The sequence below is a fragment of the Cryptomeria japonica genome, chromosome 4 (assembly GCF_030272615.1).
Source record: "Cryptomeria japonica chromosome 4, Sugi_1.0, whole genome shotgun sequence".
NCBI lineage: Eukaryota > Viridiplantae > Streptophyta > Pinopsida > Cupressales > Cupressaceae > Cryptomeria > Cryptomeria japonica.
Genome location: NC_081408.1, coordinates 239,842,946 through 239,915,034, shown reverse-complemented (window position 1 = coordinate 239,915,034; position 72,089 = coordinate 239,842,946). Strand labels below are relative to the sequence as shown.

Below are 72,089 nucleotides of genomic sequence, written 5' to 3'. Positions count from 1 at the left end.
TTATGGATTAAGATCCAGACATTTCCAATATCCAACAATGAAGTACCTGTAAAACACACACAATGCAAACAAAAATCTAAACTAAAAACACACATGCATGCTATAAAACTACTCCATTGCACTTCTATCAGCCAAGATCTTGTGTTAAAAAATGATTCTCTCAGAAGAACACGCACAAGAAGCTATAGTGAATGAACATTTGAAATATGATGGATGCAAAATAAAAATGCTAGAATGCAAAAAGTACACTCCAATGCTAGATTGCCAGCGTGCTAGATTGCTTTTTAGGATTGATGAAGACGAAAGAATCCTCTTATATAAAGAAGACCTTAGAAAATGGAGGGATAAGATTAAGAGAGGAAAAGATAAATGGTCAGCTACGATTAAAGGGTAGGTATATAAAATGACCAAATAATAAGAGGGAAGTTAAAATAATAATAAAATAATGAAGGGGTAGGTAGAGCAAAATTAAGAGATAAATGACATGTGTTATAGAGTGAACAAACTAATGAACTAATTAAATAAATAAATATTTATTTAATTAATAGAGGAAGTGAGACCAATTAAATTAATAAAATATTTATTTAATTTAGGGAAAAAATTATTTAAATAAATAAAAATATTTTTTTAAATAGGGAAAAGTTAGAAGAGGAAAAATGAATTAATCAAATAAATAAAATTTATTTAATTAATGGACAATTTAGGATAAAATAAATAAATAAATAAAATATTTATTTAATTAAGCTAGATAATTTTAGGTGTCTACAAGGTCAAGTTTATAAATGTAGTCCTAAACTACATTTAGTATTGCACCTACAGTCTTGAATACTAAAAACAATAGAATTAAGTGTTATGTTGAGACTGTTGGTATATAATATCTATAATTATTTCAAGGACATTATTAGTTTCTACATAAGAATATGTCATTTTGATACTATACCATTAAACTAAGGGTGAAGAATCTAAGTGAGCCCAAAGTGTGTGAGAAAAAGTGCTAGGGATACAAATTTCACCTTTGCATTTTTCCTAGTCTAGATTGTATGTGACTAACATAAAAAATGCATGTCCAAGTAAACAAGGAACTAAAATAAAAGTAAACAAAAAGTAAATTTAATGGAAAATGTGTATGAACTATCTCATTCACATTCATTGCAATCATAACTTCATCTTTAGTCACATAAAAAATCTAATAGTAGCATATGACGAGAATTGAAATATTCATGAACAACTTAACCTATTATCAACAATAATTACATGTAAAATTAAAAGTAGAAGAGTGAGAATACTAAAAATTTTAGTAAAAATGAAAGACACATAATAATAGATAACAAAGTCAAACTGTTTTCTAGAGATGTCTCCCACTCCTTCTCACTCGTTGATTTTTTCAAGTTCTACTTTCCCACCCCTCGGGATATTTTTCTCTATTGCAGATAGATACCTCAACTCAATTTAGTGGTTGATATTTCCTCTCTTGGTTGAATTCTAGTCTTTTGGTGGTTGTGACTAGGGATCCTTTTATGGGGGCTCCTAAGCCTGTTGCTCATGCTTTGGGTCCGTCTACCTCTCCTACAAAGTTGGGTGTTGCTACTCTCCATGGGTTATCTAGCTCTAGTTAGTGTTCTTCCTATGCAAATCTATTTAGGAAAATATTTCCTTTTGCTTCTCAAGCTAAGGTTGTTTCTTCTAGGAAAATGAAGGGTTATGTTACACTAGTAGTCTATGTTGATGCTGCTCCCATGATTCCTTTGGCAAAAGCGGTGATGGACTATTAGGAATATTTTGTAAAGCATGCATTAACCTATCACTTTTTTTTCTTTCTCTTTGGCCTTCTCTTCTTCATTTACACCATTGGGTTCAAGAGGTTTGATTTCCTCTAGTTGAATGTAAAATAGTTTTTTTGTGGTGTGTTTTGATACCAAGGATGGTCAAGAGGCTATACTTGAAGACGAGCCTTGTATGTGGGATTCTCATCCCATCTCCAAGTGACCCTAGGTTTCTTCTTTAAATCTTTTAAAAGATTTAAATAATATTTTGTCAATGTGGGTAAGGTTTCCTTATCTTCCATTTCAATTTTGGTGTGATAAAGCCTATAAAGCTATCAATAACTTTTTAGGAAGATATTTGAAGCTGGACGCTATGACCAAAGCCTTTGGTCACACTTATTTTTCCCACATTCTAGCTAAAGTGGATATTTTAAAATATTTTGCTAGAGAAGTCATTCTACACGTTAATGATAGACCTTTGTGTTTGTTGATAGACAATGAGCAAATCTTTCACTATAGATGTTGTTTTTCTACTAGATATTGGTCCTCCCAAAATTATTTTAGGTAGTCTTCCTCAACTTGGTAGAAGAATTCTATTTGAGACTATCTAACTATTTCTCTTAATGCTTATTTTCAGGATGATGTTATTTCAGAGGATTCTAATCTACTTGCTCCTATTTCTTCTCCTCCTGGTTCTTTTATTTTACTTGTAGTAGTTGTCTCTGATGATTATAGTTCTAGATCTACTGACTCTCTTGTTAATGTTGCCAATGCTCCTACTCCTACTTCTATTGGTAATTGAAAGAATTTTCTGAAAATAGCCAAGACCAAGAGCACACTGAATAGCACAAAAGAGAGACTAAATATTTGATAAGAATAAATTGTATTCTAATCAAGAGACAAATGAGATAAACTGGATCATTCAAAATTGTTACATACAATGTAGATGAGCTTGCTTATAAAGGCAAGGCTAAGAGACAAGAGAGCACACAATGATGACATGTGGCTCAATGAGAAACAAGGGTAGGTAGGATTATATAGGAGAAATAATAAAATATTCCACAAGAAGTAGATCATCGACTAAAGGTGGAATGTAATAACAAGATAAGACCACAAAAAGTGGAATTTCTCCTACATACATCATCCTTATGCGCACACTTCACTAAGTGTCTCATATCAAAACTACTATGAGACACATTATCCTAAGTCAACTTAAGTAAAGTGTAATTATGAAACAAAATTTACACCACCAACCCCCCTTAAGTACAACTTAGGGGAATATATACTCAAGTCAACAATGCAAGATGGGTCCCAGCTACGAGGTCATGTTAGGTACCCATGTACAAATACAAATGAACACAAACTAATGAAATCTCTCACAAACAAAGAAAGAGAGAAAAACCTAATGGGAAAAACCTCCCCACAAAAGAGAGATGAAAACTATACAAAATAACTCTCAAACAAGTATGAGAAGGACAAAACCGCATGTGAGGAAAAAGTACCCCCCATAAGAGAGAAGAAGAGAGACCAAGTAGCCCCCCCTCAATGTAGAATCTGCACCAATGGTAGAAGCTCAAAAATGAATGAAGAAACTGCTCCACGATTGTCGAGCCACATTCCTCCCCTTGCGGAGAAACAAAACCAAAGGTGTATCCATGAAGTCCCCCCAATCATGAAGGAAAGATGTAGGAAAAAACTCATAATGTATGGAGTCGCTAAAAACTGCTCAAGTGTCCCCATGTCTGAAAGTTACCCCCTCCAAAGGTGCTTTACTGATCCACACTGCTGTAAAAGGAAATCCAAGATCTAGTGGAGATTAATGTAGAACAAGATCCAAAGACTCGCATGTCTCCTCTTAGAATAAAGAGACATCCTCCAAGTGTTGTAACCTCGAAAGAATGATCATGTAGAGAATACACAAGAGGGTTAGAGTGTTCCCTCGCAACAATCAAAGAAGGATCATCTTCATCAAAGAGAAGATGAATATCATGAATGATGTCTCCTAAATTTGGAATGTAGGACTCCACAAACAAACCTACAGTGTCTATCAAGTAGGCATCCCAATGAAATGAAGCTGGAAGACAAGATATATCCTACTACACTGAATCATAGGAAGGCAAAATCATTGCACTATCTGCATCGTCAAGTGTAATAGGAGATGTGATATCAATAGGAGGAGATGCAATACTAGTCTTAAGAATTGGGTTACATGTGAGAATACCCACGTTCAAGTACCAAAAGTTCTCCTCGAAATCTAAATCATCACAATAATAGTGATCATCATGTGAAGAATCATCCTCACCAATAGGAACAAAATCTACAAATGAATACAATCGAGATGCATTATCAACCACCCTTATAGAAATGGCATCTATAGTCTCTAATGATAACTGAATTAGGTGTGAACTCCATAGTTTTCCTTGTTGCCCCATGAGTGAATTGATAGATGGAAAGAAGATTGTTTGTCAAATAGGGTACACACAACACATCATTGAAGGAGTTATCCCCAATGACAATAGATCCTTTCCCAATCACATTCATGTATGCATGATTTCTCATCAAAATAGGTGGCATGTGACAGGGCTCAAATGAAGAGAACATAGACTGCAAAGATGCCATTTGATGAGAAGCTCCTGAATCTAGAAGCCATGTCCCCGAATCATGACTTGTAGTAGCACAAAGAACTTGTCCCTTACCTATTGACTGTGAGGAAGGGGAAGGAGATGAATCCTTCTTCTTATAAGTGGATGGTAAATCAATGTTGTTCTTCTTGAGGATGTTGGCCAGTTCATCAATTTTCTTAGTGTGGCAATGATGCTCGTCATGACTACTTTTCTTGCAATAAGAACAAAACATCTCCTTATATGATTTTTCCTTAGGTGAGGAAGTAGAATCCTTTTTGTTGTGGAGAGGAAGATTGTGCTCCATCTTTTTGTTTCTTAGGCTTGAACTACTTCTCCTTCTTGTTGGAATTCTTTCCTTGATTCTCTTGATTACCTTTATTGGCCACCTAATCTTGTGACTTTGAAGATTTGAGAATCCCCATGCTCAACAACTTTGACTGCTCCTACATCAAATTTTTTGTGAATGCATCAAATGCGGGCATAGTGAAGGGGCTACCCACTATCAAACGATGAGTTTGGAAGCTGGAAACAAATGTTGCATACTTTGATGGAAGCTTTCCCAATAGGTTGTAGGCCAACTATGCATCATTCTTATCAATGCCACAATCCTTCAGATGTGCTCTTAGCTCATTTGCCTTGGTAACATAATCTTGGATTGCATCAAGGTTCTTGGGATCTAACATGGTGAGATCATTATCAAGTTGAGAGCCTCTAATCTCATCAATTTCCCCAACACATCCCATGCTTCCTTAACTGTTTTACACTTGTCAATGTGAAAGATGATATCCTCTGATATGTATTTCCTCAATGTGCCAATAGCCATAATTTTTTTGGTGAGCCATTCCATGTTAGCATTAGGATCAACTGGTGTAGTGATAGTTCCATCAATATAGTGAGTTAATCATTTTTCTATTAGCTTACTCCATACATCAATTTTCCATGAAGCATAGTTATGTGGAGTTAAAAGTGGAAATTTAGGAGAACCCATAGCAACAAAATGAAAGAGCACTAATAAAAGAGAGGCACAATCACACAAGACAACCCCCACCTCCCCCTCCCCCCCCCCCCAATTACTCAATCAAGAAACCCCCCAAAATGATGATTTGGCACTTTATACTTAGTGCATGTACAATGGGCCACTTGCAAAGAAGGGAAAAGTGGAATTCTGATTTTAAATTTACAACTACCTCAAATAGGCTATAAGAGACCCCAACAAACACTACAAGTGATCTAAAATGAAATCCAAGAAAAATACAAGTACCAAATAGGCCAAAAATGACCAAATACTAAAAGTAAAATTTCTACTCAAACTCACTACAAACTGATGGCAGATTATGAAAGTAAATAAAAATTTATGCACTTTCAAAAAAAAATGACACCTAAAAAGGAGGTCGTATGAGCTCGAACGAAGCCTCTAAAGTTGCAAAATTGAGGATTGGATATGTATAGTCATGAAAAACTAAAAATTGTGAATTTTTTTTTCATTAAAATTAGAAAATTTCACTAACATTGCGAAGAGCACAAAAAATTATCCCAAATAAAAAAAATTGCACCCAAAAAGGAGCTAAAATGAGTAAGTTATGAGTTCTTGAAGTAGAACTGCAAAACCAAAAATCTTAATGAGAGGGGGGCTGATAAATTTTTAAAAATGGGCTGATGCATTGCTGATGTCATCAAATCATGAGGTTAAATTTGATGACCTTATGGCCATCACCAGACCATCGCACCTCTTTTTCTATCATTACGAATGCTGACGTGGCAAGGTGATGTGGACTGCTGACGTGGAGCTATGAGACTGCGTGGTCGGGTGAATAGGTGCCAACTGGAGGTGCTCAAAAAATCACACAATGACATGTGTCTGTCTGACTGGAAGTCCTTACTATAGATGTATCTGGATGACTAGATGTGATTATGCATACGACATGAGGAATCCAATGTTGTCGTGTGGCAGCTATGTCAATAGGGCTATGCGAGTAAGAAGGCATCGTGTGTGTCTGGAGCAATCCTGTGTGGTGTTGTGTGGTTCACAGCTCGCGGAAAAGAAACGGTCCATGGATTGATTGGCTGAGAAAATAAAAATGCCACCGGGGAGGGAAGCAAAGCTGCCCTATAGGTGACACAGTGAAGACTAGCGACCGAGGCAGGGTAACAACAATGATCGACAGAGAAACCTTGATAGTGGAAGCAGTGGCGTCAAGGCGAGAACACAGGCACTAAGAAGATATCACGGGAAGAGAAATACGGGTGGCGATAGCCGGGTGGAGTACGAGGAGATTCTGGTGTGGCAGCAACAACAACTAGAACCAATTAGAAAACCTGCGAACAATTAAGGCAATATGGGTACGGTGTCGAGGGGTGGGGTATCCCCTCCAAAAAAAACAAATATAATTTTTTTGATTTATAAAAAATTTTTACAAATATGAAATAAAAAAATATGAAAATTAATTACAATTTTTTGCAAATTTTTTTTAATTATTATTCTTTTTTTTGTAAAAAATCGTATTGTACATCAAAATTTTCACCGAATATAGGAAAATTTATATTTAAAATTCATGGAAATGACCTCTTGGACTCAACGTTGAGGTCAAAATTGTCATAGGACTCCTCCAAAATGAGTAGCTCCCCAAATCCAAAAAAACAAAGCTCCAAAAGCTCTCCAAAAAGACTAATCAATGAAGCCCCAATGGCTCTAATACCATGTAATAATTTGTTCAAAATATCCAAGATCAAGAGCACATTGAATAGCACAAAAGAGAGACTAAACATTTGATAAGAATAAACTATATTCTAATCAAGAGCAAAATGAGATCAATCAGATCATTCAAAATTGTTACATACAATGTAGATAATCCTTCTCATAAAGGCAAGGCTAAGAGACAAGAGAGCACACAATGATGACATTTGGCTCAATGAGAAACAAGGGTAGGTAGGGGGTATGTAAAAGTGGGTAAGAGAAATAATAAAATATTCTACAAGAGGTGGATCACCCACTGAAGGTGGAATGCAACAATAAGATAAGACCACAAAATTTTGGAATTTCTCCTACATACATCATCCCTATGTGCACACTTCCCTAAGTGTCTCATATCCAAACTACTATGAGATGCATTATCCTAAGTCAACTTAAGTAAAGTGTAATTATAAGACATAATTTACAGGAACAGTAATGTGTCTACTATTGCACCTACTAGTAATGTCGCTCCCACTAGTAATACTGGTTTTTGTTGAGATCGTATTGGTAATAATGATGTTTTTGCTAGTAAAGTTGTTGTCTATAATTCTACTAACCCACCTTTGTCTTTGGGTCAGCATTGGTTCTCGTTGTCTGAACGAATCTACATGGTCAATTCTCAAGTGTATGAAGGAGTTGTCTAATGATAGGATGGTTGATAAGAAATATCAAAGTTTAGTTTCAAAATAAGATGTAACTTGTTTAGGTAGTTTCCCTATTTTGTTGTCTTTGTGACTAGTTTTTCCACTTTTGGTTTTGATAGTCAATGCTAAACTTATAATGGGTTGGGGCCCTTCCTCACTTTCTTTAATGAAAAAACAAAGTAGGATTGTTGAATGGGTCAATGCAACTATAAAATAAATTGGTATTTAAATGATCCATTGCAATAATGCTCAAAAGATGAAAAAATTGTAAGAGACACCCATTAAGAATAACAATACAATCTTAAATAATAACCATACACCCCAAATGAGTCATTGCAACTATTAATACATGGTTTTAAGCCTCTAGAGAGTAATACTAATGATTTAAATAAATCACATCAATGATATAATATGCCTCTTATGATTGGTTGAACACAAAGTGAATCAAGAACTTAGAGAGAGGATAACATGTAATGTATAAAATTTATATGTTCATGTTAAATTTATAATCATATGAACTTGTTATAGATATTGACACATTTATAGTTTGGGGGATTTAACTAGGAAATTTCTAACTATGTAGCTAAAGTAAAGGCTCAACATGAACAAATGAAGTGGTTATAATAGAATTTACTAAGTATATTTCATTATTGATTTGATAAAACATGGGAAAAAGACTCATGTGATCCATACATGCTTAGATTTATTAAATTTAATTGGAAACAACATTATATAAGATTTTTTAGAAATCATTTACTCGAATTTATCCCACTATTTTATTCTTTATTCTTTCCTTGTCTAATTTCCATATAAATAACTAATTGTCCCTATAGGATATCAATTCCTCTTATCTTCATGGACATATAATTATATATTCCAAATGAATATATATAAAACCATTATAAGATAATATAGTCAAAGTAAAAAAAAATGAATGATTTCACCTTCAAATAGCATTGAATTGACAATATCACCTTTTATAGAATGTAGGCTCACTTGTAGTATAAAAAATTAGCTTCAACTAGGAGTATCTAAAATAAATGTGTTATTATAAATAAACCCTATTAAGACAACAAGTTAAATTAATATATATAATAATAGACTGTTAGGATTCTCACAGATACTGAGAGGGGGGGGGGGGGGGGGGTGAATCAGTATCTAACTAGTTGTAAGATTTTCTTGATTTAAAACATGTAGAGCATATTATTACTGTGTACTGGTAAACAAAAAGTAATGAAATAAATAGAGACAAAAGCAACCACATGAAAAACACACCATAACACAATATTTTAATGAGGAAACCCAGTGTGGGAAAAACCTCGGTGGGATTTGTGACCCACAATATTCACTTACTGGCCAATAAGAGAATATTACTGCTAGAAGAGGGGCATGCACATGCAGGAAGGCCAAGTGCCTAGAGCTCACTGTTCAAATACAAAATAGGAAGTCTCATTGACTTACAAAATGGATTATATAAATCCAGTGTCTTGTACTGCTTCAAAATAGCATCTATAATGCCAGATCCAGTATCGGTTTCTTCTCTGCTTCTTACATAAACCCTTAACCTATATTTCGCATAATAGGTCTGCCTTATTTCGCCTAATTACATTCCTCATCCTTACAAATGTTCTACAATGATCTCTCTTATATAAGAGTCATTTTACAAATTGTCAGGTCGGCTTACAATGATTTTTCAATAATAAACAAAATATATTAACAACAAAATTCTAGTCGGCATCTGTGTCAGTATGCTTCCTTTTACTGTCGGTGTCGGTGGTCTATGTGCCGGTGTAGAATCTTACTTTGCTGGTGCCGATGGATTGCCTTGCCGGTGTCATAGGATTGTAAGGTTGCCATCAATGACAAAACCTTCAATCACCTACAATGTCTCATTGGAGTGTGCATTTGCCAACAATCTCCCCCTTTGGCATTGATGGCAACACTCATGAGAAAAATTCAAAAGTGTATCAAAAAATTGAAGTCCAAAAATTGTTACCAAAAATGTGTGCTCCCCCTGAGCAGATAGTCCCTAAGTTATTGGATTTTTCTTATACCACTACTCCCCCTTTGGCATTAATGACAAAGGTTGTCAAAGTGTCAATAGAGTGTAGTTTGCTGTCTCAACCTTGTAACCGGTTGGTTACAATTTGAAAAATTTCTGCCATAACCAAATTCAAGTTTTTTATGAACTTTTTACTGTCTTTTATTGCAGCCTCTATCCTCTGAACTGTATTGGTGAGGTGTTGCATTTGCTCTATCGGTGTTTTCTGTCCTTGTACTAATGCATCAGATATTTCTTTCCTTAAACATGCGAGGTAGTCCAACTTTGGACTTAATCTCCATTTCAAATCCTTAGCCTTACTTTTTATTTTTTATTTTTTATTTTTCTCTTTCTAGCTATAGTAATTCTTCCTCAAAACCTGTTATCTTTTTCTCAAAAATTGATAATGAATCAGATGAATTAATAAAATTGTCAGCTAGCTTATTAATTTCCTCCTGTATCTTGCTCATTTTCTTGTCTATGTCAACTGTCAAAAATCTGTCTTACAAGTGTCTCTGTACAAAGTTTTGGACTCCTTAAGTGTGTTGCACAGTTCTGGTAGAAGTGTGTCAAACTACCTTGTACACTTCTTTATTTGTTCCTCAAATAATTTATGTTTTTCCTTTTCTAACCTATCTTTGAATGCCTCCTCCTTTATTTGTTCAACTGTCACTGTGTTGTCAGTAATATACTTAGACAAAGTGTCAAGTTGACTCAAAGAATACTTATTATCTACATTGCATTTTGGAGCTATCATCTTCAAAATTGGAATTGTGTCATCTATAGCTTTATATGCCTGTGAACTACAATCTGTTATTTTCTTTATAGAATATAAAAGAACTTCAGTTACATTTGTTGTTTTGAATCCTGTAGTTGAAGAGCCAACACTCTGAATTCCACTGGTGGGAGCACTATCCTTGCTTGCAGTGACCTCTGGTAGGTCAGTCTGTGTTTCCATTTCCTTAAGCAATGGTTTGTTTTGCTCAGTAGTTGCCGGTGGCACTGATTCTATATTAACTCGTTCCTGTGCTGGAGCCTGTTGCTTTGTTTGTTGTTCTGCTTGTTGTTCTGCTTGTTGTTCTGTTTTCCCATCTGTTGGTTTACCTTCAGTGTTATCTATGTTATCAGTTATTGGTGGCTTACTAGCCATATCTCTCTTACCGGTTGTGTCCTTGTCTATCATAATGTTGACTTTCTGAGTATCAACATCAACTGTGTAAAGTACCTCAGAATTAGGATTTGTATCCTCTTGTGATACATCCATACTCTCATTAGCCGATTGATCTTCAGTTGTTGTTACCGGTGGAGTAACTAGAGGTGGTGGGGATAAATTATCTCTTATTTTGATGCTTGAGGTCCACCAACCTTTCCTTTTCCCTTATCCTTGTCTTTCTGATATACCTTGATTGGTTTAGGGTTTCTATATTCTTCCTATTTTTCTTTCTCAACAAGGAATATATCCCATGCATTTTCAGTTTCCTCTACAACCTCTTTTACTCTTCCAACCATTAGTGCAATATGTCGGTGTGCAGTAGAGAATACTGACCGGTTAGCTCTGAAATCATATCATCTATCTCTTTTGGAGAGTTAACTAGTTAGACAGCAAGTAATTTTTCAACTTTTATTTTCTTGTCAAGCTCTACAACAGCTTGTCTTCTTGCTTCTAGTCTCTTGAATAGTTCATCTGGTAGTTCATCTACAACTTGCATCAAGAACTTCTTGTAGATATCCAAGTGTAAGATAACACTGTTTTCAACCTTTTCTTTATCATCAACTGATAGTGATTCATATAGTTTGTTGATGTTTTTAAGTTGTCCTTCCTCTGTTATTTCATCTAGCAGTTTGTCAATTGGAGCAATATTTTGTTGAGTCCTTTTCTTTGGTGTCAACTTTTTCTTCTTAGGAGTAGACTTCTTGACCGGGGGCCTTAATGCCTGTTGTTTTTGCTTGGTTCTTCTAGGTGAAGGTGTGGATACTGGTGAAGGTTCCCTTTTCCTCACAACTCTTTTAATGTTGTTGGCATGTCACTCTTTGAAGAAGTTGCCACCGGTGAAAGGTGAGTTTCTGGTTGTTGTGCATGTAACTCATCTTTAGTGATACCGGTTTGTTTTAGTACATCTTCTTTGATAGTCTTAGCCTGCCTTGAACCTCTCCTCACTGTTGCTTCTACTTTCTTCACTCTCTTCTTGGATTGAATTTGATTTTCAATGCTTTCAGCACTTCCAAATACCTCTTCATTAGGTTCATTGGGTGCTTCCAGAAGGGCTTTAGCATATGTTTCAATGATGTGATCATCTGTCTCATAACCCATTTCAGTAACACAAATTGTTCTTGGGATAACTGCTTCCATCTAGATCTCATCCTTCTTAATCACAAAGCATATGTCATCCTTATATTTATCTACAATTGCTTGTGATAATCTTACTCTAGTGTTCATTTTGGCCTTTAATGCTTGAAAGTATTCATTAATATTCTTTTCTTTGTTTTCACCCATGTTGTTCAATAGGTCAGATAACTGTTTGCCTATCGGTATGTCAAATCCAAGGTTCTTATTACCTATACCAAGCACCTATTTGGTTATATGTAGCATTAAGCAAACAAGTAAGTTACCAAATCTGAATGTCCCTTTCTTGTCCTTCTTGATCTTTCCCAGATTGTCAATAAGTTCATCCTTTAACCATTCACATACATCAATTTTCACATTATCTTTAACCATATCATGTGCACTTTTTATGCATAAGCTGGAAACTGAGTTAAGTGTGTTTACATGAGTTGCTTTGTAACCTAGAATCATGCTAATGAATCTCACATTTATGTCAGTTACATCATTTACCCTTAAGGACCTTTTTTCGGATGTTACACCTGTTAGGTTCATTACCAGGTCATTTGAGACCTTCTTTGTCTTGTTTGGTCTGTTACCGGTGGAAGGTAACCCTATTACAGCTTTCACAACTTCCTTTGTAATTTTATGAACCGAATCTAGCCAAAAGAATGCGCCATGTACCTTGCTCAATACTATCCTAATAACTTCCTTAGGGAAATCCGGAATGTTGAGGATTTCAGTGAATCCTAGGGTTCCAATAATTTTGTGTTCAGGCTTCACATTAGCGGAGTCATCACATATGACAGTTTTGTACATGTTCTTGATTTCCTCATCACCTAATTCTTCTATGTGGCAATGGATGTACATTCTAGGGTCTTCTGCAAAAACAACTCCTTTGGGGATTTGGGAAAATGCACCAATATTATCATCCTTTTTATCTATCTCAGGAACTAGCTAAAATACGGGTCTAGGGTATTTGATTACCTTGACTACAGTAGGGTTTGCTATGAATTTAGGTACAAAAGAGGATGCCATGATTATAAATACCTTTTTCTGCCTTTGAAAAGATTGATTGCTGAAATGCTTTGCCTCTTTACTCGAAATGCCTTAGCTCTGGAAATTTTGCGCTCTTCAAATGTTTGAATGCTCGGTGAAGTGAAATGGAGCCAAAAACATTAATTTATAATGTCAATCTACCAACTACCACATTTAATGCTCGTCGGTTAAGTAATCACTTAACATATCTGCCGATATAGAAGTAATTTCAACTTCTTACCATCAACCGAGGGAGTAATAGCATATTTCTCATTTGATTGCTAAACCCTCAAAAGAATTTTCTTCAATTAGATGAAGAGACTCCTGCCAGTGGAGTTCTACTCTGTTCTGCCGGTGGAGTGTTGCTTGGTTCTACCGGTGGAGGAGTATTCCCAACACCATTTAGGTCTGACTTTCTAATCCATTGTTTTGAGAATTATAGCTTAACTTCTTCAACCTTTTCTTTTCCTTTCAAACTAGAACCTTTGTTGTCTACCGGTGGTGCCTTACTTCTACAGAATTTTGCAATATGTCCAATCTTGTTACATGCATAACAAGTCACATTATTTCTCTGAATAGCTTTTTTATAACCTATGCCGGTTTGTGTTCTACATTGATTAGATAAGTGTCCAAATCTTCCACAAACATAAAATCTCACATTCATTCTGCAATTCTCAGAATTATGACCAACTTTGTTGCATTTTGAATATTGATCGGTGGGTGCATTGGTATTCAGATAATTTCTAGATCTACATTGATTTTCTCTATGACCATACTTTTTACAGTTAAAGCATTTTCCATTGAATTTATAAGTAGTAGGTTGTCTTACCGGTTTGCTATGATCCTGTGTGTTTGCAGTATCGGAGCTTTCACCACCTTCAAAGCCAATTCCACAAGTGTCACCTTTAGGTTTTTGATTCTTCAGCAAGTTACCAAGTTCTTTTGAGCTTTTCTTGAATTTCTTTTTATGTTGATTTGCAGTATCTAGTTCTCTTTCTAAGACTTCTTTCTGCCTCATCAGTTCATTTGAGTCATTCTGAGTGTGCATCAGACCTGTCTTCAACAAATCATTTTCATAACTGAGTTGTGTTTTCATTTGCAGCATTGCTTAATCTTCTAGTCAAATCTTCTTCATTCTTCTTTCTATCTTCAATTTCTTTATAGAATCTCATAGTCATATCCTGCATCTCATTCTTTCTTGTCATGTTCTCTTGCTTTAACTTGTTTATCATATCATTAAGAGTTTCTTTTTCATCATTCTCATTCTGCATCTTTTCACAAAGTTCTCTTCTCTTGTATCTTGAAATAGTAAGATTTTCTTGAAGTGCTTGAATAATATCCTGAGCCGCTTTTAGGTCATCTTCAAGTTTGATATTTTTCAATTTTTCTCCATCATAATCTGAGAGAGCTACTTCAAGTTGCTTCATCAAGTTTTCCATCTCTACCGGTGTCAAGATCTTCCTCAAGCTGTTAGGCTTTTGAAAATAGAGGACCAAGCTATGATACCAAATGTTAGGATTCCCACAGATACTGAGAGGGGAGGGGGGTGAATCGGTATCTAACCGGTTGTAAGATTTTTTTGATTTAAAACATGTAGAACATATTAATACTATGTACCGGTAAACAGAAAGTAATGCAATAAACAGAGACAAAAACAACCACATGAAAAATACACTATAACGCAATATTTTAACGAGGAAACCCGATGTGGGAAAAACCTCAGTGGGATTTGTGAACTACAATATTCACTTACTGGCCAATAAGAGAATATTACTGCTACAAGAGGGGCCTGCACATGCAGGAAGGCCAAGTGCCTAGAGCTCACTGCTCAAATACAAAATAGGAAGTCTCGCTGACTTACAAAATGGATTATATAAATCCAGTGTCTTGTACTGCTTCAAAATAGCATCTATAATGCCAGATCCAGTACCGGTTTCTGCTCTGCTTCTTACATAAACCCTTAACCTATATTTTGCATAATAGGTCTACCTTATTTCGCCTAATTACATTCCTCTATCCTTACAAATGTTCTACAATGATTTCTCTTATATAAGAGTCATTTTACAAATTCCCAAGTCGTCTTACAATGATTTTTCAATAATAAACAAAATATATTAACAACAAAATTCCTGTTGGCTTCTTTGTCGGTATGCTTCCTTTTACTGCCGATGTCGGTGGTCTATGTGCCGATGTAGAATCTAACTTTGCTGGTGCGGGTGGATTGCCTTGCCGGTGTCATAGGATTGTAAGGTTGCCATCAATGACAAAACCTTCAATCACCTACAATGTCTCATTGAAGTGTGCATTTGCCAACATAGACATGGGGTTCAAATACTTATTACTTGTTTGAATCAAGGTTCCAATATATAATGTATATTACAATTAAGGTTCTTCAGATAAGAAATCTAAATGTAGTAATTGAAAAAAATGAAAAATTTATCCTAAATGATATTTATATTTAGGTTGTCATATGTTCTAAACTACAACTTAAAATATGTCAATGTAATGAAATATAGAAAAAAACGTAATGAATCTACTTGGAATGACTAATATGAATCTTGACTAAAATAAAAGTACATGTGGTGAAATGTATTGTGGATAAATATTCACATTTTATTAGCACTAAAATAGAAAAATTGGAAGATACATGGAAATAATTTATCAAATACATTATATTTTGTTTTGATTAAAGGGGAAAATAGGTTTTGAGGGGACTAGAAACCCCGTACAACAAGTTTTGAAGGGACCTGAAACCCTCGAATTTTACACTGATCTGGAACCAACAAAGAAACACTACAAAATGATAGAACAAAGACAAACAACAACCCAACCACAACCTAGCAAGATGAATCAAATGTTAGAGCACAGGTGGCAAAAAAGAGGGCCAAGGCCACCCCAAAAAATTACAAAATCATGAACATAAGGACCAAGGCATCCTCAACCAAAAATGGGTTTTAACCAGGCTCCCACAACCGTATACTTGAGATTAATCCCCGCAAAAAGTAACAAACACATAACATAAATCTCCTTATCAGCTTCGTTGCTTTGAAATACATGACACCCAAAGACCTCCTACAAAGGATACCATGAGGGTTTAGGCTAGAACTTTCAACTAGACCAAACATCAACAATTCATCTACCCCCCAACAATATTTCCAAGCATCAACAAAACCATCTGAATCCACCTCAATAGGAGACATGTCACCTCTAGCCACATCCATCTCCCCCTCCATAGAAGATAAGACCACCTCAATAGGAACAACTAGAGAAACCCCAAGATGCAGAGAAAAAATCACACCAAACATAGTCATGGAACCAAGACAAAAGGGGACAGAGAAACCCTCATCAAGAAGGGACCAAGGAGTCAAAAGGAAAGGAAAAGAAAGACCAAACCCCATCACCAAAAAAACCAAGGGTTTTGAAAAGGCTCCCTTAACCTTCTTCTATAGTAGAAAGACAAGGGTAGTCACAAAGAACTCGAGATCAATACGAATCACCCCATGGGGTTTTGACAAGATCCCCAAACCAGAATCACTAGGTTAAAACATGGCTCCCAGAACCATAATAAGAAAGAAAAAAACCCTCCAACCATAGACCAGTGAGTAGAGGGAAAATGGAAACCGAAGAACCCACAAAATCTCCTACAACAATATGGGAAGAAAGCTCCATGCCCAAAAGAAAAAATCCACCTAGAGCATCTTCCTGCAACAAGTCAAGAGGAAAGAAGAAAAACACATCTCCACCTCAATAGGAGATGGATTTAGAGCAATAGACTAAGCTAAGAATAACTCTTGAGAAAGGAGAGAAAGAGGAAACCCAGGGTAGCAAAAAAAACAAAAGCCAACACTAGCCGAAGAGGAAGGAAGATGAAGCCCACCAAAATCTCTAACGAACTGCATACCTAAAAAATCCTGAAACACCAGCAAGAAGAGGCAAAGAGCAGCGAGTGAGGAAGACCACAACCTAGCACAAGAGCGTCGACCAAACTGACCAGAAGCAATAACCGTACAACCATAAGCACTAAATTGCAGAGGAACAACCCCCACAACATATGGGGAGGGCATCCACAACCAACCAACACTGAACACAAACCCCTGGGAGCTAGCCTCCTTTGCCACAACAACAAAGCCCAAATCCCAAACACCCAAAATAGAAGTGCATTCAAGCAACCACCAACACATGAATACAACGATATTCACACACAACACCGAGGAGAAAAGAGTCACACCCGATCCATCTCCTCCCATCGCATCCTCATCATCGTCTTCTTCCCTTGCGTCCTCCTCTGCAACTGAAACCCTACCCTCCATTCCGCGACCATTGTTGTTCCTACTCATCTTTTTACTACTCACTAATTGTTAGAGACTAGTGATAATACATTGTATTTTTTTTATTCATGATTGTTGCTACAATATATATGATCTTACATAAAAAATAAATAATCCTCTATTTTATGTGAATTATGTTATATTAATTTGGTATCCATATTGAGTGTTTATTTTTTCTACTGCATCAAGATGGTCCTTAATTTCACCCTCCAATCATGAATTTATTAGATGGTATTAGAGCATAGTTTGTGTATCTTGAAGAAATATATTATGATATATCATTAAGTGGTATTACAAATGGTTTGTCAATCACAAGAGAGACAATTAGAATATATACACCATTATATCATAGTTGAATCCTTAAAGATAAATCTGAAGGGAGTAATCCATTAAAGTAAGCCATGGAAATGGAAATTAAAAAAAGTTCAAAAGTTAACATCTTTTTCTTGAAATCAACTAAACTTGAACTTGGATGGGTAATTACACATGTGTACACTCCAAATTTAAATATATTATAAAAACAGTAATTGTAGTTCTCTTCATTAGTTTTGAAAATATTAAATATTATTAAAAATAGTTGAGATTAAGGGGTTAAATAGTGAGAAACATAAAAGTGTTGCTATTTTTCTTAGCATAATTTAGCATAGCACTAAGTGGTGTGCACCCATTATTACTTTATTGCATTGCGTATTGTTAAGAATAATTTGGAAAGAATATAGCTACATTGAGTACTAGAATGTGTATATTTTATATTTTTTCATTAAATTATCTTTTCTACAATTTTTCAAAGTGGACGTGACCTATAAATTACATCATTAAGTGTGAGCATCACATAATTAGCAAAAAAGTAATATAAAATATACATATTTTTAGTATGTGTACAAAAAATGTTGAACAACCTTTGTGTTTTTCAAATTTAGATAAGTGGGTCAAAAGTTATAAAAAACTCAATAGATATGTATTAGAGGAATATAAAGACACTATTAGAAGGAAATAAAAATAAATATTTTAATTTATTTAATATTAGAAAATTTATATGGTTGAAAATACAAGAAAAAAATGACATATTGGTATGAATTTTGTCACATATTATTATAAAATAAATACATATAATGATGTTTAAGTTAAAAAATTCTATTTAAAAAAAAAGTAAAAACATATATCTCAAAGAAAAAATAGACTTTTAAAACCTCATGTTTATCATCTAAGATTAAATCCATACCTAAGTTGGAGGAAGAAGAATTTAAGAAAAAATCTAATGTACGTGCATTATATAATGTGAGCATGCTACATATAATGAGTGCATTATGTAAAGCACCAAAAATTTTTTGGTTTGGTCCCATGACACATTCTGCATAATCTTTCAACATTATATGTAAAATTTATTTTTATAATTCTATAAATAAAATATTTTAATTAAAAATAAATAATAATTTTGATCACTACAAAATAAAAACTCTTGGGGATGATGGGGAACAAAGGTGCAAACTTTTTTAGGATTATGAATTTTTGCTGAGATACAAAGAATCTCTTGGGAAGATAGAATGGAGGTGTACAAAGAATGGGAACATGATAGCCCATTCAAGAAGGGAGAATAAACATTGATCGATGGGGAAATTGATCCTCTGACACCCCAACCTTCAAAATAGGTGCGAATACAATTCCACTAGGTTTAGGAAGATTGAAAAAGATATAGGGATCAAACCAACCATAGGGAAAGCAAAAAAATCCCAACAAACCATTGCAACACAAGAATGGGTGGTTTCAATATAAAGCATATCCCATGAATGGGATAGACAAAGCAAAAGAAGCAAAGCAAAACCATGATAATATCATAAAAATTATCTTGCCAATAGGAGAGTGGTATGCAGATAAGGTAGTTTTCATCAAATAGAGTGGATTTGGGGTTTAGGCCGAGAAACATAGGGAATGGTGGACCAAACAATTAGAAAACATGGTAAGTGTGAAAATAATGCCCAACGATTTTCCTTTTGTTGAATCATCATTGATTCAAATTTAAAATAAGAAATCTTAGGTAGGGAACCCCTCTATTTCAAAGGGAATGATTTCCTCACAATAAATTGGGTCCCAAATTTTGATCCAACGAGGCATGAATATATAAAAAGTTTATATGGATCTCCCTATATAGGCTTCTAGTGAAATACTAGAACTTTGAGGCCCTAGATGTGATCGGGGATGCTTTGGGAACTTTCTTGGGTGTTGAGGAGGACTTCATTAATAAGAAAAATAGATATAAACCTAAACTCCTTGTCGAGATGCCCTCAGATCACATATCCAGATACAACATGAAGATAATCACAGTGAATTCGAAATGGCATCAAAGGATAGATGTCGATGGGATGCAGATAGGAGGAAGATGCCTCTTCAAAAGTATTTAGAACCCAATTATTCCAAGGTTCAACAATCAATGAATAAATAAGAAATCCATACCCTAATTGCACCAAAGATGATACAAGCCAATAGGATCTCGATATAAAAAATCATATACAATCACATGAGAGTTAGAAGTAGGAAGAAGGATTGAGTATTTTGGATGCACCAAATACAAATGATAAAAGACAAAATTACACAAAAAAAAGGAAGATAGATGTATGACATCAAAGGATGGGGGTCAAATGGATAAAAGTGGACAAGAGAAAAAATCTTCCCAATGAAATGATGGAAGGGCTAGTTCAAATGTGTAACACAGAAGCTATTGGCAGTCCTATAACACAATAGGGATAGATCATCAAGGAGGTCACATAGCCAGAGGCAGACCTACAAGTCTCCAAAAGTTTAGAACCTACAAGAAGAGGTAGAACCACCTAGGGTTGATTATAATAGAAAATCCCAAATTACAGTGTGAAGAAGGTTCAATTCCAAAGGAGATAGGGTTTTTGGAGGAGTAGATAGTAAAATATGCTTGTGATGAAATGGATAATATCATATTAGATAAAGAGCTGTTAGAAGTAGATTTACCTGCCCCAAATCTAGACCTAATACCAAGGGAGGACCCTTTGATGGAAGACATGGAGGATTTCATTCTATCCTTAACCGACTTATAGGTGTAAAATCTAAAGTCAATTATGATGATGCCAAGGTATTCTTACTTAGTAGTATGCCTTCAAGTTTTGATCATATTTTTTTCACTTTGAATAAAATAAATCCCAATTTGGAAACTGTGTTTTCTTCTTTGATTGATGAAGTAGAGTTAATAATAGTAATTTAATTGCTGAGGAAAGTGCTTTTATTTCTAAGAATAAGTATAGTATTTCAACAAGGAAAGAATTCAAATGTTTCTATTGGCAGAAAATTAGACATGTGTAGTTGAATTTCATTTAAAAGGCCAACAATCTGATCGATGGGAAGTTGAAGGAAAATTAAGTGTTCACTATGACTAAAGGTGAAAAATACTTGTATGGTTTTAGGGTGCATACAAATGACTCATCTAACGATGACGACTCATATCATGATGTAAAAATTGATTAAATATTTATACTCTAGAGAGTAGAGAAGATGATATATTGCTGGTTCAAGGTGAAATATTTTTATTATCCTCCCAAGCTAGCTTATTGCTCAGGGATGATTCATTGCATAAGAAGCACCTTATTTGTGTCCCTAAATAAAAGAAGGGGCTTGACATTATATGTCCCTTCAAGGAGAAAGGGGAATAAGATTTCTTGTGGGTGCACCTGGTGTATTCATGGTTTGGTTGGTGATCTATACAACACTTGAGGAGACATTAGACATACTTGGAGGAGATGTGTACTTTAGGAGGAAAGGTGTCTCATGTTTAGGTATTTGGTGGATGATTTACATATAGAAAAGTAGGGATTTTTTACACAACACTTGTGGAGGCATTAGACATGATCAGAAGAGATGTGGACTTTTAGAGGAAAGTTGTCTTGTGTGCAATACTAGAGGATGCATTAGGCACACTCGAAGGAGATCAGGAATTTAAGAGGAAAGGTGTCTCGTTGTGCATGGAGGTTGGGAACACATTTATGTTCTCTTATGTTGTGCAAATGGTTGTAGGTTTTATAGTCAAGATATCTACTAACGTATCTAGTTTGGTGTTTCAAAGGTGAGAAAAGAGGATTGGTAAAGGTGCTTCATCAAAGTCTTCAAAAAGGTTGTGTTCAACCCTTGCAATGTTCCACTCTTGTTATAATTAATGCAATATAAATTCTTGCATTGCGAATCAACTAGTATCGATCAATGAATCAAGTATTTTGATCTATCAAGTGATGGTGCTTTGTAATCTCATAGTATGCTAGAATTATTTGGATTCCTTTGGTAGAAGAATGGCTTGGCAATGAAAGCACAAGAAGAATCCCTTTCAAAGGGAAGTTGGAGCATACAAAGAAAAATTGATAGTGAAAACCTGAATAATAATAGCAATTAAGTTCATGTTCCCACCACTAAACCTTAGCTACATAAACTTGACATCTATAGGGGACACTAAACTAAAAGTAGAGCTACATGACATTAATTTAAGGAAGTTAATAGAGGTTCCAAATACCTTTTCAACTATTAAGTGAAAAATAAAAAATAAGGAGAATACTGATGTAATACTAGATAAGTTGGCTCTTTACATATGGACCCTAGTAAGATAAATTTGAAAATTGTTTCAATATTCCTATGAGAACTATTTTAGAGATTAACAACATTCATCAGATATCCAATTAACACTAGAAGAGAGAGTTAAATATTGTTCCGCAATAAAATTGATCTTTGGCTATAAGTAGTTTATGGATCATAATATCTCTTTAGAAGATTTAGAACATGCTATTTTCTCAATGGATTTTAATAAAAGTTTTGGCATTAATGAGATCTTAATAGAATTTTATCAAGCCACGTGGTATCATTAAGGAGGTTTTTTATCTTGTATATTTGTAGGTTTTTGAGAATGTCTCATTAGGTCTTAATATTAATAGAGGGATAGTCAAATTACTTCATAAATGAGAAATGAAGACATGATTTAAGGTTGGCATCCAATTATGTTACTTAACACTTCTTATAAAGTTATTGCTCATATTTTAAGTATTCTAATTATACTTCTAGTGCAAGTGATAGCAAGATCCTAACATATAGAGTTTCTTAGTGGTAAATATATTATTGATAATTTAATTTTGGCTTGAGAAGCTAGATAATTGGCTCAAAATAAGTCTATTACATTTTTGGTAAAACTAGACTTTGATAAAGCATATCATAATTCACAAAAAAATATTCTTAATATGTTGAATTTGTTGGGCTTTGGGCCCAAGATTTGAGCACATGTTTAGAAGTTATTTAAAGGTTCAATTTCATATTTGGTTGTTAATAATTGTATGCCTAATTCATTTCACTTAGCTCTATCAAGAAGCTTTGTCTATTCTTTCCTTTTTTATATGTTCTTATAATTAAGTCATTGGACAATTTATTATAGAATGAACATAAAATAAATCTTATGTAAGGTATTTTCATTTCTCAAAGAAAATTAATATTAGCTCACATATTGTTGATGATAGTATATTTTTTAAAAAAACTTAGAAATAGAAAGGGGGATTAACTATACCTTAGCATTCTAAACCCATAATATTTCATTTATGATTCTTAATAAGAACTATAAACTAATATTTGATCATACAATTTTGATATATCCCTCAATGAATTTTGAAAGAATGAGAGTGAGTTAAACATGAAAAAATAACTAGATATATCGGTATCCTTTTTATTTTGGGAGTATCCTTTTTGAGATGTGGAACTAGATCCTTATCACACTTAGAAATAAACTCTCTACTTGGGACAAAAAATTCCAATCTTAAGAAAAAATAATTAAGTTACAAATTTACTTATCCTTGCTTCACATGTTTATTACTCTTCTTGCTAGATGTCATCAAACAAAGGCTATGAATATTTAAATAGAATTATTCATAAATTCCTTCAAACTAGTTGAGATATTAAGGTTGGCCTTAGAGCTACTTTTAAAAAAAATTATACAACTAAAAGGTAAAGGTGAATTAGGAATTTTAAATCTTGAGACACAAGTCATATTATTAGCTACTAAGCGGAAAACCAAAATTATTTTCGAAGAGGAACCCTAAAAAAATTGGTGCATCACTGAATTAGTCTTGATTTTGTTAAAGGAAAATGATGGTCCATTAAGTTGTTAGACAAGATCTTTTCCCCTTTCCTCCAAATTAAAGCTATCCCTGCATATACGAACACATAATCCACGTTTTAGGACAAAAGAGAAAAAACATAGAGAAACATGATTGTAAAAAAACTACAAAAACTAACCCAAACTACACAACATGCATGATGTGGAGCATCTTCATTAAGGAATTCATTCCCCGCCATCTTAAATGTAGGATATTTATTTGCTAACAATAAATATCAAAAGTAAAAATAACTACAACCCTTGGCTCAGAGGAGCTTGCATCCCCCCTACGAAGGCGTCTCTCAGTCAACCTCATTGGAAACATGCCATGAATGTTGAATATAAGTCTCTAATGAAGAATCATACATGGGATCTTGTTGATCTACCTCCAGGAAAGAAACCCATAGGCTGCAAATGGGTCTTCAAAACAAAGTATAAGGCAGATGGATCCATCGACAAGTACAAGGCGCGTCTTGTTGCAAAAGGATATGCTCAGCAAGAGGGTATTGATTTTGAAGAAACCTTTGCACCCACTGCAAAGATTAAAACTATTCGAGTGGTATGTGCTGTAATGCCCCGCTAGGAAACCCCGAAGGGATTAAGCCATAACACAAGAATAGAGTGCAAATTTTTTATTTTTATTTTTAAAGTTACAACACATAAGATGCAACAAGATATCAAAGATTCAGATTACATAGCGGAAGACATCAACTAACACCTAAAGAGTTTCCCAACAAGATTACTTAAATTTCACAATTCACTAAACTCACACAATTAATCCAAAAGCTGAAAATCTTAATAACGAGATAATTCATAATCAGGATAATTCCTTTCAAAAGAGGGAAATATAAATCACAAGCGAAGATTCATCATAAGATCCATTCATAATCCTCATTCAAGCTTTTCATCTAAAATTACAAACCATACATCTAACATTCTAATACACTAGGATTTCATCAAAATCATATGAGATCTTTTCAAGCATACTAAATTTCCTTAGCAACAACTGAATATAATTCATTACTCTAAGATAGATTATTCCATATTCCAACTTATTGCATTTAAAGGACGATTACACACATGCATTTACGATAAATCTCATCTAAACCACTTACACATTCGATCATCATGGCATTCAAGAAAGAACTGAAGATAAGCATTTATAGTTAATTTCAATTATCCACTTAACCATTCTAACATAAGCTAATCATACATGATAAAGCTGAATAAAGGAAACATGAGAGAATACATCACATAACACCATAATGATCTCGGAGTTCACCCCTAAGGGCTACATCTCCGGGTCTGCGCAACTGCAAGACCCCTTTGATAAATAATAAAGTTAAGAATACAAGAGGTTACACTATACAATCCAGCCATCAAGGCGATACATAAACAATATACAAACAACCGCATCGGTCAATTAATACATAAACGATCCTTGAAAAGAACAGGATCCAGCTGAACATAATCAAGCTAATACAAAGGTCCAGAAGAGCATCCACAAGACTGAGCCATCACCACCCAAGGTCTAACATGAATCCGACACTCACAAGGGCAGAGACAAAGGATGACTCACAAAGGTACTCCTAACAGGACAATACGACAACACACTAGCGAACGTAGGGACAAGTGTCATCACACAACCTGGTATGGATACCATGGCAAGTCTTCATAGGTCCCGACCCCATACACTGGGTCACCCTGGCAACCTAATCCGAACTTCCGGCCCATCCAAGCCTTATGTGGACCCACACATCCTCTCGTGAAGACAAGGAAGATGGTTTGCCATTTCAGGCCTTCTCATAGCATGTCGAGTCTATGATAGCACTCGTCCCATGTGTGAGGCACATTATCTTATTTAGAGATTACATTCTAATCTACTGTTAGGTTATCACTTATTAGACTCACTTTCGACGGGTTACCCAGCAACCACTTTGGGCGCGGCCCCCAATCGAAAGCCACTTTCCCATACGACACTAGACTATACTCAACGAACTCAAACCAAGGAATACACATGATCAGACGGACGGAGTTCAAGAAGAGAAAGACAATCATCTGGTCAAACACGACTCAAAGATGAACACTTACTGACGGTTCTCTAACTAGAGACCTGACAACTAAGGTCAACCACGAATCATCATTCGACTCACACATAGAGGATATGACCAAAACGACACTACCACAATACAACAGTCAACTCGGAATCGAGGACTGAAACAGGTACCCCAAGTCAATCCATACGACAGGGTCCTACTAAACAAAGCAAAACATGCCATTTCATAATTAAAGGCGAATACAGAAATTAAACTCGCAAGGCAGTAATCAGAAAAGACAATATTTCCTCAAATTGATTTAATCATTACAAGTCGATCAAGTTTTCTACAAGATCTAAATCAGCTTACAGTTATCTACCTCAACTGGGGATAAGTTGTTCTTGGTTTTCTAACTCTTAAGGTTCAAAGCATCGAACATGCAAATTAAGCCATAATGAGTTTTAACCAATTCATATTAATAAAATTCAGACAACCATCAATCAACTAAAATAAGATATTTAATCTCCAACAAACATCATTAACATACTGGTTTAAAATCAATCTCTACAGATTCATAATTTTCAATCCCAGATGTACCATACGGATCACGGAAATATAAATATAAAGGAAATTCAATTGTAGATACCCATTTCCAAACGCACATGATATAAACTTATTAATCCAAGATTGGACCAAAGTATAGCCAATTAATTTTCGATGACGAAATTATCACTATTAGAACTTAATTAGACAAGTGCATAAGCCACAAAATGGACATGGAATAATAATCAACTTATAAGCTCCGTTACAAACTTACTCAATACCAATTCAACATTAATCAGGATATGCCACTTCAATCATAATTAAGCAACTAAATAACACTTAACATTAAAATAACTTTCCTTAAAATGATATTACTATCCTATGCATTTTTTTTGAATGATAAAAAAAATACATAAAAAAAAAACATTTTTAAAAGCCACGCTTAAAACAAAAAAAATGCGTTTTAAAATAAGGGAGGCGAGCTGGGCGGGCCGTTCCCTAACCCTAGCCGCCGTCCAACACCAGCCGCAGGGGATGCCCATGCGGGTGGCGCCACTGCGGTGCCCGCAGGTCCGCGGCGCCCTGCGGCCACCGCGGCCCTGCGGCCACCGCAGTGTGCCGCGGCATAGCCGTTAACACCAGCAAGGGGGGGGACGTGCGAGGGGGGGGACGTGCGGGGGAGAGGGGAGGAGGAGCGGGTGGAGCTCCGCTCCCCGCCCTCCAGCCCCAATCCAACGATTTAAAAAAAATAAACACGCCCAGTTCCAACGTTTTTAAAACAACAACGCCCAGTTCGCTTAAAACAAATAAATATAATTTTATTTTTTTTTAAATACACACAGTCCGCAATATTAACACAAACGCCCAGCATAAAAATTAAAATACACAGCGTTGATCTTCAAACGCACAGTTCGGTATAGTTTCATAAATTTGCTATTTAAAACACACGGTTCGTTTTCAAAAAGAAACGGAATAACAATGAACTGGTCCGAATTCTATATTTCGATTAAACATACAAGAATTCCATCTTTTCCTTTCAACACAGCAAACCCCATAATAATAAAACACAGTCCAATAAAGAGATTAACAATATGATTCCTCAATAACAAATCCAATTCTTTCAACCAGAATTTCTTTTGGCAACAAGAAAATGATTCAGAATCCTACCTTCATTCGCAATCCTGGTAGAGATTACTGAAGAGCCCACCCTGTAAGCTCAAGAATTCCTCCACCTTCCAGAATCCCCCAAAATCCTTCTCCAACCCAAAATTTCTCCAAAATGTCCAACCCTCCAAATTTCCCCAAATTTTGGGTTATATGGAAGAGTTGACCCAAAATTTCTATTTTTGGAAATTAAAATTTTTATTTAAAAATAATTCCCCAAATATAATCCTTTTTAACTATTACCACAAATTAACTTGCTTTCCAATTCAAAATCGATTTTCCACATTTAACCAAATTTAATCTTTCTAATTTAATAATCCAACAGAATACTATCAATCTATCGCGATAAAATACAAAGCTTTCCTTTTCAACAGCATATATATAAAATGCATTTAATATTCCAAATCAGTCATTAAATCGAATTCACTCCCAATATAAAATAAGCAATCCAATAACAACGGAAATCGCATAACGGAAACCAGATTAATTTAATCCATTAATCATCAATGCACAAACTCATATATTTAATAAAGAAAATTACTAAAGACTAATTAATCATTTAACCAAACACACCAGGCACGCAAATCGAGAAAGACAACCAAACAGACGACTCGCAAACCCAAACAGGAAGGGGATTACCGACGACGACTGGCGATGCTCACTGGAGCACGACTAAGGTCAACTAGGGTCCTACGACCACCTAATCCAACTCTAAGGATTAAAAAGGTACACTCAAACCTGTACATCTAGGTGAAGACGAACCTCGCACTCATGCGACATTGTACCTGAAATTTCCTGCAACCAAGATCATACATGGATACATATATAATAACTTAATGAGAGCATTAGTTCGATACTAATATCACGGAATAGGAACACTGAATAATTTGCATACAACTAGTGTGAAGCCACATCAACAGCGATGCGTAAAATCAATCATCTGACTATAACATAATATTACGATTAACTAATCAAGATTAAACCAAGGTTAGAAATAGATTAGGGTAGGGGTATTACATGTGCTCTTACTGCACAACAAGGATGGAAGCTTCATCAGATGGACGTCAAGAGTGCCTTCTTGAATGGTGATCTAGGATGCATCGAAAAGAGGCAGAATGAGGATGGGGAGAACGATTGGGGACTGGGACTAGGAGAAGAGTGGCTACCAAGCAACACCAAAGATCTTGAGGAGATTGTTGTCAGTCAGACTCATGTGAAGTTGTGTGGCCTAGAGTGTCTAGTGATTTCTAGAGAAATGGCGGTGCACAAGGTTCATACGGAGGCCGAGTCAGAGTCTGAGGACTAGGGGTAGCTTCTGCAATCATACAATCCTTTGCCTTGTTTTTCTGGTTATATTTTCATGCCAGGTCTATTGGGATGGAATCCCATTTTTGTGATAAAATTCTTTTTTGATGTTTAGCAGATGCTAGTTTCAAGTGGTTACTCCTAGGTGATAGGTATGTTGGTTGCAGATAGGATAAAGTTATGGATTACAAGGGATATAGTATAATATACACATGCAAAAACTTGCAATGTAAAAATCTTTTATCAATACAAGGGTGTTGCCCCTAGCAACTTTTTACTAATAATTTATTTTTGGAATATTGTGACATTTGTGTGATTAAATATTGGTATGTTTTTTTGTAACAATTCATTTAGAAACATTAAGGAAAGATCATGAAATAACATGCAAATGACATACACATGAGACATATAAGGAATTTATATGGGAAACCCTTATAGGAAAAAAAAATCACTAGTAAAAGATATTAAAAATTACATTAATCAATGTAGCATAAATATGAAAAAAAAACACCAAAATCGCAAAGTGAGGATCTTGTCCAAAAATGAGAATTTCGCTCCTGACCCTTCGAGCGAAATTCTTCTTAAGCCTCATTTGTTTCCTTGTTTAAACTACCAACCTTGTTCCTCGGGCGTATCTAGAAAGGAAATGACATGTCTTTGCCTCTTGAGGTGTATAAGGATTTTCGCTCTGGACCCTTTGGAAGGGTTAGGAGCAAAAATCATGTTCTTGGCTAGTTTCTCACCTCCTTTCAAGTAGTTGATCAATGATACTCAACTAAAAGAATCCTCACTCTAAATTTTCTTTGTCCATACATACTTAACGTTTTGTATAAAAGAAAATGCTTCATTCTCGCTTTACACGGCATTATATTGTCTGCATCTATCATCTTAGAAACTGCAATTTAGATTCAAAATTTCACTGTAGAAGATTGCATATTATACTCTTGGGGATTGTATGAGGCTGTCCTTTATGGCAGACAATTATCCTTATTCAAGAAATTTCTTCGTCCCATCTAACTACATAAGGTAAAGAGACATCTGGGTTTATTATATCTGGACTAAGCTAATCAAAATATAATATGAAGACTGTAATTAAGCAGAATTTTTTCTGCACTTTTTTGCCGACCCAATCTCAAGAGCGGTGGATTTTAGGGTTTCCACTTAGTGCACAATAAGATAAGGTTTATTGTATGTGATTGAGTCATGGGACAAAGTTTGTACAAATGGTGTACAAATAAGGAAAGTTGAGGAATCTGTTATGCAAATATAATTGATCTTGTCTTCAGCTTCCCTCCTTGCTTCAATTTCCCTTCACCTACTAACACATATATTAGAAGAGGAACCCTAAAAAATTTGGTGCATCACTGAATTAGTCTTGATTTTGTTAAAGGAAAATGATGGTCCATTAAGTTGTTAGACAAGATCTTTGCCCCTTTCCTCCAAATTAAAGCTATCCCTGCATATACGAGCACATAATCCATGTTTTAGGACAAAAGAGAAAAAACATAGAGAAACATGATTGTAAAAAAACTACAAAAGCTAACCCAAACTACACAACATGCATGATGTGGAGCATCTTCATTAAGGAATTCATTCCCCACCATCTTAAATGTAGGCTTTTTGTTTGCTAACAATAAATATCAAAAGTAAAAACAACTACAACCTTTGGCTCAAAGGAGCTTGCATCCCCCCTTCGAAGGCATCTAAGGTAGGTCTTGGATGATTCGACAATTATAGCCTATCCCCATGACACCATGCCACCCTCACCAACATCAAGTATATGAAAATCCGTGTCAATGTCTGCCTTTGGCTCTACTCTTTTTCCTCATGCTAGTGTGCATATAGAGTGCCATTTTCCTGATTAATCTTAAAGATCTCATGATCTTTCTATTTGATCTTGTCTTCAGCTTCCCTCCTTGCTTCAATTTGTCTTCAGATTTTTTAAGGAACAAAGTTTAGAGTACCCAAATGCCAAACATCATCAAAGTTATGAACCAAAATTATTAAAGTGAATAGTATATTTGAAAGTTTTCTTATTTTTGTGATCTTTTATACGTATGAATTTGACTAAGAAACTCTTTTCTCCTATTTAATATAATTTTTAAAAGACTAGTTATGACTATTCAAATATCATTTCTCTTTCCTTCCTTTGAAAAAAATTTGTATGTGACATCGAATCCATCTCTCAACAATTAGATTTTTTTTTTTTTTTTAATAAATTGAACACATAAATATGTAAATCTAAAGCTGATGCTGATGCTTATATTTGACTTGGAAAATCCTTGATCGGAAGCTAGATTGAAACATATCACGATTCAGCCAATCAAATGTCCCTTGATTACAGAAATGAAAATTTGAGACATATTTTAAGAATATTCATTAAAAACAAATAGAATACTATTTTCAGACATTTGTCTTTTGTTTTTTAGCAAACTGAATTAGAAAGAAGTTGTTTTAGGTGTCGCTTCATGTGGTGGTAGATACTGTGATACATGCTATCTTACTTCATAATTTGAAAAGGAGATATATAGCGTTATTTTGAAGATCCAATGTTCACCAGGATAAAACAATTCTAAAGTTTTACTTCGAATTTTTATACCGAATTGCTTCTTTGTTTTCATAGTTGCAAGGTATATATTGACCTTTATCTCAATCAAATTATTTTACAAATCTTTCAGCGACGAAAGGATAATATTATGTGCTCACGACAAATGTAAAGGCTATTTTAATTCAAGGGATGATAATTTTCATAGTAGTAACAACGAGAAGTTAAAAAAGATCATGAACATTGATTACCAAACGCAGCGAATCATACAACCTGTAAGGGTTTGTATAGCTGTTTATCGTCACCCTTTTCAAGCAACAGGTTGTTGACAGTCAGGGTTTCACATAATGAAAAATTGTTGGCACTTTTGATCCCTATAGTAAATGCCTCCTTTTTGGTTATAAAATATTCTATTCTTGTTTGGTTTCTCTTTACCTTATAGCTGCTCTTTTTTCTTTTGCAAAAAGGAAAAACAATACTTCATATCAATATCCACCACTATTCAATTCTAATGGCCTGTGTTTAGATGTTGGAACATAAGTACTCATGCCTATTATTGTATATGGAATTCGTGTAGGCACTCATGCCCATCTATGGGTTGAGCACAATTAAATATAATGATGATGGAAAGGTTAGTCAATATGATTATCTTGCCTGTAACAACATTCTTTCTTGCAGACAAAGATGAAGCTTTCTATCCATTTGGATGAGCTGGCAACAAAGATGGGGCAGATTAGAATCCTCACAAATTTAGACTTATTTCTTTGAATGTTCTTAGTGACGTTCAGATGAATTAACCTTCAAGTTACTAAATATTGAATTGGGAGCACTGATTGGCCTATCCAACTTTTGTGTTACGCATGGGATTTAAGTTATTTACTCTCAGGTTTAATCTTTATTACAACTTTAGGATCTATTCTTCGTGGGGGAAGGTGCTATGGAGTTGGCTTGTTGTTGTTGCCATAGGCATTTCACTAGAGGGGTATTTTATCGACTCAAGGTAGTTTGAATCATCTTAGAACTCAAGGAGAAACTCTAATAGAACATAAAGCTGTAGAAATTCTTTTGAGATCTCTTCCTTCTAAATCTAATCTAGTAGTGATAGCCATTGAAGAAAGTAAAGATCTAACTACTTTTAAAGCTGCAGAGTTGATTGGTTCTTTGCAATCTCATGAGAAGCCTATAAAACATTCTTACGAAAAGTTTTGTGCAAGCTTTCCAGTCTTTGTTCAAACATTAAAGAAAATTTCAGATCTCCTCCCTCTCACACCACTAAATCTCAAGATGAATCTTCTAGTAATAAGAGAGGAAGAGGTAGAGGAAAAGGAAAAGGAAATAATAGAGGAAGAGGTAGAGGAAAAGGAACAGGAAATAATAGAAGAAGAAGACGAAGTTTTGTAGATTGAAGGAGTATCTAGTGCAGATATTGTGAAAGGTATAAACACTATGAATTTGAGTAATGAATGAAGAAATTTGATTTGAACAAGTCAAGAGCTAGTTATGTAGAAGAGTCTTCTAGAGAAAAGCATTCCACATTCAAGTTTTCAATATCACTTTATGAATACAATTTACAAAGATTTTAATTCTGATTATTTACTTAATTATGAATTTATTTTAATTGTCTTTCAATTAATTTTGTTTAAATTATCACAATCTTTCATAGATGCATTTTGAAAAGCTTAGAGATTATGCACACTATCCCGTACAAAACCTCTATAATCTATTAAGAATCATTTGTATTTTAGTTTGAATTAAAAATGTTTTGAAAAGGTGTAAGTATTATTAGAAATAAGAAATATCTCTTCCTATTCAAGATTTTCCTTTCTCATCTTTTCGCCTGAATGCAGTTTATTCTTCTTAACTTTGAAAAGACCTAGATAATGTTTCAGAATAATTATTTATTTATCTCCATGTCTAAATTAATCGTATGATCGATTATTAAAAGCTATGATATTGACATTTACTTTACCTATTTTGTTTTTAGTGTACATTTCCAAGATCATATTTAACATTTATGAGACAAGATGAAAAAAGAAAATGCTGACACACAATTTACCAGTTATTTATTGCTAAATCACTATCAGCCGTGCCATCAACTTTAAAATCGTCAATGACAACTTTGGCAAAGACGTTTGGGTTCAGAAACATTTCAATCTTATCTTTGAGAAAAGGACGAAAACGTCATCTCATTTAATCGTATGATCGATTATTAAAAGCTATGATATTGACATTTACTTTACCTATTTTGTTTTTAGTGTACATTTCCAAGATCTTATTTAACATTTATGAGACAAGATGAAAAAAGAAAATGCTGACACACAATTTACCAGTTATTTATTGCTAAATCACTATCAGCCGTGCCATCAACTTTAAAATCGTCAATGACAACTTTGGCAAAGACGTTTGGGTTCAGAAACATTTCAATCTTATCTTTGAGAAAAGGACGAAAACGTCATCTCATTTACCATTTTTCTCCGGTTGTTTTGCAATGAAATTCAATGAGCCATATTTTCTTTGAGAGCTGAAGTCCAAATACACTTCATAATATTCTCGGTTCATATAAGTTGTCTTCCATCCATTCGGGATAATTTTGAAAAGTAAATCCTGTAACGATCATTCTCAAAGATTCGACCGTCCAATCAATTCAAAACGTCAATGATAATGTTGGCAAAGACATTTTTAAATATTTTTTATTTGTGTACTTCTGCAGTGAGAAACGTTTCAATCTTATCTTCAAGAAAGGCGGCTTTAATTCAGAGAATGAAACCCACAAACATCGACCTCAACGACTTGACCATCTAATCTACTAATGAAGGAGCCATTAACTAAAGCTCGATATTTATCATATTTCCAAGATAAATCTGCGATCCTATTGCGAAAGATGTCTGTGCCATGGATTCCATACGACAGCAGCTGGATCTCCATCGGAACAGCTGCAGTAGTTGCCTGTGTCGTGGTTGGCATAGCATCTGCGTCTGCCATATTTTATGCTCCCATTCTCTGGGCCGCCATAAGACTGCAAGCTACAAGAGATATGCCTCCCTTACCTCCAGGAAAGATTGGAATTCCTTATTTGGGAGAATCTCTCGACTATATGAGGTCGTGGAGTAACTTGCACAGCCTTGACATGTGGTATGATACACGAAAGGCTAAGCACGGGGGAATTTTCAAAACCCATATTCTGGGCAAACCCACAGTTGTTATGTTGGGCGCGGAGGCCAACAAGTTTATCCTTACCAACGAAGACAAGTTGTTCAGAAACCTGTGGCCTAAATCTCTGAGAGTTCTGATAGGGAAGCACTCCATGACTAGTTCCCAGGGTGATGATCACAGAAGGGTGCGGCGGATTATACACTCTGTTCTGGGGATCGAAAATTTGAAGAAGTCAGTTGCGAGGTTTGAAAGACTTGTGCTGCAGCATCTGGACTCCGAGTGGCGTTCTGGCCACGTCATCTACGCCCACAACAAATTGAGGGAAATGGCGCTGTGTGTGGCAACCGAGTATTTTATGGGGTTGAGGGCAGGGGAAGAGTTGGAGAGCTTTACGCAGAACTATTATGATTTGAACAAGGGGCTTCTTTCTCACCCTCTTGATCTTCCCTGGACGGTCTTTGGCAAGGCCAAGCGCGCTCGAGTTGCCATTGTTGCTCAAATTGCTAAGCAGATCCACCTGCGTAAAAATTCCTTGGGCAAACGTGGGGAGGAGGAAGAGAACTTTTTGGACATGGTGTTGAGGGCCCAAAAGGAAGGGGGCGAGTTTTGCTTGAGCGATGAGGAGATTATAGACAACTTGTTGGGTTTTTTAATTGGGGGATTTGATACTACTGCTTCCGCTTTGGCCACAGTTCTTAAGCATCTCAGTCTCTCGCCACACGTCTTACAACGCCTTCGTAAAGGTACTTGAATCTTAAAATTTCACTAAATAAAGATTTTGTACTCTAGATTACATTATTCGATTTTTCTAAAAGTTTATTATTATGTTGAGTCAATCCAGATTGCGAGAAGCTAAGAGATAGCAAGGAGGTAGAAGAACGTCTTACCTGGAATGAAATTAAAAGTGTGAAATTCATGAGTAATGTGGTAGCAGAAGGAATGCGCATTGTGCCACCTATAAATGGAGGATTTAAAGAAGCAAAAATAGACATTCCTTATGGTGGTTATACCATTCCAAAGGGATGGAAGGTGCGTATTTATATGTATTTGTAGAAGCAGGAGTTTTAATCTTTCATAGTCTAAATTCTGGAATGTATGAGTTGCAGGTTCATTTCTCTATGAGACAAACAAGCAATACAGAGGAGTACTTTCGAAGTCCAGAGAAGTTTTTCCCAGATCGCTTCAATGAACCACAAGAGCCATTTTCCTACATTCCTTTTGGGCAAGGAAATCGAATGTGCCCTGGGAATGAGTTTGCAAAGATAGAAATGGAAATATTTCTCTATCATTTAGTGCTAAGATACAATTGGGAATTGGTGGAGGTTGATGAACCCATTAGTATCTCCTTTACTTCTCAACCCACACATGGTTTACCTTTGATGCTTAGATCAGTAGCGTGAACAAGTTGATGTGTATGGGAGAAAATAACATGATCATCAATATAGTATTTTATGTCCCCCATGTCACGTCTTATACTCTTTAGGTCTTAATATTAGATTTTTAATAAGGATATTTGTTGTTTAACATAGTAGAGCTTAACTACCTATTAAAAATATAATATTAAGACCTAAACAGTATTGTGATTTTTATTTTCAATGAAGTTTTGTTTTGTGTAGAAAAAATTAAGAAACGGTATTTATTAAATTTTCTATTATATAATATAAAGTATTTTAATTATTTGTAAAATTTGATTAAGCATCAAAAAATTCAGTGTGTTCTAATGAGAAAGTAATAGGGAGGAAAAAGTATTTGGAAATCAACTTTACATATTGTTAATTCTATAGATATTGTGTTGCTTGTCATAGAAGATTTTTAAATCTAGACAACATTGTCATTAAGTTGTATTTGGGATACTCATTTTTCTCTCAGTTGTATCCATCTTTTGATTATTTACTTCTTTGATTTGTTGGAATGTACTAAGTGATCCCCATAATATTCGGTTACACTTTTTGGCCAAACTTGACACTAAAATCAACATTTTCCATCAGATCTTTACTTTCTAACACTTAAAACAACTAAACCATTAAAAATTTGAAGATGAACTAAACTATTGATTTCTAAGATTTTTCATATAGATTCTAAATAGATATTTTTTTAAATAATAAAAAATGACCTCTCCATATTTTTGTGTAACTTTTAATAACTTAATATTTTTAGTAATCAACATTTTTCAGAAGTGAAATTTATTTTGTAATGCATAACACTTTTTATAGAAAGAAAGAAATTCTCAATTTTAAATAAGGATTATTCGCACCAATATCTAGTGGATGAATATTTATTCATAATTTTTTGTTACATATATTTTTTTGTTAATTTTTTAAGTCAGAATAATTGTAATTTGGACAGAGGTATATTTCATAATGTACAACTTTATTTGTATTCATTTTAATTAATTTATTCTTGTTGTGTTGAAATGATGATATCAATACCTATGGAAAAGATATTGTTTACATTTTTTTTCTATTTTTTAATATTTTCACATGTGTGAAACACAATCCTTAATATTCCATAAAAAACTCTACATTCATAAGAAATTAAACATAAATATATCAATGAAATTAAACATATAAAAAATTATACTATTTGGAAATCTTATAATAAGGACTAAAATACTTTAAAAATAAAAATTCTAAATGAATTCATTTGACCCCCAAAAAACTAATGTAAAATTGTTTTTTATCGGCATTTTGATAGGTGCTAAGGAGACACAATTGTAGGTATGATTTAAGAGTAGAGGTTCTATCCAAGGGATTTTTATCTAAGAGAATTTGATCTAACTCTCTTCAATTAACTACTTCAAATTGAACCTCTCAAGGATTAAATCATTATATTTTCTTAAAAAATATATGATTTCAACAAAAGTACCAAAAAGTGTAACCTAGTATTGTGGGATCACCCATCTACATATTCAAAGTCTATTTTTTAATCTTTTGTTTGTAAAAATTTTAGCATTAAACCAAATATTCTATTCTTATATCATGCTTACTTAAATATATTATTTTTACACTTATATGTCAAGGAATATTACGAACAATCATCTCAACTATATTATAATTTACCCTTAACAAATTTATTATTTGTAATATAATGTATCTATAAATATTTAGATAAAGTCTTAAGAAGAGATGTAATGTATTGAAAATCTATTAGATATATGACAAAAAAGGTTTTCAATGAATACAAAATAATTTATGCAATACCAAGGTTCATAGATACACATTTGTCCTTGATATAGGAAACCTTAATTTTGAACTAATCTAGAAAAAAATATCCTAAAACCTATTTAACTCTATTTGTTAGTGTAGCTTCACTTATTACAATGTTTATTTTTCTACTATGCTCTATGATTATTCAATTGCAATTGTACTAACTAAAAATCCTATTTAAGCATGCTTTCCACTATTCATTAATAAAACAAATAGAGCATATTTCTCCCAAATTTTGTATTAGAACAATTACTATTCATTGCACATAATGAGTTTGCTGAAAAACTAGACACCGAGATTGTGAGGGCTTTTCACCATTCAAGTTGAATTGTGGGTTTAGCACTCAGAATAATATTTCTAGCAAGAGAACACGCAATGATACGAAAACCAATAATAGTACATTGCAAGCTAAGAGAAGGAATTTGCGATGGATGTGTTTTGAGAAACATAATGGATCCTTTGTGGATATAATTATCAACTACTAGAAAAAGTGTGCAAGGCATGTGGAAGCAGGTAGGAATACATCTAAGTTAGAAATATTTTTTTTCGGAGAAAAACTTTGTATTCTTTTTTCATTAGTGTTTTTTATCACATTCAATGTGTGTTTGGGTTCTATATTGTAAGACGAGGATCATTTTCTATCATTAAACCTAGATCTTAAACACATTTGACATTCTAAATTTTATTGCAACAAAAGTAATATAAACTCAATCATTCAAATCTCTTATTTAAACTATATATAAACCCATTTATGTTCTAAGAATTATGATATGGGGATATAAGATCTTATTTTGCATCCATAGGCTGAGGATTTAACTCATACACGTTAATTATTGAGGACTATCACTATTTAATTTATATTTTTAAATTAAATGTAATAGTAAAATTAAATACTGAACCTACACTACATATTTGTCCATCCTTATTCAATTGGTTGCAAGTGGTGGAAATTGAACTATTAGATAATAATTTCATTACTCTAGGAATATTGTTCACATGCCTTCATAACTTAATCGATAACATATTAGGCTATCTTATATAATATGATAAAATAATTCAACTTATATCTCTTTCAAGAACACACACTATACACAACATGATGAAACAATTCAAGTTCTTATCTCCTTCAAGAACAAACACACACATGTACTAGCTTACATAATGATGAATAACATATATTCTATTAATGCTTCAATTGCAATGGGTATAAATTATTAATTAAACTTTTCACTATGTTAATTATGATTGCTATTTACATGGAACTATTATTATGCAAGGACAATATATAACTCCATACTGCAATCTTCCAAATATTTATATGCATAATTTTAATTATTATTATATCTTTTTTATATTTCATTAAAAAAAGGGGGCTTAGTACCCTGTCTTTTAAGCATGGCTAGACTATTGAAAAAATCCAATATATACCTAGCCAACATCACCTAGAAAAGTATGATTTGTGACATTGAGGTTCAGAGGAAAAGAACCATTTATGAAGAATTAGAGTTTAAAAAAATTAAAGAAGTGAGCCAAAACTTAAGTTCCCAAAATAATTTAATATGGCTCTTATCATTATCACCACTTATGCTCCAAATTATTTGATTTTGTATATAAAACAAACCATACAATAAATCAAGAAGCCACCTCCATTTTTCCTTATGCTTGCCAATATTTTAGTACTTACTACCATACAATAAAGCAAGAGGCCACCTCCATTTTTCCTAATGCTTCCTAGTACTTTAGTCACTACCCTTTCTCTTACCATGGAATGACTTTCTTCTTTTCCCTACACTCCTTTTTCATCTCATGCACAATTTAATATTACCTCCTTTCTTTCTTGTGCATGGATCTCCAACAACAAAGGTCTTCAATAGAGGTGAGAGTGAGAAAGATAGGTTGGTTTCATGATTATTGACCGTTAGCCAAAAAGGTGATGGCCAAACATCTAGTGGAAGTCGTGATCTATCGAAAAGTCTCTATAGCTAGTGATAGAAGGTGCTAATCTGGCTCCAAAAATATCATGATTTCTACATAATACAAGGACAAGTCGAAAATTACAGATCTCGGCCATGCTTAACAAAACAATCTGTCTTTCATTTTTAAACTGTGTATAACACAAAGGTTAGTCAGCTGTTTTGGAACCACATTAACCGCGTCCGTAATAGAAGGTACTTCTCTAAATTTTATAGTCACTTATGGATCTACCATGTATCTATTATTATTCTATTGTTATTTTATTTTTCGTAGTGATTTCCTACTCAAAATTACAAGGAATGGTTGCATAGTCAACTAGGGCCGGGCTTAACGAGCACACTCGAAGCGTTGACTGCAACCCTTAGGTTTCTCGTATGGGGTCCATTCCGTCCATTCTCTTCACCGGCCCCGTTAACAGTTGCGGTTAGTAGCCAACTACCCAGTTCCCGCCTATAATCCAAACCAAATTCAAAATCGCTCCCGCCCTGCCTTAAGTTTAGTAGGTGCTAGTAAAGAGTTCGATCACGAGAGAGAGAGAGAGAGAGCCTCATGGAATGTTGTCATCGCAGCCAAGGAAGAAAAATGTGGAAGCACAGACAAGGGACGTGAAATGCTCTGATAAGACATGCATGCAAAATGCGGAAGCACATACAAGGGACGTGAACCAGTTTGATCGAATTCCTAAAAGAAATGTGGTCTTGTGGGATGCCATGATTCAAAAAGTCAGAGTATAGACACTGACCTTAAAATAAATCTCGTGAACATTAAAATAAATTTCTTTCTTTCTATAGATTTCAAACCTAAACTCAATGATTAAATCTCTTACAAAGCACCACACCGACTGCAATCTAATCAAGCATTTATTAGTTCTTATCTAGACGCTTCTAGAAGAGAGATGAAAAAAAGCCAAAGCAAGAACACCATTCAAGCTACAGTATTCAACACAATTGATGTGACACATTGATTCTGCAACGTCAGATATCGATCCAGGAACGACAACAATAATTTCAATGCCCAGCCTTATACGGAGTGGGTTAGATTGTCCCACTCGCTGCCCCATATAAACCACTTGAAGATTGTGGAAAATAATTCACTAGAGCTAAATATATATATACTGTAATCGTGACACAGTCCACCAGTTAATCTACAGCCGGCGTTGATCACTAGTATCGACACTAATAAGACTGGCAAAAACTTTCTCCATATTTTGGATTAGCATACTTCTGTAATCACGGATATTTTCCTAAACGGTGCTTTTAATCTATGTTTGAGAAAATGACGAAAACGTCATTTCATGGTTTTCGTAGTCTGGAAGGAAAATGCTATGATCCATACTGGAGGAAACATTATCTGGAGTAATTAAAGTTATATTCCAACACGAATCATTATGATCTCCATTGCACGCCCTCTACTCATCCACGCTCAATACTATCTTCCCACCGCCAGACCAATGACCTCATTGAGCCATATAAACGCTCCGGTAAAGTGTAAAAATTCATGAACTAAAGCTCAATATTTCTCATATTTCCAAGTTAAAATATCTTCCATCGCATTGTGGAAGATGTCTGTGGCATGGATTCCATACGACGGCAGCTGGATCTCCATCGGAGCAGCTGCAACAGTTGCCTGTATCGTGGTTGCCATGGCATATGCATCTGCAATATTTTATGCTCCCATTCTCTGGGCAGCCATAAGACTGAATGCTACAAGAAACATGCCTCCCTTACCTCCAGGACGGATTGGAATCCCTTATTTGGGAGAATCCCTCGACTATCTGAGATCATGGCGTAACCTGCTAGATCTGGACGTGTGGTACGATACGCGATATGCTAAGCACGGGGGGATTTTCACTACCCATATTCTGGGAAGCCCCACTGTGGTCATGTTGGGAGCCCAGGCCAACAAGTTCGTCCTAATCAACGAAAACAAGCTGTTCAGAAACAGCTGGCCAAAATCTTTCAGAGTTCTGATCGGAGAGCACGCCATGGTTACTTCCCAGGGTGCCGACCATAAAAGGATGCGCCGGATTATACACTCCATTATGGGGATCGAAACGCTGAAAAACTCAGTTGGGAGGTTTGAAAGGCTTGTGTTGCACCATCTGGACTCCGACTGGCGTCCTGGCCAAATAATCCACGCCCATAGCAAATTGAGGGAAATGACGCTGTGTGCGACGGCGGAGTATTTTTTGGGGTTAAAGGCTGGAGAAGGGTTGGAGAGCTTTAGGCGGCACTTTCACCATTTCAACAAGGGTTTTCTTTCTCACCCTCTCGATCTTCCCTGGACGGCCTTTGGCAAGGCCAAGCGCTCTCGCGCCGCCATTGTTGCTCAAATTGCTCAGTTGATCCATCTGCGTAAAACCTCCTTGAGCAAAAGTGGAGAAGAGGAGGAAAACTTTTTGGACATGGTTTTGAGGACGCAAAAGGCGGGGATCGACTCTTGCCTGAGCGACGAGGAGATTGCAGACAACGTGATGGGTTTTTTCACTGGGGGTTAGGATACTACAGCCTCCGCTTTGGCCACAATTCTTAAGCACCTCGCTCTCTCGCCACACGTAGTACAACGCCTTCGTAAAGGTACTAATTGTGCTCCATATTCTGATATTTCAAATATCAAATGAGGTTAGAAGATTATTTAAAATTTTACTGTTGAAAATTCTCGTATTCTTAACCTAATACTCTATATTATATTGAGACAATTCAGATTGTGAAAAGCTCAGAGATAGCAAGAAAGTAGGAGAACCTCTTACTTGGGACGAGATTAAAGGTGTGGAATACTTGAGAAATGTAATAGCAGAAGGGATGCGTGTTGTGTCTCCTGTAATTGGAGGATTCAAGCAAGCGAAAGTAGACGTTGTATATGGTGGTTATACCATTCCAAAGGGGTGGAAGGTGGGTATTTACTTCTTTATTTTTTATCTGTAAAAGAAGTTATAATTCTTAGTTTTAAAATTCATGATTGCAGGTTCATTACTCTATCAGACAAACAAGCACCAAGGAGGAGTACTTTGACAATCCAAAAGAATTTGCTCCAGATCGCTTCAATGAGCGACATGAGCCGTTTTCCAACATCCCTTTTGGACAAGGAAATCGAATATGTCCAGGAAATGAATTTGCAAAGATAGAAATGGAAGTATTTCTCTATCATTTTGTTCTGAGATACAAGTGGGATTTGGTGGAGGTCGATGAACCCATTAGCGTCTCCTTCAATCCTCAACCCGAACATGGTTTGCCTTTGATACTTAAACCAGTAGCCTAAACAAAGTCGATGTGTATGAAAGAAGATAAAATGGACATTGTTATAGTGTTTTGTGAGTAGCTTAAACAGGTTGATATGTATAGGACAATAAAATAGCCATCAGTATAATGTTTTATGGTCCCCATTTCACGTGATATACGATGTTCATATCTTAGAATAAGATTTTTGATAGGAATTATATTTTTCGACATAGAAAAAATCAGTTATCTATTGTAAATTAGTAGGCTATGCATGATGTCAGGTTTTAAAACATGTTATTATTGTTTATCATTGATATCGAAGTTTATATTTTGTAAGAAGTTTTACAATTTTTAAAATAATTATAAAAGGGTGATACGTTAAACTTAGTATATTATATAGTATAAATCATTTTAAGAAAATGAAGTGAGAAATAAAAGAAAATTGATATCACATAATAAAAAACAATTTGGTGCACATAATAATTATAAATTTATTTATTTATTTTTTTCTTATTACTAAATTTGAATGGACAATGTGCAAGTTGTTGTAGAGGTATTTGAAATGTAGCTAACATTATCTTTGTGTTGTCACTAAAATACTATTTTTTTCTCACTAGTATCCATCCTCGGTTATTTACCACTAGAATTTGTTGTATCCCCTCTAAATAATCAAATTCTATTTTCAATCTCTTTTTTTTATGTTTTTTAGTGAATTATAGTTTTCTAGAGTGATGTTAGTTGTTATAAAAATGTTCTTGTATTCTTATATCACACTTACTTCAATTGAAAAAAGTAATTTTGAATTATATATATATTTCAAAGCATGTTATATCCATGGTCATCTCCTTTATATAAATTTATCTTTTTTATTTCAATGTACCAAGAAATAATTGGATAAAAGCATAAGATGAAATTTAATGTATCGAGGAGATATTATATGTATCATAATAGAGTTTTGAAAGAATAGAAAAATATATGCTAGATTAAGGTTCTTAAGTACACATGTAGTTGTACTATACAAACAATTTTAACCTTCAACAATAGACTTTTAGTCACTAGAAAGTTATTTACCTCTTTTCTATTGGAAAGCATGGTGCATAGAAAAGGGTGGTGCTCAAAACCATTAGTAGAAATGTACACATGTTGTTGTATTCTACAAACAATTTTAACCTTCAACAATAGACTTTTAGTCACTAGATAGTTATTTACCTCTTTTCTAGTGGAAAGCATGGTGCATAGAAAAGGGTGGTGCTCAAAACCATTAGTAGAAATTATAATTGAAGGAGAGGAAATATGTATCTTTTCTTTATGGTGATTAAGATCTTGTAGATTGATTCATTGGTGTTCAAAAGAGTATGATGATGCAATAACTATGTATATGTTAGTATCATTGTAAATGTTAACACAATACTCTCTTTAATGCATTCATAGATAGAGACTCTAATGAGATATATTCTATTTATATGGTGCAATCATAGGTTAATAAAACATAGAAAACAAGTAAAAAACAAAAAGAAAATTTAGAAGACCATTGAGATGTTACAAATTTAATAGATCAATGAGATTCCACATGTTAATCATAATATTATTTAATTATCAATAATCAACAAACATCTTTCTTTGAATTAAATTGACATGTCAAGTCGCAATACATTTATTTATCAAGAGGAGCTCCCCATGGGCTCAACCATTTGGAACAATGTGGCTAAAACAAGACAGGACATCAGAAGAAATGGGAAGGTAATTATAGGTAATGGAAGAAATATGATGTTCTGGAAAGACAATTGGGTGCAGGGACAACCTCTGGATTCTCTCCCACATCTAAACAATATCAAGAAGTTTCTAAATTGTTGTCTTGGGGGACAAGTGAATGACCTCCTAACTTGGAACCAGGGTCTTGAATCCTGGATTGATTTGAGCAGACTCATCTCCTCTGATCCGGATGTGCACCCATCCTTCAAAAGTATAATATTGAAGGAAGTTGCTGACCTCTCTTCCATTCTACCTAACTGCTCTCTTTACACTCCTAGGGGGGAGGATGATTGGATTTGGAAATGGAGTAATTTTGGCAAGTTCACTGTTAAGTCTGTCTATCACCTTTTGGAGGATAACAATAACAGAGAAGGTTTATGGAAAGCTATATGGATAAAGGGTTTAATTCCTAAAATTAACTATTTCTGGTGGGCGACTGCTCATGGTCGAATTCTTACTATGGATAACCTAAATAAAAGGGGGGTTTCTTTGGTCAGTAGGTGTGAACTCTGTTATATGGACTCTGAAAGTATTGATCACATCTTCCTACATTGTAACTTTTCTCATGAAATATGGAATGAAATATGGAGGAATATTAACACTTATTGGGTGCAACTTAAATCTTTCAAATAATTCAATGAGGAATGATAATTTTCCCCCTACTCCCACCAGATTGCTAAGAGCATATGGTAGAAAATCCCCCCTTTTATTGCTTGGAACATCTAGAAAGAATGCAACAACATGATATTCAGAGAAGAGAAGAGAAGTAGCAAAATTATTGCCAATATATTCATACAATAGATTAAAGAAAATGTGAATGTGAATGCTATTGGCTTCACCAAAATCCTCCCCTCTCTACTGGATCTAAGACTAAAACAGATTTGGGGAATTCGACATAATTTTTTTAATATAAATTGGCAAAAAATGATCCTAAGAACCTCGTGCTGGTGGCTAGCCTCGAATGTTGGATGGATTAAATCCAACTTTGATGGTTTCTCTAAAGGTAGTTTGGGAATCTCAAGGGCAAGAGGATTGATCCTTGATCACAAAGGTTTCTTAGTTGTGGGGTATGGATTTGGTTTAGGTACTACCACTAACAACAAGGTGGAAGCATGGGTGCCTTGGATGGGTCTGCAATGTCTTTCTGACATCACCAGAAGAAAGTCAATCTGGAAGGAGATTCTAAACTCATAGTCAACTGTCTCAAAAATGTCACCTCTCCTCTGTGGGAAATCAAAGAGATTATTGGTAGATGTAAATGGTTGATAGAACTTTTGATGAAATTAGAATACAATATGTATACAGATAAGGTAATACGTCATCTGACCATATAGTGAATCAAAGCCTCAATATGTTGGATTGGCAGGTTTTCAAATTTGAGAACAACTCTAGAGAGCTGAAATAAATCCGAGCGCACAGGAAAGAAGAACCTAAAAAAGAAGGCGGGAAATGGAATAGAGAAGCTAGTTTGAGTTTCTTCAAAATGTTTAATGTGCGCACTCCTTTTTTTTTTTTAAATGCTCATTGGGCCCACCAAGGTGGGGGGCCTTTTCCTTCATAGGAAAATTCAAAGTCAGAAAAAAGAGTGGGATGAGGATATTCTTGGCTGGAGTATTGGTTTTTTCAAATTTTGTACCTTGATGAACTTTTTTCAATATGGTTTTTATATGGTGGACCCCTACACAAGCTTATATGGTCTATGGTGTGGACAAAACGTTTCCCAATGTGAGTATGATGGCTCTAGTTGATGATTACTCTTGGATCAAGAAAGTTTTGGCTTTCATGATAAAGACAAGGAGAAACTTAGATTTTTACGCTACGTTTATGACTAATGATTTCAACAGGTGTTGCACATGAAAGGACCTTAGGAAGATTAAATTATGGTTTGATAATTTTAAAAACTTATCTTCCAAATGTAGCAAGAGAAGGAAAATTTGTAATCTTTTGTCTAGCCCCTTTCACAGAATCGTTGTTCCCATTGCTCATACCAATTCAGAAATAGGGGGCCCTCTCAAATGCATTGAACCTAAAAATTATGAAGGACTTAGAGATAATAAGGAGTTGTGGGGTATTTTTCATGAAGCGGGTTTTACCTCTTTCTTCTTAGTGATTAAAGGCTACAACAAGGAGATCTTTGCCAGGGTCTGCAACTCTTGGCAGAATGGGAAGGTCATGGTTGGTAGAATCTCCTTCATTGTTACTTTTGAATACATTGTAGAGGTTACTAGTCTTCAGAACGATGGACAACTAGTGGAAAGGAAGAGTGCGGGGCATTAGAAGAAGTTTATGAGGATATTTTTCAGGAAGGGTGAGAAACCAGTGTGTCTCCAAAATGGGTATGATCATTTTTCTTTACCTCAACCCTATCCACTGATTAGTTATTATATTATGAGGTATTTTACTCTTGAGGGGCAATACCCAACTGTGCATGGGTACCACTTCCCTATCCTCAACCATGTTAGGAATATGCAAAAAATTAATGTCCTTCTTTCTCTTTTCCTCCCTTAAAACATGTATTCAAAATGGGGTGAATCCTCCACTCCATCAAGGTCTCATTTACTTGATGTACAAATTTGTTGTTGACCATTCCCCAATTGTTAGTGGTCTTGCCCCGACATCTGGTAGTGTTCGTAGCTCCAAGAAGTTTTATGCTAAAACTCCTAAACTACCGCCCTCAATTCTGAAAACCCACAACTCTATCAGCCCTGTTGATTCTATGATAACCATTTCTACTGTTTCAGTTGTTGTCCTTGAAAAGGACTCCTTGGAATTAGCTTTTATTGATATTAACCCTAATATACGAAAGCGTGAAACCCCCAAAAACACCCCGAGAAAAGCAAAGAAGACCAACAGTGACTCAATTGGGTTGAGTATCACCATTGAATTAGAGCTGCATAACTCAGAGAAAGAAGAAGAAAAATATGACAATCGGGAGAAGTATGAGCGTGGCTTGGGGGAAAGAAGTTCGGCTCATCTTCGGGATAAAGGGAGAATTAATTATGAGAAAAATGAGTTTAAACAAGTTAATTCCCCCCTCCGAGAAATCTAAGAACTTGATGAGGAAGATGATTTGAAAAATAACCCTAAAGATGAAGATTTCCAGGTGGAGGATGAAGAGAAGAATGATAACCCCAATAAGGTTATGGAGGAGGTTGAACTCACAATAATAGCTGCCACTTTTGACACTAAGATGAACATTTTTAGAATAATCTTCAACTTACGACAACTATAACTTTTAAACTATTAAGAATTTGAAGATGATGTAAATTAGTGATTTGTAACATTTTGTTTGTAGATTCTAAATATATATTTTTTCAAATTTTTTTGAAGATTTTTTTAAAAAGTTTTCCATCTCCCTCGAAAAGTAGTTTTTAATAGCAAACTACATTTTTAAAGAGTGATGTGCCTCCCGAAACGCATAACTTTTTTCCTATAAATGATAAAAACTCAATTCTTTCAAATTTTGGTTTGTAACATCAATATCTTTTGCTTGTTGCTAGTTTGATTGTGATATGTTGAATATTTTTCATTTTATTAAGTTTTGAAGTCCAACTAGTTATAATTTAGACATAGGTCTAGGTTTGAACACATAACTTGTTATATATATATATATATATCGATTTTTATTTTTTTTTTGTTAGAAAGAAGACATGAATACCTGGGGCATAGATATTTTTCAGAATTTTTTTAAATACTTTCCTATTTTTCCCAATGCGTTGAACAGAGAAGTTCATGTTCGGTGAAAAACCAATATTCCATAAAATTAAAAGAACAAGAACATAATAAATTCACAATGTAATATAATTATACTTGTTGGAAAGCTTGCTCCGAGCACTACCATCTTATATTTTTGGGTTATCAAGATTCTTTCATTTGTGCATTGAACCAGAGGTCTGAAGGCAAAAATTTCTTAGAACTCTGAAGAATTTGAGGAGAGATCTCTAAAAAGGGGGTTCGAATGAACAATGGTTCGAGCGAAGGGTGTCTGATCGAACCCTAAGGGGTTCGATTGGACCGCCCTTCACTTGAACCCCCCTAGCAAAATAATGACGTGCAATTTCATGTAACGACCGGGTTCGAACAAACCTGACCTTTTGTAACTATCGGCGTTCGTTCGAACCTTAGCTGACCCAAAAAAAAAATTAAACATTTTTGTACAGTCATATAAATATACATAATTTTTTTTCATTTTTTCACACACAAATGATCAAAACAATTCACATTTTTGGATGAAAGAAGACATTTGAAAGTTATTTTGAGGGCAATAATTTGAAGATATGTGAAGGTTATGGGGAACAAGAAGAGAAGGAAAAATAAGACTTCAAGAAATTATTCACTCGAAACGAAACAAAGATATCGAGAACAAAGAAGGCAAAGATATCATAATGCAAGTATGTATTTTTATTTTTATTTCTATTTAATTTTATATGTATTACATACCGAAAATTGTGTTTATTTGTTAGTATTAGTTAAATATTTTTTATCTAATATTTTTATGAAAATTATTTTAAATAATATTAATTAAATTAAATTAATTTAATTTATATAATAATTCTATCTTAATTAATTCCAAATGATGTTATTTTTATTAAATCAATTGGAAATAGTAGGATTAAAAATAATCTCATTTTAATTAAAAATAATTATGTTATAATTTGAAATTTTATGTGTATTTGCATTTCAAATTCCATTAACTTGCTTGTTGTGTAATTGACATTTTCTCTCCCCCCTTAAGTCTATTTGTAATAGATCATGGTTTTAATTAAAAATTTAGATCTTTAGGACCCCTCTCTTTCCCATTTATAATTTATAATTTATAATTTAATTTAGATAGTCCATAAATATATAATTTAATTTACATTTTGAAATCATGTGTCTTTATAGTTTAACAAACACTTCAATTAGTGCTCTAAAATTAACAAACTTGTCTTTTGTGTCTTGAGCAATAGGCTCTTTTTGTTTTATCCTTAGAAAGGGGTCTACCTCCCGAGTAGCCCTTAAGGCTCGGTGAGAGGGAACGACCCAAAGTGGTAACAAGCTAAAGCCAAGCTCTTCCAAGCCACTATAAATAAATGTGTTTGTGATGAAAGTTGCAAGAAATGGGTGTTACATGTTTCTATAACAGCGTTATGACTCCCCATAAACCCTATAGAGTGCAACCTCTATAGGCTGGGAGGCCTTCCATTTAACGGAGCGTAACATGCTGCTGATTATAGCCACCCGAACGGATGACCTTACTAGACACCTTTTGTGTTAGAATCTAAAAACCTTTTAGTTGTTGGTGCAGGAGGGTGGTTCTTAGTAGAGATACAAAGTTGGCAACATGGAGCTTTCGTGGGGACTGGTGATTGGCTGCCCCGGAGAAGTGAGTGTCATGGAGAGGAGCTCGTGAGGTCAAGCACCTAAGTATCCACTCTGAATTGTGTAGCTCAGGGTAACCCCCCAAGTAAGATCCAACAACTATTGTCTCGTCCAGCCATAGGATTTGTGCTTGCATGATCAAAACAATCAAACACTTTCAAACAAACAAACATTGTGTCTTTTTTGTTTTCAAGTGTATGCAAAAATATTTCACATTATACTTGAGTCCCCTTAAAACCTATAATATGTGATACTAGGACCTATTATGTGATATTAAGACCTATTATATGTGATAATGCCTATCTTAAATATGACATAATAGGTCTTATTATGATAATAACATGACCATGTATGCAAAAACATTTCACATTATATACTTGAGTCCGGGCCTTAAGACCTTTATTTATGAGATATTAGGGCTTATTATGTACATGTGATAAATTAATGACCTATTATTGCATAATTTAGGTCCTAATATCACATACATAATAGGTCCTAATATTTGCATAATATAGGTCCTAAGGGGAGTCAAGTATAATGTGAAATGTTTTTGCATACATGGTCATGTATTAAATCATAATTAATAAGACCTATTATGTCATAATAGGTTCTAACTTATATCATATTTAAAACCTACTTAATTGCATGTGATAGGTCCTTTAATATCACATTATATATGTCTTAAGGGGAGTCAAGTATATTAATGTGACATGTTTTTGCACACGTGGTCATATTAAGTAATAATAAGGCCTATTATGTGATATTAGGACTTATTATGTGATTATAGCTCTTAAATATGACATAAATTTAGAACCTGTTATGTCATAATAGGTTCTCTTTATATGACTGGACATATGAAAAAAAATTTCACATTATACTCAAGAGTCCCCTTAAGACCTATATTATGCAGGTATTAGGAGGTCTATTACATGTGATATTAAGACCTATTATGCAATAATAGGTCTTAAATATGACATAATAGTCCACCTATTATGACATAATATTTCTAGGTCTTATTAAATGACTTGAAAATTTGGTTTCAAATTAAACTTGGAATTCCATTGCATTAAAAATATTCTCTGTCATCTTAAAATTTTGTGCAGAACGGGCTCGAGAAGAAGGGAGTTCTGAAGTGGGAGTTGAGGCAAATGAACTTGTTGAAGAACACAATATAGTTGATGAACTTAGGGAGGAGCTTGCCCAGGTTGAACCAATGGAGGTTGAAGGAGAGGGGTCAAGCTCTTTACCTCCTACCACCAGTATGGATGAGCATATTGTGGATCTAGCTAAACAGGTGAAGATAAATATTTCTTATAAAAATTTAGATCATTTACTTGAAATGGATGTGGATGAGTTGAAACATTTTAGTGAAGAACTTAGACATACTAAAAGGAGGTCAATGAATAAAAGTGAGAAATAAGTAATGTCTCATTTCAACAATCTTCATACTACACTAGAGAAAGCTCAATTGTTATCAATTGTACTTACTCATAAAGGCTTAATAGATCCACTGAAATTGTTGGGTATAGATACAACAAGTCAAAAGAGGAAAACTTCTCAGCTACAAAAATCTATTGTTGATAATGTTAAGAAAGGTTTCGTGAACATTGGTAAAAAATATCGAACAGTAGATAAGACCATTTCAAGAAGAGTGATGTTGACATCTTTAGTAAATGAAAGATTGCCTTAAAAAAGACAAATCTCTTCACTGTCATCTGAGTTTGGTTTTAGTAGAAGGACAATATCAAAATATGTGAAAAGGAGAAAGAGTTTGGATGATACTATCTCAGAAGGGAATTGGGCAATTATGTTTAGAGCTCCTCGTTCTGATAGAATTGAATATGTTGTTAGGAACTTCATGACAAGTTTTTGGAATGATAATACTCGTCCTTCATCAAACAATAGGGATGTTATCAAGCAAAGGATTGACCCTGATCGTTATGATCTCCATATAAAACATTGGTTAGACACAACAAAACATGAAATGTATGTGTTGTTTATTAAAACAAACCCTCATATAAAGATTGGACAAACCATGTTTCAATGGTTAAGGCCATATTATGTGAAGGTAAACAAATTCTTCGAAACTTGTTGTTGTCATTATCACATCTAATTTGATCTGTACTATCAGGTGTTTTGAAATATTAGAGAAGATAGAAATGGTTATGAAAAATCTCCTCCTAAACGAACAAGTCAATCCATAGCATCCATCTTATGTGATAAATCAGATGATAATGCATTTGGGCAAATAAATTGCATAAAAGGAATTTGTGGAACATGCGGGGAGTTGGCTAAATTGCATTTGAGAGATGAAGATACTGACATGAGGAAGATGGTAAATTACAAGAGTTACAAGTATAAAAAATTTGAAACAAAATTTGGAAAGGAATCTACAAGGTTAGATTATGTAGAAGAGGAGATACCTATTGGAACATTTGTTGAAAATTTTTCTTAAGTTGATAAAAACATACATATGCCATGGTTTTTTTGCCAAGTGGCAAGCAAAACAATTTAAAACATTAAGAGACACTTTCCCACTTGCAACTATTCTATTCGTAGTGGACTTCGTAGAAAATTACTCTTTTGCACATCAAAAAGAGATTTAATCAGAGTATTACTTTTCAAAGCAAATCACTATTATGGTGCATGTGTGTTATCGACATGCACAAATGGATTTGAATGGTGTTGATAGTACATTTAAAAATCGTGTCATTAAGAAAGAGTACCACTTCTATATCAGTGATAATAAGGAGCATGACACACTTTTTGTACAACATTGCTTTAAGAAGTTTTTTTAATATTTGAAAGAGAGAAGCATAACAATAGTTAAACATTTTTTTTGGTCCGATGGATGTGCAACACAATTCAAATCTTCAAGGCCATTTTATGCACTATGTAGATATCATCGAAATGACAAAATACCACATGTTTGGAGTTTTTTTTAGAGTGGTCATGGAATGGGTGAACATGATGGTGCAGGAGCTTGTATCAAACGTGCTCTAAGAAAGCATCAAATAAATTACACAAGAGATCGTATAGACGATGCACATGATGTTGTTGAATGGTGTAAGAAACACTTTGTGCAACCTAATTATCCTGGTGATTCATCATCGAGAACATACATGCCCATTCCATATAGAGTGTTTTGGGAGATAACTGGTACGTATTCTCTTTTAGTGTTTTATTTAAATATTTTTTTTAATTTTTAAAATGTTCCTAGTTCAAATGTTTTAAAACAACTTGATCTATGTATGATCGTGTACACATGTACATTTTGCAGATGTGGATAGAAGATCAATACATGGATGCAAGAGTGTGGAGAGGACAAGATCTTGGCATTGTGTCATGAGTATAGATAGTCGCCCATGGACATTGTACACTAGGGATTATTCATTTTTTTGTTCTGATTGCATTTTGGAAAACTGTGTTGATTGCAAGAACCAAGAGCTTGTATATGTTAGTGATTGGAAATTAGTGCCACTAGATGTTTCTGACACATACGAGGATTCAAATGAGAACGAAATCTTTGAAGACATTCCTTTGATTTCTGTTGATTATGACCATATTTTAGGATTGATTAAAAAAGGTATATGTGTACACATATATTTAAATTATATGTATTTATTTCCTTTAAAAAATACATTGCCTATGTAAATAAATTATATAAGTTTTTAATCGAGTACATACATTTTAAATTTATTTAACTTGTTTCAAATTGCAGGAGATATTTTTGCAGTCATAGTAGAAGATGGAAATCTAGAAGGTGTTAGTTATTATTTATTGTGTTGCACAGAAGAGAGAAAGAAGTTAACAAAATCTGAAATGAGCAATGAAAGGTCCTTTCCCACAGGTTTGAACAAATTTGGATGTTTAAATTATTTTAAATAAATTTATTTTGAACATGCACATCAACACATGTTTTAATTTTTATATCTACATAGCTCGCTTACGTGCAAATTTTTAATTTCTCATTTCTTATATACATGTACATGCATTCTCAGTTGTAGTGCAAGGGACATATTTCAAATAAGTTAAAATTGTTCAACATGGGATTCATTTTAGTGAATACCAAATTTTAAAACAAGGTATATTAGTATAGCCACTTCGTCATTGTTGTTGGCCTAATTCTTCATACAGTTCCATGTTGCGGGCGGTCTCAAAAGCGGAGACTGGATAGCGAAGATCATGAGAAAATATTAAGTGTTATTCAAGAGTGGTCTGAACCACTTGATGTGGTATGAACTATTTAATAAACCAAAGTACATGTGTTTGAACACATGAATTGAATTTATACTTGATAAATTACAACTTAACTTGTTTTCTTTTGGTAATTGACACTCAATTGGTTGGTTTCAATATGTTGTCATTGATGGAAACATGCCAATATGTTCCAGCTTCATATTTTGGTTTAGTTGTGTACTGACAGACACTTCACCGACATCAGCACCGACATGGCTAGGTTGGAAGGATTTCTTTGGTTATGGCAATGCAGGCTGACATGGTTTATATTCAAGTTATCGGTACTGGAGGCCGACATCATTTGGGAGATCCGGCATCGGCAATTGTTTTTTATATTCATGTATTTATGTTATTTAAGTGACATGTTTATTTGTATTGTAATTATCTTTGTAAGCCGACATAAGGCATGATAATTTGTAAAGGGGTATATAGGTCTATTGGTTAGATCATTTTGTAATGTAAGGGATGTAAGGTTATGGAATGTAATGTGATGAAAAATATATGAGAGAGTTCATGTATGTGAGGATATTTATGTAAGAGGTTATTCCGGTAAGGGTTAAGGGTTTCAAATCAGAACAAATAGAGCTTAATCGGAACTATATTTAGGCATAGAAGATGCTATCTTTGTTGTTCAATCATTTCTCTAGATTGTAGTCTAGACTTGTAGGCTCCTTTTGTGATTGAGAAATGTGCTCTAGGCTGTAAGCCTTCCTGCAAGTGCAGGCCCCTATATTTTGTAATGTCTCTTCATATGGCCAGTGGATTGATATTGTGGGTCACAAATCCCACTGTGGTTTTTCCTCTTTGAGGTTTTCCACGTATAAATCTTTGTGTTATGGTATTCATTTATGTGATTGGCTTATTGATTGCTTTACTTCTTTAAATCTTATATGTACCGGTATACCAGTTGGTGAATGCATGTTTTAATAAGGTTAAAATTGATCATTCCGGTAGAACACTAATTCACCTCCCCCTCTCGGTGTTCTTGGATTCCAATAATTGATATCAGAGCCTTATGGCTCGAAGGAAGTTTAACAACTTGAGGAAGATCCTGAATCCGGAATCCATGGATATTGTTGGCATATGATGAACCGACATGATGATATGATGATAATGTATGTTGTCATTGATGTCAGTAAGTGCAAATGAACCGGTATGCAGATATGAAGAAGTTGGTGAACCGGTGTCAGGGTTTCACTAAGTGTGACTACCGGTTGGTAGTCTCAGCTCTAGGGTTTATGGTTTGGCAATCTAGCTTGTGTGATGCAACCGGTGACATTCTGTGATGAGTTAGCTAAGAGATGAGGATGAGATCAAGATGCCACACTAGTTGTGTACAGGTGAAGGATTTCCTTGAGGATCTTGCATGTGAAGATCAATTGCATTAAATGTCTACCTCAGGAATGATCATTCTTCTTAGTGGTATGAGAAGAGAGCATGATGGGTTACTGATTCCCATGTGCGGTGAAGAATTGATGATGTAAATTGACTTGTGATCTGTTTGAGATTATATTGTTCTATGCAAAGTGTTTGGACGGTCAAGATTGGACCACTTGTATTGTAAACCTAGAATGCTTAGGGTTTAGGGTTTATGCCACCGACCTAACTATTTTCTTTAAGGTCGATGATGTTTGTTATTGTTCGTGTTGGCAAATGTTGTGTGTGTATCCCAGTGATGAGATACTTTCCAGACCAGTGAGTGGAAAACTGCAGAGTGTGATTGCAGAGTAGAGGAACTGAAAAGGATCTGCCTTGGCATGTAGTGTTGTTATCAGATTAGAGTTTTACTTGTTGTCTTCTAACCATTTCAACAATTGGAAAATCCATTTACCGGGTAGCTTTAACAAGCTTATTATAAATCCTCTAACTAGGTGACTCAAGATCATTGAGTTCTTCAAATCCTCTAGTGGGGTAACCTTTAACAAGGTATATAGCCATCCCTTAACCGGGTGATCTTTAACAGGATTGATTCCTAATAGAACCTTATTGTAAAGTCTTTAACTAGACTAGGCTCCTAACAGCATGAGCTTCAAAAGAGTTCAAAAACAAGCTTGTGGGTATTCATCCCCACCGTGGTTTTTCCCATTTGGGTTTCCACGTGAAAAATCTATGTGTTATGAGCTGTGCATTTTTCATGTGATGATTAAGCAGCATTTGTTTTTTATTTGAATATGCATGCAAAGCTAATGTCTATGGTATTGTTGATACTACACATGCATGAGTATATTTGTGAAGTAGTTGTCAAGTGTTGAATGTTACTTGAAGTATTCAGCTTCACTGGTTTTGTTGTTTGAAGTCTTACTGTGTTTAACCGGTATTGCTATGGTTAAGTTCAATGATGAAGACAACTAGTTAGTATTGTTTTAACTTGATAAGTTGTGGGGAGAAAGTTTTTGTCTATACTGATTCACCCCCCACTCTCAGTACCGATTAGGGTATTTGTTGTTCATCATTATTTATCAATTGGTATCAGAGAAACTCCAGGTCCTCAGTGATATAAGCTTAACCGCTTGAGGTAAAAGATCTTGTTGCAATGATGAAGAGGGAAGGTCCTAAGTTCAATAGAGATAACTTCAAAATATGGAAGGACAGAATGAAGATTTACATCAAGAGTATGGGTGCTCAACACTGGAGCTATGTTGAGAATGCCTATGTGATCCCCACTGGCACTCTGACCGATGATCAGAAAAGATAAATTCAGGAAAATGGGCAAGTCATGGAAGCTCTTATTAGCAGCTTGTCCAATATTGAGTTCATTGATGTACAAGATTAGGACACTCCTAAGGATGTATGGGATGCACTAGAAACCATTTATGGTGGTGATGATCATGTAAAGCAAGCTAAGGAAGAGAGACCATTCAGCAATATGGCATAAGGATTAAGACTGTGGTTGGAGATATCAAAAGCACTGGTGGAACGATTGAGGATGCCACCGTTCTCAGTAAAGTTTTGAGACCATTGTTACAAGTCTATGCAATCAGAGTTGCTGCTATTCAAGAGCTAAGGTCTATTGACAAAACCAAGGTATCCTTAGACTCTATCATTGCAAATTTGACTGAATATGAGTTGAATAGCTATGATGGTAGTGCTCTAAAGACTGAGTCAACCTTTAGAGCATCTGCTGCACCAACCAGAAAAGGAAAAGAAATAGGTACTAGTTATGAATCCAGGAAATGCAGAGACATGGATGATGAAGAGATTTTGATGCAATTTGAAGCTCTCCTTACTAAAAGACTTTTGAAAGGAACCGGTAAATACAAAGGTAAGCTTCCTCTGAAATGTTTTTCCTACAATAAGATAGGACATATAGTTGTTAACTGTCCTAACAATGATAATAAGGATAAACCAGAGAGGTTTAGAAAGTATAAAGGAGGAGGTAGAAGAAATTGTCTTGTTGTAGTGGATGAAGGTGTTACTGATGAAGAATCTGAGGATGAAGAGAATGAAGACATAGTGTTTGTAGCTATAAAGGAAGAAGTGTCTGACAAGAAAGCCCTTGTCTCTTGCATTGACAACTCTAATGAGTGGATTATTGATAGTGGGTGTTCTCACCACATTATTGGTGACCGGAGAAAGTTTCTATCTCTGGAAGAATATGATGGAGGTGTTGTCCGGTTTGGCAATGATGCACCATGCTTGGTGAAAGGTAAAGGATCCATCTCACTGAATGGAAAGAGAAATGCAGATGATGTCTACTGGGTAGAAGGTCTTAAGCATAACCTTTTGAGTGTTGCTTAGCTAAATGACAAAGGACACACTCTAGAGTTCAAAGGTGGAGTCTATAGTATAATTGGAAAGAGTGGTGAACTTATTGCCACTGGTAAGAAGACCAGAGGTAACTTATTTTAGTTGAATGCCAAGATTAGTTTGTGTCTGATGGCTAAGTTTGATGACAGTTGGATATGGCATAGGAGACTTTGTCATATAAAATTTGACAATATTGTTAAAGCTAGTAAGATCAAGGCAGTAAGAGGATTGCCTTTGCTGAACAAACTAGAGAATTCTTTGTGCAAAGAATGTCAACTTGGGAAGATGTCTTCCTCAACTTTTAAAGGTGAGTCTTTTTCAGCAAAGAACTTACTTGATCTTGTGCACACTGATTTGTGTGGTCCAATAAAAACTAGAAGTATTCAAGGAGAGGTATTTTTTTTATTCTTATTGATGACTTCTCAAGAATGATGTGGGTCACATTCTTGAAAGACAAGTCTAAGGCATTTGGAAAGTTCAAAGCCTTCAGAGCATTAATAGTGAAGGAAAGTGGCCAAAGGATAAAATTCCTAAGAACTGATCAAGGAGGTGAATTCACCTCTGATGAATTGAACAAGTATTGTGAAGAGAATGGCATCAAGAGGCAATTGTCTGCCCCTAGGACACCACAACAGAATGGCATAGAAGAAAGAAATAACATGACTGTAGTTGAAGCGGCCAAAACAATGCTGATCCAAGGAAAGGTTGCTCACACTTTTTGGAGAGAAGTGGTGAGTACTGCAGTCTATACTATGAACTGGGTACTCATCAAGAAAGGTAAAGATAAAACCCCTTATGAGTACTTGACTGGGAAGACTCCCGCTGTGAGTTATTTTAAAGTATTTGGAAGTAAATGCTATATCAAGAGAGGTGAGCATCTGAGAAAGTTTGATGCTAAATGTGATGAAGGAATATTTCTGGGATATTCCACTAAGAGCAAAGCTCTCAAGTGCTACAAAAATAGAACTCATAAAATTGTTGAGAGCATCAATGTCAAGGTTGATGAATCCCCTGAGAAACTTGAGGAAAGCAGTAGCGAGCAAGTGGAAGGTGAACCAGTGTAGCTTTCTGGGAACCGGTTACAAAAGAATCAAGTAAAGGTCTCAGTGTTCCTATACCGGTAGAAGTTGTTGTAGGTGAAGAAGAAGATGGAGAAGAAGAAGAAGAGGAAAAGGAAAAGCAAGAAGAACTAGCTAGAGTCATTCCTAGATATGTGAAACTACATCATGATCCGAAGCATATCATAGGAGACAAAGATGTAGGGATACTCACAAGAAGAAAGGTGAAAGAGAACTCTTGCATGATCTCTAAATTGGAGCCTAAGACTATTAGAGAGGCACTTACAGATGGAGACTAGATTAAGGCAATGGAAGAGGAGCTAGATCAAATTGAAAATAATGCAACATGGTCTTTGGTACGGAGACCGGAACACAAGAATGTCATAGGTACCAAATGGGTCTTTAGAAATAAGCTGAATGAAGAAGGCATAGTTGTAAGGATCAAGGCAAGGCTTATATGCAAGGGATACACTCAGGAAGAGGGAGAAGACTATAGATAAACCTTTTCCCCAGTGGCTAGACTGGAAGGTGTTCAATTTCTACTTGCATTTACAGCATTTAAGGGATTCAAGGTATTCAAATGGATGTGAAGTCTGCATTCTTGAATGGAATCCTTGAACAAGAAGTGTATATAGAGCAACCAGATGGATTTGCCCTATCAAAAGATAGTAACATGGTGTGTAGATTACACAAGGCCCTGTATAGATTAAAACAAGCACCAAGGGCATGGTATGAACGATTACACTCTCATCTTGTGAAGATTGGATTTTAGAGAACAAGTGAGGACAACAACATCTACCTGAAATCTGAAGGTGATCAGATTTTGATCTGTGAAGTATTTGTAGATGACATAATCTTTGGAGGAGATGATGAAATGAGCCATACATTTGTAGATGTAATGAAGAAAGAGTTTGAGATGTCTCTGATTGGAGAGATAAAATTCATCATTGGTCTACAGATTCAAGAAATGAAAGAGGGTATCTATGTCAAAGAGGTATTGAAGACTTCTGGCATGGAGGAGAGCAAACCGGTTGGTACACCAATGCTGATCGGCTGCAAATTGACTAAGGAAGATGATACAGCATTGGTGAATGAGAAAGAGTACCAGTCAATGATCGGTAAGCTACACTATGTGGTACACAGCAGACTGAATATTGCTCATGCAGTGGGTATAGTAGCTCATTTTCAAAATAGTCTAAGAGACTCCCACTTGGTAGCTATCAAGTGGATTCTTAGATATCTGAAAGGAACAATTGACTATGGATTGTGGTATCCATATAATGGTGACTTTAATCTCAAAGTGTATACGATGTTGATTGGATAGGTAATGTGGACGACCGGAAGAGCACAACCGGTGGAGCGTTCTTTCTTGGTGGAAGACTAGTCTCATGGATGAGTAAGAAGCAAAGTTGTATTTCCCAGTCTACAGCTGAAGAAGAATATGTGGCAACATTTATGAATTGCACTCAAGCAATCTAGATGAAACATGTATTGGAAGGTTTCAAAGTACCTATATCTGAACCAGTGAATATATTTTGTGAGAACACAAGTGCAATAAATATTTCTAAGAATCTGGTATTGCATGCTAGAACTAAGCACATTGAGCTTAAGTATCACTTCCTGAGAGAGAAGGTTCAGAATAAGGAGGTTGTATTAGAACATGTTTCCAGTAAGGAGCAGCTAGTAGACATATTCATTAAGCCCTTACCAAAGACTACATTTACCTATTTGAGAGGTGAATTAGGGGTTTTGCCCCTTCATGAAGTCAACTAAAGTTGTGTGCTCCACATCAGTCAGGTACTACAGTGTCAAATCTTTCAGGATTGATGTGTTGAAGGATGCTACTCCATAGGGGGAGCAACATAGTAGAGAATGGAAGCTTGTGCCTCCACTTTGGCATTGTTGTCAAAGGGAGAGAAGATATATGATGTATGGGGAAGTAGATAACTGATGATGAACGTACACTGGCCTATGTTGTTTATAGTTGCAATGCTACACTGAGTATTGCCATCAATGCCAAAGGGGGAGATTGTTGGCATATGATGAAATGGAATGATGATATGATCATAATGTATGTTTTCATTGATGTCAATAAGTGCAAGTGAATTGGTATGCAGATTGGAAGAAGTTGGTGAACCGGTATGAAGAGATGTAGTGAACCAGTGTGAGGGTTTCACTAAGTGTGACTACTGGATGGTAGTCTCAGCTCTAGGGTTTCTAGTTTGGAAATATAGCCTGTATGATGCAACCGGTGACATTCTGTGATGAGTTAGCTAAGAGATGAGGATGAGATCAAGATGCCACGCCATTTTTGTATGCATGAAGGATTTCCTTGAGGATCTTGCATGTGAAGATCGATTGCATTAAATGTCTACCTCGGGAATGATCATTCTTCTTAGCGGTATGAGAAGAGAGCATGATGGGTTACTAATTCCCATGTGTGGTGAAGAATGGATGATGCAGATTGACTTGTGATCTGTTTGAGATTGTATTGTTCCATGCAAAGTGTTTGGACGGTCAGGATTGGATCGCTTGTATTGTAAACCTAGAGTGCTTAGGGTTTAGGGTTTATGCCACCGACCTAACTATTTTCTATAAGGTTGATGATGTTTGTTATTGTTCGTGTTGGCAAATGTTGTGTGTATTTGAGTGATGAGATACTTGCCAAACCAGTGAGTGGAAAACTGCAGAGTGTGATTGTAGAGTAAAGGAACTGAAAAGGATCTGCCTTGGCATGTAGTGTTGTTATCAGATCAAAGTTTTACCTGTTGTCTTCTAACTATTTCAACAGTTGGAAAATCCCTTTACTGGGTAGCTTTAACAGGCTTATTGTAAATCTTCTAACCAGGTGACTCAAGATCATTGAGTTCTTCAAATCCTCTAGCGTGGTAACCTTTAATAGGGTTTCAACCTTTAACAGGGTATATAGCCATCCCTTAACTAGGTGATCTTTAACAGGATCGGTTCCTAACAGAACCTTATTTTAAAGTCTTTAACCGGACTAGGCTCCTAATAGAGTGAGCTTCAAAAGAGTTCAAAAACAAGCTTGTGGGTATTCATCCCCATCGTGGTTTTTCCCATTTGGATTTCCACGTGAAAAATCTATGTGTTATGAGTTGTGCATTTTTCATGTGATGATTAAGTAGCATTTGTTTAGTTGAATATGCATGCAAAGATAATGTCTATGGTATTGTTGATACTACACATGCATGAGTATATTTGTGAAGTAGTTGTCAAGTGTTGAATGTTACTTGAAGTATTCAACTTTACTGGTTTTGCTATCTGAAGTCTTACTGTGTTTAACCATTATTGCCATGGTTAAGTTCAGTGATGAAGACAATCGGTTAGTAATTTTTTAACTTGATAAGTTGTGGGGAGAAAGTTTTTGTCTGTACCTATTCACCCCCCCCTCTCAGTACCGATTAGGGTATTTGTTGTTCATCATTATTCATCAGATATGAGTTTGGAGAAGCAACTTAAGGTAGCACTTGAAGATTATGATGTTGAAAGGATGAAGAACTTGAAGTTACAAGATGAATTGAATTCCACTCAGGAATTCATTCTTGTCCTACAGGAGAGACTATCATCTCTTCAGGATAGGAGGAAGGAACTTTTGCAGAATAAGGACAATGAAGAGAAAGATGCCTTTAATGAGAGATGTCTTGAGTAAGGTGAACATGGTTATGAGGAATGAAATGCTAGCTATAACTATGAGGATGTCTAAAGAGATTGAGGACCGGAAGAAAATCTTGTTGTATCTCTGAAGAACAAATTTGAAGAATGTGGATGTTGGTTTATGAAAATGATATGTTGAGAACTGATTTAGTGCAATCCCAGAGTAATGAACAAGAACTTGAGAGACAAATGATAATTCTGAGAGATGATCTGACTATTGCAAGTGAGTATACAGAAAAATTCAAGGTTAGTTCAACACAACTTGATGAGTTATTGAAGAGTCAAAGGTAGAATGGAGATTCAAGTGGACTTGGATTTCAACAAGGTCAGAGTTCTGGTACTACAAATGAAGACCAAACCATAAGGCACCAGTAAGGTAGTTTAATGCTTATAAATTTAATGGTAGATGTTTGTTTGTAATAAATTTGGTCACATGGATAGGCAATGTAGAAATAAAACAAATCAGAACCTTGATTCTTCTCTCGGTCAATGTTCTAAATGTAATAAGTATGGTCATAAGATAGAAGATTGTAGAATGAATGTTAAATGTTATGCATGTGGAAAAATCAAACATATGGCTAATCAGTGTAGGTAAAGCAATTACACCGGTTTTAGCAAAGCAATTCAAAAGAACAATGTTACATGTTATGCATATAATGAAGCTGGACATATTGCTAAGTTCTGTAGAAGTACAAATCCACCGATTGGTAATGATGGATCAGATGTTAAAGGGAAAGACAAGGTTAATGAAATCCAACAAGATCATACCCAGAGATGGGTCAGGAATTTAGAAGAACAATTAGGAGATGGAAATGCTTTGGTTACTCAACCGACAGAGGAGGTTGCTCCTGCACTGGCAGGAAACTCATTTGGTAACTAAGGAAGATGCCTTAGGGGTAGGAAAAATTCATGAAGATGCTGCATATGCCCCGGGAAGAGGTTTTGGAAGATGTTCCAGACATTGGAGATGCTTATCCGACATGGAGATATTTGAGAAAGATCTGGTATCTTTCATTGAAAGTCATTCATATCAATGACAAATTAAGGTTTCTTGGAGGTTAAAAGGTTTAATTAACTTCATTTCTGTTCACTTTACATTCAAAGCAATTCTGAGTGATTCAAAGGAAGTCTAAGGCAAATCAGTGCAATCGATATCATCTTAAGTGATTTCACCAACAATTAGAAGAGTTCTTTAGGGTTTTTCACCGACAGCTATTCACAGGTATTTATCTTTCATCATGGAAGCGGGATCATCATTTGTACCTATTTTTATTGCAAATCCTACTATTGTTGAAGTCAAGGACCATCCAAGGCTGATTTTCAAGTGATATCTGCATATTGCTACCCTAGACGATTTGGTTTGCGCATTTTCCCGTGTCCCGGAGGAGTCGTATATGTTGAAGATTTCAGAGCTTACATTCACTGTCATATTGAGGATTTGGGAACTAGTAATATTAAAAATGTGTACATGAGCGAGTTAATGGGAGATTCTGGAAAGATTAAGCCTGAGTACCAACATATTGAGGATCTAGGGTTTATCAGAATTCTGGATATTCTAGAATTTGAAGATGAGATTGTTAGATATGTTTTGAGCAGAGTGCATGGAGAATTTATCTAGTTAGACAGACTATATAAGATTTCAAAGGAATCCATCAGGGTCATCACCAGTTTACCGCAGGTTGGACAACATCCCAAGAAGAAGGTTTCTAATGATTAAGTCAACAAGATCACCAGTGCAACATCAGACAAGCGCTCAATGAGGATTAGTACTATCACTGATAGAGATATCAGATTCGGAAGCATGATCATTGGTTACAAGGTAACTCAATCAAACCGACTGAATTCTATTTCTAGCTCGTGCATTTATGCAACTCATAAAATGATGAGGGAGAATGAGAAGTTAGATCTATGTGGTTGGATGTTGGATGAATTGTTGACTAACCTAGGAAAAATCAAAGGAGAGAAGAAAGGAACATTCTGGTATGGAAAACTAATTATTTGTTTAATGTTATTTTTCATCAATGAGGATCCCATTTTAGGAAGAGACAATGGGAATTCGATATCCCGGTAAGGAGGCAACTAAAATAATCAATTGCTACATTGGGTAGTCAGAGAGATAATAAAGTGTGGGGTTACTTTAAAGCATTTCAGAAGGCTATAAACTCTAGGGAGAGGGTTCCAAAGCACATGGTTGAGAAGTACACAATCGAGATATGCTTCATGGTCAAGAAAGATGAAACTTTGATGGAGGCAGTCAGGCCCCAGAAGATTTGGATTGAGGAAATGGGTTATGAAGTTGATGCACATATCCTAGATGCTTATGCACAAATGCTAATTGATGCACCTATTGATGAAACTGTAAAAACCTTTGGTACTACTAAGCAGAAGAAGCAAGAGGTTGAAACTAAGTTCAACTAGAAGAAGAGGGAGAAGAAGGATGGCAAGACAAGTAAATTTGTTGAAAAGGTTTCACAAGATATCAAAGCATTAATTGATGCTATTCCAAAGAAAGGCGGGAAAAGGAAAGTGTGAAAATCTTTATTGAGCCTATTGCAGCAGAATTTGGATCTGATGATAACACACCCTTAGCATTCAAAAGGGTATTGAGGAAGAAAATTGAAGAGACTAAGGTAGAAGAAAAGAAGTAACCGGTTAGGAAAGTTACTATCAGGGTACCAGCACATAAAAGAGCACCAAAAGAAACACCTTCAGCCCCATCAGGTACTGGAAGAAGGAAAAAGAAGGATGACACCGATCTTGCACTTGTATATGGTAATGTAATTATTATTCCACCCAGGACTTGTGCAGAATTAGTTAATGAAATAACTAAAGATGGTATGTTGAAGAATGTGCAATTTTATTATGAGCATTTGGATGATGTTGAACAAAGAGAAGTAGAGGAATCAATTTTGTTATATTTGGATATTTATAAGAAAGCCTTGTTAGAAATTGAAAACCAAATACCAGCATAGTTATATGACATATTAGATCCTAGAAGACTATCAGCAATGGAAGAGAACATGCATATAAAGATTCAGGATTTGTTATCTATTTGTGTTTCTATTACTCCAGAGGAGATGGACAAGACACTTGAATTTGCAAATAGGAAGATCTTTCACAACAAGCATAGAATAATCAGTCTTATGTTAGGTAGGGTCAATGAGCTAGTCAAGGAGAGACACAAGGCATGGGTTAAGTTCTTTGAAGAAAACCGTGGTTTTTATAATTCATCGGAACCTAAGACAGATACTGCAAATATCCTAGTTGAAGGGAAAGGTAAAGGTATTGTGGGTACTTCACCCTCAATTTTGAAAAACATTAAGATAGTGGATATTGAGCCCCCGGTAGAAACCAATGTACAAGCAAATGATGAGATACGGACAGAATCAGAGAGTATAAAGGTTGCAAGTGTACAGGTTACCAATGTTGAGGACAATAGTCCTTTGGATCATAATGTACAAGATGAGGTTATAGTTCCTATGGAGTAACTGACAGTTACTGAGACTGCACCAAGTGGTGAAGCCACTGGTGCAAGTGAGGAAGCTAGAAAAGTTAAACCACCAGAGGAGGAGAAAGAGGAATCTGCCAGGGAACCGATAGTGAGTCGAACATTGTTGTCAATTGACACCTCGCAGGTTAAAAAGAAAAACATAACAGAGATGAGTTCTACTGAACTCATGATGATGGTTGCACAAAAAATGATGAAGGAAGGATCTATGGATAAAGGGGTTATTGATCAATCTATCACTGTTTTTCATAGACTTGTCTTGAAGTGCAAATTTGACAATGAGGCGAGCCCATTCAGTAAGCTTAAGATAATCACTGAGCATATTTCAAAGGACTTTTAGTCTTTACAGTAGGTATCAAACCGACATGCATTGGAGAGGTTTACACTGGAAAAGAGAGCTACATTTGATCAGATGATTGAGTCAGAGAGAAAGGAGATTAATGATAAGTTGAAGTTGATAGATAACTTTTTAAGGCAGTGTACTAATATTTATAGAGTATGTTGTAACACAAGCTTACTCACAACTAAGACAGATAAAATGATTAAGGATATTCAGGAGGAGATTTTAGGTATAGTCAATTCTTTTGATGGTTCACATTCATTGAATACATCTATTAATGGTCAGATTTTGGTTTTGGAAGCCCTTGTTTTAGCTCTTGAGAGGGAAAAAGATAAAATCATAAGGAGAGCTAGAGGTCTTAGAGGATTGGTGAGTCCTCGGTTGGATTCATTAAGTGTACATAAGAAAGAGTGTATAGATATGGTTGGTAAGCCCACACCAACAAAGCTTAATGAGAAAGATTCATTTGCCCATATGCTAAATGGACTAGTATCTATTTTCGACACTTTCAAATCTGGTTAGGATACTTATCTAGAGCTTTTGGAGAAGGCCTATCCGGATATTTTCAAATATATTCAGCTCCAATAAGGTATTTTGGGACATATTGTACAGTCTATCATTCTCCATCCCGATTTTTAGTATTTTTGGCATTGATGTCAAAGGGGGAGTATAGGTGAAAAATATTCAGGAGGTATGGAGTTCAATCATTTCTTCGGATTGTAGTTTGAATTTGTATGTAGTCAGTGAGGCTCCTTTTGTGATTGAGCAGTGTGCTTTAGGTTGTAAGCCTTCCTGCAAGTGTAGACACCTATATTTTGTAATATCTCTTCATATGGCCAATGGATTGATATTGTGGGTCACAAATCCCACCATTGTTTTTCCTCTTTGAGGTTTTTCACATATAAATCTCTGTGTTATGGTATTCATTTGTGTGATTGGCTTATTGATTTCTTTACTTTTTTAAATCTTATATGTACCGGTATACCGGTTGGTGAATGCATGTTTTAATAAGGTTTAAATTGATCATTCTGGTAGAACATTGATTCACCCCCTCCCCCTCTTAGTGTTCTTGGATTCCAACATTTTCAAACTTGGATAAATTATTAAAAACATTAAAGTGTTTGAATTTAATATTTGATATATATATATATGGCTTGTGTGGACCATTTATTGTTTAGTTAAATATGAAATCTTCAATTATATTAAATTAGGATGTATGACTAATGTAAATGTTAAATAATACTTATGTGCACGTATCTAAAGTAAATTGGGACATGTGGATGAGTTGAAAATGTGTTAAGGGGATGTATGCATTTTATAAGGATGTATGTATTCATTTAATTTTAAAAATACATTTGTATGAAATTCTATATTAAATTAGGATGCATGTGTGTAAATTTGAATAGGTCTTAAGGGGATCGCATGTACAATTAGGATGTATAGAATCTAATTCTAAATGCATGTATGCCTAATTTGTAAGTTGTTAAAATAATTTAGCGTGTATGTAAAGTAAATTAGGAAATGTATTTATTTAATTAAAAATGCATGTGTAAATTTAATTAGAAGTGCATATTAAATTAGGACATGTATAAATTTGATATTAAATTAGGACGTGTGTGTAATAATTGAAGAGTGGTCTGAACAACTTGATGTGGTTTGAACTATTTAGTACACCTAGAAGTACATGTGTTTGAACCTACATGTATGAATTTTTAATATTTTAGAATGTTCACTTCTACTTAACTTGTTCCAGATGAAACTTCTAGAATTTCAATTATTGAACATGTTCATTAATTGGAGTTTGTTCATTTCATATGAACAAGTGTGATTTTTATATTGTTCATGGCTTGCATAGTGGAGTGGATATATTGTTCACAAATTCATTTAAATTCAATGCATATCTACATATACATGTTACATGTAGTAAAATTTAAAATTTAAATAAACATATCAATCTTTTTTTAATTTATCTACATGTACACAAATTCAATCACATATATATAAATTTGAAAGTTTTAGAGTTCTTAAAAACATTTTTTAAATTGAACATTTACACCAATTCAATCTAGATGATCTTATATAATATAATTTAAAAGAATAATCAAACATGGACATACATACACATGTGATTCAATAAGTTACATATAATAAAACACATCAAACTTAAATAAATATTTAAAGTATATATATCAAACGTGTAAATATGATCAAACACAAACTATACACACACACACACATAAATATATAAAGTTTGTAAGTAATATAACATGTGCATGATCATATATAATCTGAATACAAATGAAGTGATATATAATCCAAGATCAAATGCACAAACTATACATATAAAGTATAATCTAACTATACATGAATGATATATATAATCCAGGATCAAACACAAACTCTATAAAGTATAATCTGATCTTCATACATGCATGAATATATAATATGAAAGTCTAAAATGTACATATATAAAAGGATAAACAAATGAGCTGTAAAGTCCAACAAATCAACATGCATCATGTCGGCCACGATCAGAGCGACCCTCTAAAGGAGAGTCCTGGAGAGAGTCTGGATGTCCAATAGACCCCTGCAAAAGTAGAATTTATTTAAATATTAAATATAGATCTCTACACATATACATATGTGCATATTTTAAATATAATCAAATCCAACTAGTTAATTTTAAATTAAAATATAAATTATAATGTACGTGTACATGTACATATACAAGAAACCATAACCAACCTGTCCACTAGCAGCCTATGTAGCATCGAAAGAATCTCTCCTACACACACGCTCAGAGCTCAATCTAGGAGTGACATGAGCTAACTTTTATACATATGTATACATGTATTTTAGGAATAGTCTGATCAATTTAAATGATACAAGTTAACTTCTATTATTTATTAAATGATATATAGATTTATCGTACATTACAACATATACATCTTTTGAAAATTTAAACGCACATGTACATACCTGTGTATTAGGAGTAGGTTGTATAGTCTGATCATGTCCTGTAATCATATCAACCACATCACTTGTACCTACATATCTCTCTTTGGTTGTACGTATGACTGAGGAGTGTAAAGGGCTAATTAGATGGCTAGGCATTGTGGATGAAGTGTCTGACTCTAGTAGCATATCCATAAACCTAGTATGGCTCAAACCTCGCAGCTTCTCCTCAAATTAATCCAAGCCCTCATTTGTGATATGGACCCGATTAGTTCGTATCTCCTCCTCTGTAGCAATAGAGTAAATTTGTAGATGGCTCAGTGCCTGGAGCATGTGTAGAGTGATGAGAATGCTATGACTACCTCGGGGTATGCGTCGATGCAGTGCTAGTCTGCTTGTCTATGAGAATCTCCTCTCTAATAGAAGCCAATGGTATCCCAAGTTGAGATGAAATAAAACGGTAAGAATGTAGCAGGTCCTTGGCTAAATACAGTGACATTTGTACATGTCTACCACCTCCTACTATAGCCACTACCTCATCTGGGGAGGGGATGCCAATAGTAATATACTAATCATCTGAATCTGAAGCCACCCCGTGACTAGATGATACATGATCTGTGGATGATCTCGAACGTCATCGGCTCATCATATATCTACCCAGCCTGTCAAATGATATGGTGGCTATCGTTGATGCAATCTGTCCAATCCTATCAATTGCTTCTCTCTGAGAAAAAATCACAATGTGATCCGCTATGGGGAGATGCTAGGGACTACTGTCAGAAATCTCTCGCCAATAAGGTCCCTATGTCTAGGCGGAGCTCTATCATGCCTACGATATGCATCTCTGTCAGCAATCATGCCCTTGTTTTAGCTGTCAACAATTTTAGCTTTGGAAGCCCTTGTTTTAGCTCTTGAGATGGAAAAATATAAAATCATAAGGAGAGCTGGAGGTCTTAGAGGATTGGTGAGTCCTCGGTTGGATTCATTAAGTCTACATAAGAAAGAGTGTATAGATATGGTTGGTAAGCCCACACTGACAGAACTTAATGAGAAAGAGTCATTTGCCCATATGATAAATGGACTAGTATCTATTTCCAACACTTTCAAATCTAGTTGGGATACTTATCTAGAGCTTTCAAGAAGGCCTATCCAGATATTTTAAAATATATTCAGCACCGGTAAGGTATTTTGGGACACACTGTACAGTCTTTCATTCTTCATCCCGATTTTTGGTATTTTTGGCATTGATGTCAATGGGGGATTATAGGTGAAAAATATTCAAGAGGTATGGAGTTCAATCATTTCTTTGGATTGTAGTCTAAATTTGTATGTCGTCAGTGAGGCTCCTTTTGTGATTGAGCAGTGTGCTCTAGGTTGTAAGCCTTCCTACAAGTGCAGACACCTATATTTTATAATATCTCTTCATATGGCCAGTGGATTGATATTGTGGGTCACAAATCCCACCGTGGTTTTTCCTTTTTGAGGTTTTCCACATACAAATCTTTGTGTTATGGTATTCATTTGTTTGATTGGCTTATTGATTTCTTTACTTTTTTAAATCTTATATGTATCGTTATACCAGTTGGTGAATGCATGTTTTAATAAGGTTAAAATTGATCATTCTGGTAGAACATTGATGCACCCCCCTCCCCCTCTTAGTGTTTTGGATTCCAACATTTTCAAACTTGGAGAAATTATTAAAAATATTAAAGTGTTTGAATTTAATATTTGATATATATATATGGCTTGTGTGGACCATATATTGTTTAGTTAAATATGAAATTTTCAATTATATGAAATTAGGATGCATGACTAATGTATATGTTAAATAATACTTGTGTGCACGTATGTAAAGTAAATTGGGACATGTGGATGAGTTGAAAATGTGTTAAGGGGATGTATGCACTTTATTAGGATGTATGTATTCATTTAATTTTAAAAATGCATTTGTATGAAATTTGATATTAAATTAGGATGCATGTGTGTAAATTTGAATAGGTCTTAAGGGGGTCAAATGTACAATTAGGATGTATAGAATCTAATTCTAAATGCATGTATGCCTAATTTGTAAGTTGTTAAAATAATTTAGCATGTATGCAAAGTAAATTAGGACATGTATTTATTTAATTAAAAATGCATGTGTAAATTTAATTAGAAATGCATATTAAATTAGGACACGTGTAAATTTGATATTAAATTAGGACATGTGTGTAATAATTGAAGAGTGGTCTGAACCACTTGATGTGGTGTGAACTATTTAGTAAACCTATAAGTACATGTGTTTGAACCTACATGTATGAATTTTTAATTTTTAATACTTCAGAATATTCACTTCTACTTAACTTGTTCTAGATGAAAGTTCTAGAATTTAAATTATTGAATATGTTCATTAACTGGAGTTTGTTCATTTGATATGAACGAGTGTGATTTTTATATTGTTCATAGCTTGCACAGTGGAGTGGATATATTGTTCACAAATTCATTTAAATTCAATGCATATCTACATATACATGTTACATGTAGTAAAACTTAAAATTTAAATAAGCATATCAATCTTTTTTAATCTATCTACATGTACACAAATTCAATCACAGATATATAAATTTGAAAATTTTAGAGTTCTTCAAAATATTTTTTAAATTGAACATTTACACCAATTCAATCTAGATGATCTTATAT

At 34.8% G+C, this 72,089-nt stretch overlaps 2 protein-coding genes across 2 annotated transcripts; both read left to right on the top strand.

Moving 5' to 3' along the window:
• Positions 1-34,008: 34,008 nt before the first annotated feature.
• LOC131065503 (cytochrome P450 716B1) lies at positions 34,009-35,838 on the top strand. The gene is made up of 3 exons (XM_058000002.2): positions 34,009-35,120; positions 35,219-35,406; positions 35,484-35,838. The coding sequence occupies exons 1-3, from the start codon at positions 34,034-34,036 to the stop codon at positions 35,775-35,777; spliced, it is 1,569 nt and encodes a 522-aa protein (XP_057855985.2). The 5' UTR covers positions 34,009-34,033; the 3' UTR covers positions 35,778-35,838.
• A 4,975-nt stretch (positions 35,839-40,813) lies between these two features.
• On the top strand, positions 40,814-43,067 carry LOC131875443 (cytochrome P450 716B1-like). Its single transcript, XM_059219756.1, has 3 exons — positions 40,814-42,133; positions 42,261-42,448; positions 42,522-43,067. Exon 1 carries the CDS (start codon positions 41,119-41,121, stop codon positions 42,052-42,054), a length of 936 nt encoding a protein of 311 aa, XP_059075739.1. The 5' UTR covers positions 40,814-41,118; the 3' UTR covers positions 42,055-42,133; positions 42,261-42,448; positions 42,522-43,067.
• Positions 43,068-72,089: the final 29,022 nt, after the last annotated feature.

Bases quoted from the DNA above. Each gene is read 5' to 3' on its own strand.
- LOC131065503 (XM_058000002.2), top strand. From the start codon at position 34,034: ATGAAGGAGCCATTAACTAAAGCTCGATATTTATCATATTTCCAAGAT. The intron at 35,121-35,218 runs GTACTTGAATCT...GAGTCAATCCAG, and splicing joins CTTACAACGCCTTCGTAAAG to ATTGCGAGAAGCTAAGAGAT. The intron at 35,407-35,483 runs GTGCGTATTTAT...TATGAGTTGCAG, and splicing joins CCATTCCAAAGGGATGGAAG to GTTCATTTCTCTATGAGACA.
- LOC131875443 (XM_059219756.1), top strand. From the start codon at position 41,119: ATGTCTGTGGCATGGATTCCATACGACGGCAGCTGGATCTCCATCGGA.